Genomic DNA, 71,591 nt, shown 5'->3' with positions numbered 1-71,591 from the left:
TGGAATGAGCACAACTGATGGCAAACTAGCTTACCTTGGCTTAAATAGCCCCACCTCAAGAAGCACGTAGGGAAGGCAACAGTCAAGGTTCGTGACATCCACGTCCACCCACGCAATTCATGGGCGATGGAGCGGTGAACACGATGCGGTTCAGATTCCCTGTCACATTTGATTCCCTACCACATTTCATCCTCATTTAAAACTAGACTTAATGACGACGTGGACTCAAGCGTATGATAGGACATGAGCGGGGAAGGCAACAGTCAAGGTCCATGACATCCATGGCCACCCATGCAAGTCACACAGGTGACAGAGCAGGGCAGATGACATGGACCATTTGATCCCCTGCCCCATTTGAGGCGCATCTATAATGCAGGTGCATTGTAGTGCTTTTGAGGGTGTCATTTTTGTGTAGTATTTTGGAGTGCCCTCATCAGTATTTAGCTGCAATAATGAAAAAACCCATCCTAGATGAAATTAACATGGCCATAGATAATCAAACAACATTGGTCCATTTGAACATGTTGTGACACAGAGATACATCAAATGGAGCTTTATTCACTACTCCGCTAATGACACCAAGAAAAAGAACAAGGGAACATAAGCAAGAAAGTACGGTCTACTCATGAATCGTGCCAAGACTTTATGTCTACCATAGCTACAGTCAACACTAGCAGGGATGACATGAACTTTTCTTCGATCCATGTCATACGCGATGATTATTCTTTCTACCCCAACAAAAAAAATCAAATTCCATTCTAGGTGAACTGTAATCGCTGTGTAGGCTGAATCATAATCCATGAAACCAAATTGAAAATTAGTCTTTCCAAACACCTTCAGTGTGCTGACAGTATGCTTCAATATTCATTTATTAGTAGCATAGTCTTCAAGGATCTAGACTAAAAGCTGGGGCATATTATGACCACTAACACCACCAACAGTACATACACACAAGTGATCCTGAGCTTGATGGATGAAGGGTAGTGAAAGCATCTAGGCCCCTAGTAGGGTTTCGGTGATTAATGACAATACAAGATTACTATGACTAACGTGTGTTTTGCAGAGGCAATTAAGTTAGGTCATGGTAATGGAGATCAATTGTGCAATCGAGTTGGTCATGCCCCTACAATGGAAATTGTTTCGGTTTTCAAAGGATTGACGACAAGGTTAAGGATGACTAGTTTTAAGTGTCGATTGGAGTTGGAGAGACACTTAGAGTAGTTTAGGACTTTGTTTTTCCTTTGGCCATACTATTAAGGGGGGTATGGACAGGTAGCTTGACCTAGTTGAGTCTAGTGAGTTAGGTGTGGTGCACACTTGTTAAAACTAGCTCTAGGTAGCTCCTACGAAGCCCTTTGATCCTATGGAGCAAACTTCATTCACAAATGATCGAGAGTTGGAAGTGAATGGAGGGTCAAATACTGATCGAACGCTGGCTCCGGTGCGACCGGACGCTGGCCGCAGGGTCTGGTCAGTTCATTTGACCGAGGAGAACAAGTCTGGTGTGACCGGACGCTGGAAGGTCAATGTGACCGGACGCTGAGGGTCAGCATCTGGTCGACTCTAGTAAGGGTCTAGACTTGAGAAAGTGTGACCAGACATGTCCGGTCAATACTGACTGGACCCTGAGTATCCAGCGTCCGGTCGAGTACAGTAAGCATCCAAGAGCGACCGGACGCGTCCGATCATTACTGATCGGACCCTGACAGCGTCCGGTCATCACTTAAAAACTGTTGCGCGGGTTGAACTGACCGGAGCGTCCGGTCAGCATGACCAGAGCATCCAGTCACCCCGCAGAAGCTCATAACGGTTCATTTTTTAGGCTGTCTTATAAATAGAAGCTCCACTCGTGTGTGGAGTCACTTTTGCTCATTCCAACAGCTAAGAAACAAGTTTGTGAGTGCCAAGAAGAGCAAGGTCCTAGTGAGGTGTTTGTGATTTGAGAATCCAAGAGTGAAACCTCATTAGTGAATCAAGAGTAGACAAGTGTGCATCCATCTTCTCATTAGGCTTCGCGTGGTCAAGTGAGAGTTCGTGCTTGTTACTTTTGGTGATCGCCATCACCTAGACGGCTTGGTGGTGATTGGGAGCTTGGTGTTCACCCGACGGAGCTTGTGGGTGACCCAACTCAAGTTGTGAGCGGCTTTGGGTGATTCGCCGCGACGGAGTGTCGAAGAATCAACCCATAGAGAGCACTTGATTCTTGCGCGGTGTAACACCCCGGTGTTACGATCCTTTTTAGCGCCGCGATTTAGGCCTAAGTAAAACTTTCGAATGAGTTTCTCGAATTTTCAATTCACAACATATACGGGGAATGATAAGCAAAGCTTGTGTAAATTAGTAAACCGCGTAAAAGTTACGACGGATGAACGTGCTCCAATGCAAAGTGCTGTTACGACTATTTATATATAAGAGTGCCTGAGTCAGAAGCACGTGGTCCTATTCTCGAGTCAACTCGTATCAATTTTGTCACGCTGTTCTTGTTTTAATGAAAAATTGGGCTAGGACATCCTGCTGCACCGTATTTATGAAGTAGGTGCCGGAGCTACTGCTGTTTCATCCCACTGTTCCTCCCTGGCTTGTCTTTCTTTCAATCATGTCAGTCTCTCCGTGTTTCCGTCCTTTTCGTCACCGAGACAGTGTTAGTGGGGGAGGCGCTGCTGTCGTTCTTTTTCCCCATCACCAGCACGCCCCAGCTGAGCTAAGCTTAGCTAATCCTGCTTGCCAACGCTCTACACTAGCTTTCAGTGGCTTATGTATCGGGTCACTGCAGGGCACAGGCTGGGGGCACCCTTATGGCGTCCTGTCCTATGTCCTGTGCTAGCGTGCTGTGCTGTGGATATTTCCAAATCCACTCCACTGTGCTGCCTTTTCCTTTCTCCTGCGCATGTGGGTTCGCCCTATCTTTTCGCTGCCTCTGCCTGCCTCTCGGTCTTATCTGTCTCTCTTGGGCCACTGCCCGCAGAAATCACCGACGCCTCAGCTCCGCTCTTCTTTCCTCGCACTTCTACCGCTGCCTCCTTCCTTTTCTCTTTGCTGCCCACAGTAGTCCTAGCTCCCCGTCGGCACTCCCCGCGCTGAGCCTGCTGCTCAGCAGCACTGTTTTCACCCTCTGCTTGCCCGTGCGCGGCACCTCTCCTCCTCTCTGCGGTGAAATCCGGGCGTAGGCCACGAGCGCTGTCCCTCCGTGCTTCGCACGCCCCTCGGTCCCACGCCGCCTGTTGCTCTCCCTCTCCCTTCCCCACAACGCCTGAGCCACCACACGCTGGCGTCCCCGTGGTCCCGCGTGGCACCAGCTACTCCACGCACAGCACGTCCGTGCCAGGCACGGCCGTGTCCCTGCTGCTTGTGCTAGCAGCGCCATCTCTCCTGCGCTGCCCCACCATTCAAGCTTCGTAGCACCTTGCATCCACCGCACGCCCACACCAGCGCCCTCCTTACTTCTCCTACCGCGTGTGGCTCCGCACTGCCTCACCTCGCGCGCCGAGCCGCAATGCTCCGCTTGGCACCCCATAGTCCGCGCCCCCCGTGGCTGTCCATCTTCCCGTCCAGGTATGGCACGCCGCCACCTTGCTCTCGGCTCCCCGTGCCACTCCTGGTGCACCGCGCACGTGCAAGCCACGGCGCTGCCCTTTCGCAGCGCCCAGCCATGGCTACGCCGGCCCGCCCGGAGCCATGGAGTCCTCCTACCAGCGTGCGGCTCTGCCTCGTTTCATCTTCCTCCCCGCGCGCCGGCGTCCCACCATCATCCGAGTCGGTGGAGCACCCCGCTGCGGCACAGCCGCCCTGCCCGCCGCCCTTCCGTGCGTCGTGCCCACGTGGCACCTTGCTCCACTTCTGGCTCGCCCTCTCCGTAGCGCCCGCCGGGAGCCACGCTATGCCAGTGGTCAGATTTTGGGCCGGCCGTGTCCATCCCAGCGCTCCTCTGCTCCCTGTGTTTCGCTTTTGGATTTTTGGAAGGAAGGTGAGGACGGGGTATTAATCCAAGCAAAAACGTTATACGGGGTTTTTACTGCAATAATACTTGGCACATTGAACAGTACTCTGGACCTAGGACTGATTAGTGAAAAGCGTAGGGGCCATTTCGTGTATCTGCCGCGCCTGTGGGCTTGACCGGCTGGGCCAGCCTACCACCCCGTGCCTAGGCCATTGTGCGCCTTGCTGGGCCGCCTGCCGCGTTGGGCCACCGCCTGCCCCGTTGGGCTGGCTGGTCGCCTGCGTGCTGGGCTATCCGCGCCTGGGCTGCCCTGACCGATTGGGCCGCATGCTGGGTGCCACGCGCCTTGCTGGGCCACCGCGCGCCCGTCCACTGGTCCCGCCTAGGCTGCTGATCGCACCCCTCCGCCTACGGGCCAGGTCGACTCGCTGGTCGTTGGGCCAGATGTGTGGCTGCTGGCCCTTTAGTTTTATAAAGCGATTGCTAATTGAGTCTCGGGAATAAAATTGTAACATCAATATAAAATGGCATAGGAATCCATGAATAGCGAAACCAGTTTTGTTAGTCCCCTAAAATCATGCTCTACATGTTAGTATATTTTGTTCACAAAGTTTGGCAATATTTTTGGGAGCTATATAATTATTTTAAAAGGCTGAATATTGTTAAAAGATGAACTTGTAGGAATTTTCCGGATAAATTGGTAATAGTGTTGACTCTAAAAATTTGATAGTAAACTACTAATATTATTACATACTCACTGTAAAATTTGTAGCTCGATAAGAGTTAGTTTGCTAGGTAGATAATGATGCTCTATTTTGAATAACGATTAAATCGATACAATGAAATGTAGAAATGCCATTGGTTTATATAACTACAATAATTGTTGGGAAATAACGCCTTATCCGACAATGTGTATATGTAGCCTAAGTACGGTCGTCGTTAGAATTAGCCCATTAACTTGAGGAATGTAAAGCGTATTTATACGAGTCACGATTGTAGTCAATTAATTATATCTTTGCATGGCATTACATTGCATATCATAATAGGGACGTCGGTGGATCACGGAGTCGTCGGGAGTTGCTGGAGGAATGGTGCTTTTGGAGATCATGTCGCCATGATGGAAAGCTAACTTCTGATTATATTTTTCCCAGGCAAGCCTCGGTGCATAACCTCTACTTTCTGCAGTTTAAATTATATTTGTGCATTAAGTTTTAAGGAGTTGAATGAAACCACTTGCATATATATATATATATATATATATATATATATATATATATATATATATTTGCCCTATGAGTCTTACTAGTATGACAGGATCGTGTAGATTGCTATGCTACAGGATTCCGGTAGAAGTCGAGTGATTGCCTATCACTCGCGAGATATAGGAAATATGTTACTATATGATTATCACCTGGAATATATAAAATGGTGGAAAGGAAAATGGTGACCGGGCAGGGATATGGTTTGGGTATTGGTGGGTGTAAGAAGTTGTGTCGCCGTGGAGGCGGGTCATAGCTTGGTTACACCGTTTTTCCCTGTCTAGTCGGTTAAGGACCGATCGTTGCATAAGATTCTAGGCAAGTCACAGACTTATTATTCCGAGCACATACTTGTGTATGGGCGCTTGGAAGACTTGTTGCTCTCTTGTCGTGGATCCGGCTCTTTCCGGACCGACTGTCAGGGTTTTGTTTTGGTGGAGGAGGTCCTTGCACCGCACTGAGTCCGGGACTCAGGGGCGGGGGCTTGGAGTCCTAGTTTGGACGGGGACCTAGACACCCAGGATAGGAGAGTGATGGGTTGGTCCTGCTTGTGCCTGGGGTACAAGCGGGGCGTGTGTTTTCGGGGTACCCAGCTGGGGGCATTGATTCGCGAATCGCCGGGCGATCCGGTATGACTTGTCTATGGTTTAGCATCGTAGTAAGAACTAAAAGATGGAAGGTGGACAAAGGAAATCTGATTGCTTACCTCCTGCTTGAAAGTAGCACAGGTGCTTACATAGAATGGTTAGTTAATGAACCAATGCGGCTTTTAATAAAGAAATCAAATATAAGAACGCACGTTTAGTAATGCTTCCTGCAAATGCAATGAACCCACAAGCCAAATAGCTTTGCATATCCTTGGAGTCTTTTCTTTTCTCCTATCAGGTAAGTCTTGCTGAGTACAATTGAGTACTCAGGGTTTTATTCCCCCTGTTGCAGGTGACAGGTGGATGCTAGAGCTAACCTTTGTGTGTGGATTCCTCCTGGTGGGCTCAGCGAGGATTTCCTTTACGCTGCGATCGTAGTTGTTATTTATAACTCTCACCAAATGCTTTTATAAATGGAAGTTTAATAATCTGTTGTCGTAGTTTATATATCAATACTTCATCATGTCATTAATAGAGGTTTATTTCCGCTGTAACTCTGATCACATGTTTATATTCCGCTATTCAATTAAATTGTTTACAACTCTGATAATATGATTTCATTCCGCTGTTATATTAATAGATATTACACTCTTACATTGTATTAAAAGTGATGTAAGAAATGGTTACGAATGATGTAAGCTTTATTCTCTCATTTGTGATCCTGATGGCAAAAATGTGGATTTTCGGGTTCTCCCCTAGGGTGTGTCCGACGAAACCAAGTAATCTAGGGTTCTCCCTCGAGTGCTTAGTGTCTAATGGAAGACAAGCACTCCTGTGAGGCATTAGATTAGGCGGTTCTTCCACAGGTGGTATCAGAGCATAAATGAGGAACTAAAGCTTCAAAAACCTTTTCTAAACTAAAATTTGACAACCCATTGTTGCAAAAAGTTAGGATGTTTATATGCGAAGTTATATAAGCAGCCCTATTACTATGGTTATGTATCCAGAATAGATGGCACTCTGCTGACTTAGATAGGCTTGATCAAGTTTTCTGCAGGTACACTGACTCGAGCATAGTTCGATAGTATCGACTAGTTATAGGGAGAGAACGATGTGCCAAAAATCTAAGGATGGTTGCCCTATATGTTGGCAACAATGGAAGGACGTATAGGACATGCATTCATGCATATTCCGTTGGTGCATTGTAGCGCTCGTTTTGCTGGTAGATACACCATCCATAGGTGCCACGCGTGTCGTATTGTGCATGACTAACTCGTTCCTGTTCTAGAGTTAGGTCTGTACTGTGGCTTTATGTTTCGTGTTCGCCCGTGGTTCACGCCGGTCGTGACCCACGTCTCCCCATACCCCTTTCTACGCTCTTGTCGGACCCTTGCCCTATAGTTGTACTAGTCAGTAATGGCATCGCACGTCGCTCGCCTCGAACGTGCAGAAATTGGTCGATTCATCGTAGTGACCCCACGCGGGAACCCTAGTGAACCACGCCAGGACCACTGAGCGCTCCGCCTTTATAAGCAGATCCTGACTTAGTCATTAGCACCACCACTCGGCGCACTTTACCTCGCTTAGCTTTTCCTTCGAGCTAGCTTTTTGCTCAGCCTTCCTTGCAACCACCGCCAAAGATGGCAGGAGCCTGGGTTAGTACCTACTGCCTGAATGTTGAGGGTTTTCCCAGAATCCTGCATGCCACCCTACAAAAGCTCGAAGTCAATGATCGCCCCAAGTATGAGGGCTATGAGTATGAGGAGCATGGCACCGAGCGGTGTGAGGTTACCGTCTACATCGGGAAGAGTGAGGAGTTCCCCGACCTCACTGAAGCCTGGAGTGTGACCGCAACCGGGTTTCACTTCGTCAACACCTACCAGGTTGTGGCCTGCAAAGCCTTGCGGTACCTCTGCTAGATCTATGAGGAGCCCATTGCTCGTACCCCCATGCGGTTCTTTCCTCCTTTGGACAAGAATCAGTGGGCATGGAGGGCCCGCATGGAGGCTTTGCAAGGACGAGATGTGCAAGAGGACAGTCCCACCATGGTACACTTGACCACGTACCTGCTTGCTCTGGATGAGCAGTACGACCGTCACGCCTTGGAGCTGAGGGCATGCCTTCAGCGCGCCGAGGAAGCCAAGATCTTCAACTGGATGCTCCAGGTGCAGCTCGCCGAAGCGCACGCCGGTGCTACAGCTACTAAGAGCCAAGAGGCTGCCATGGAGGAAGCTCTAAAGGAGGCCAAGGATCGGCATGGTCATCAGCTGCGGGTGGCCTATCTTGTCACCAGGGCCGAGCGGAGGACGTTGGCTGCCGAAAGTCAGGATGCCCCGATCTTAGAAGGGATCCCTATCCACCCACCCAAGAGGAGAAGAACAAGTGTTGCAGCACTGCCCACACCTCCACCCTTGGAAGTGTCAGAAGAAGAACCCTTGATTCCTCTCGCTCAGCTGTTGTCCCGCGAGGATGTAGACTAGTTGCCTTGGGACGTTGTGCCCGTAGTAGTAGTGTTTTTCGTTGCTATCCCCGGTATTGTACTCTTGTCGTTGTTGTCGTCCATAGTTGCTGAGATCGTCCGCCAGTAGGGAAGGCGAATGCTGTGTCGTGAATGGGAGCCTGAATGCATGTACGTTGTACCCGTATCAGATCATTGGAACATGCATTTTGTTATTTTGCTGTGCTTATTGCGTTCATCTACCTTAAAGTTTCGTTAGATGTGCTTAAAGTTTTCTAGGGTGATATTAAGCAGGTTACAAGAGAAGTTGACATTCGGATGTCAGCAGATTAGCCGTGATTGGATAAATTCAGACACTGTATCGACTAATTGCGAATGTCCCAGCAGAACACTTGAATCTCTTTAAAAACAAATCCACAGTTTTATTTGAATTCCTTGTCCCTTGTTGTGAAGGGAACTTTTGTTGTTTGAATTTGTCCCTTGCAATATTCCCCTTATTTTGTGGTCTACGACCCCACTGCCTTCATGGCATGTAAGTCGGTAATAGTTGCCTGGTTAATAGCTTATGGTGCCACGATGACACCGAGGGTCCCTATGGAACAGCTGCCACCTGTGACGCTGCTCGGCATGCGCTGGTATCGAGGTTGTTAACCAAGTACCTTTACCAAGTTACACCACCATACCGTTTTGTTTTAAAAAATTTCTCCTTGGAAATGTTCAGGTGTTCAAACGGGAAATCCACAACGGGTTGATGTAGAGGTGTTCTCTCTAGTAACCAAGAGGAGATGGTTTGGAGAAAGAAAGTATGACATGATCTGGGTTTACAGAAGAGACGGATGTGGTCAAGGAAGGAAAGCAAAAGAAGAGTAGTAACAGAAGGTTAGCCGTGGATAGTTGTAAAAGTCTGAGTGGATGTCTTGCCCAAAGCCCTGTGCTTAGTTGACCACTATGCATGTTGGGTCATTTCGCTGCGTGCCCTGCGAACGCCGTCGGTGTCGGGTCCATTATCGTCCCATTTTCGTGTGGCCGTGGCGCCATGCAATGCTCACCGTCTTTGTGCACTGTGCATTGCTCCTTTTCCCCAGCATCCGGTTGGCTCTCGACTCTCACGCCTCGTCTCTCGTACCGAACCCCCCTTCCCTCTCTTTTTCCATCTTCTTTTGGTGACCGACCACCTGCACGCCTACCTCATCGAGCGAACCCCTCCCCTCCTTTTATTTTCCCCTTCGCCGCTTGCGCAGGAAGCGCACCATATCCTCGACCTTATCTCCACAGCACTCACCGTCTGTGTATCTCGTCCCTACCACCTCTGCCGTCGGTGTGTTGCTTTCCCCTCTCCATTTGCCTCTATAAATACCCTTGGTCCTTGCTCTTCTTCTTCATCCCCATTCCTCTCGCATTCCCAGTAGAGCTATGAAATTCAGTTATCGTTATGAAGCTAGGTTCGGCAGTCGGAGGTGATAGTGTGATCTGAGAAGAAGGAAGGATCCGATTCGTCGAAGAAGTTCAAGTTCCCTTTTCGGGTAGTCAATCTTAGGGTGCACGATGTTTTACTTCTCCGTCGACTGTTTCTGGATCTGTTGGTGCTACGCCATATTTTGGATAATCATTATCTTGTTGTTTCTCCATTGTCCTCGTCTATCCCGACTTTGGGAGTAGGTCTTGGGTGTATCAAGTTGCTCTTAACCAGGTATCCCTAGATCCCCGTGTGGTTTAGTGTTCGAAGTCGTGTAATCTTTTGTGTAATCCCTGATCTACGGAATGTAATTGCGTTTCCCCTTTTCTGGTTCCAGTTTCAAATCTCAGGACGAGATTCTTTTTAAGGGGGGTTGGTTGTAACACCCCAGTGTTACGATCCTTTTTAGCGCCGCGATTTAGGCCTAAGTAAAACTTTCGAATGAGTTTCTCGAATTTTCGATTCACAACATATACGGGGAACGATAAGTGAAGCTTGTGTAAATTAGTAAACCACGTAAAAGTTACGATGGATGAACGTGCTCCATTGCAAAGTGCTGTTATGACTATTTATATATAAGAGTGCCTGAGTCAGAAGCATGTGGTCCTATTCTTGAGTCAACCCGTATCAATTTCATCGCACTGTTCTTGTTTTAATGAAAAATTAGGCTAGGACATCCTGCTGCACCGTATTTATGAAGTAGGTGTCGGAGCTGCTGCTGTTTCATCCCACTGTTCCTCCCTGGCTTGTCTTTCTTTCAATCATGTCAGTCTCTCCGTGTTTCCGTCCTTTTCATCGCCGAGACAGTGTTAGTGGGGGAGGCGCTGCTGGCGTTCTTTTTCCCCATCACCAGCACGCCCTAGTTGAGCTAAGCTCAGCTAATCCTGCTTGCCAACACTCTACACTAGCTTTCAGTGGCTTACGTATCGGGTCACTACAGGGCATAGGCTGGGGGCACCCTTGTGGCGTCCTGTCCTATGTCCTGTGCTAACGTGCTGTGCTGTGGATATTTCCAAATCCACTCCACTGCGCTGCCTTTTCCATTTCTCCTGCGTGCATGGGTTCGCCCTGTCTTTTCGCTGCCTCCGCCTGCCTCTCGGTCTTGTCTGTCTCTCTTGGGCCACTACCCGTAGAAATCACCGACGCCTCAGCTCCGCTCTTCTTTCCTCGCTCTTCTACTGCTGCCTCCTTCCTTTTCTCTTTGCTGCCCGCAGCAGTCCTAGCTCCCCGTCGACACTCCCCGCGCTGAGCCTGCTGCTCAGCAGCACCGTTTTCTCCCTCTGCTTGCCCGTGCGCGGCACCTCTCCTCTCCGTAGTGAAATCCGGGCGTAGGCCACGAGCGCTGTCCCTCCGTGCTTCGCGCGCCCCTCGGTCCCGCGCCGCCTGCTGCTCTCCCTCTCCCTTCCCCACAGCGCTCGAGCCACCGCACGCTGGCGTCCCCGCAGTCCCACGTGGCACCAGCTGCTCCACACGCAACACATCCGTGCCAGGCGCGGCCGCGTCCCTGCTGCTTATGCCAGCAGCGCCATCTCTCCTACGCTGCCTCGTCGTTCAAGCTCCGCAGCACCTTGCATCCACCGCACGCCCACACCAGCGCCCTCCTCGCTTCTCCTACTACGTGTGGCTCCGCACTGCCTCACCTCGCGCGCCGAGCCGCAACGCTCCGCTCGGCACCCTGTTGTCCATGCCCCCGTGGCCGTCCATCTTCCCGGCCAGGTATGGCACACCGCCACCTTGCTCTCGGCTCCCCGTACCACTCCTGGTGCACCGCGTGCATGGTAGCCATGGCGCTGCCCTTTCGCAGCGCCCAGCCATGGCTGCGCCGGCCCGCCTGGAGCCGTGGAGTCCTCCTGCCAGCGTGCGGCTCTGCCTCATTTCATCTTCCTCCCCGCGCGCCGGTGTCCCGCCATCATCCGAGTCGGTGGAGCACCCCGCTGTGGCACAGCCGCCCGGCCAGCCATCCTTCCGTGCGTCGTGCCCGCGTGGCTCCTTGCTCCACTTCTGGCTCGCCCTCTCCGCAGCGCCCGCCGAGAGCCACGCTGTGCCAGTGGTTGGATTTTGGGCCGACCGCGTCCATCCCGGCGCTCCTCTGCTCCCTGCGTTTCGCTTCTGGATTTTTGGAAGGAAGGTGAGGAAGGGGTATTAATCCAAGCAAAAATGTTATGCAGGGTTTTTACTGCAATAATACCTGGCACATTGAACAGTACTCTGGACCTAGGACTGATTAGTGAAAAGTGTAGGGGCCATTTCGTGTATTTGCCGCGCCTGTGGGCTTGACCGACTGGGCCAGCCTACCGCCCTGCGCCTGGGCCATTGCGCGCCTTGCTGGGCCGCCTACCGCGTTGGGCCCCCGCCTGCCCCGTTGGGCTGGCTGGTCGCCTGCGTCCTCGGCTGTCCGCGCCTGGGCTGCCCTAACCGATTGGGCCGCACGCTGGGTGCCGCGCGCCTTGCTGGGCCACTGAGCGCCCATCCGCTGGTCCTGCCTGGGATGCTGATTGCACCCCTCCACCTACGGGCTAGGTCAACTCGCTGGTCGTTGGGCCAGATGTGTGGCCGCTGGCCCTTTAGTTTTGTAAAGCGATTGCTAATTGAGTCTCGGGAATAAAATTGTAACATCAATATAAAATGGCATAGGAATCCATGAATAGCGAAACCAGTTTTGTTAGTCTCCTAAAATCATGCTCTACATGTTAGTATATTTTGTTCACAAAGTTTGGCAATATTTTTGGGAGCTATATAATTATTTTAAAAGGCTGAATATTGTTAAAAGATGAACTTGTAGGAATTTTCCGGATAAATCGGTAATAGTGTTGACTCTAAAAATTTGATAGTAAACTACTAATATTATTACATACTCACTATAAAATTTGTAGCTCGATAAGTGTTAGTTTGCTAGGTAGATAATGATGCTCTATTTTGAATAACGATTAAATCGATACAATGAAATGTAGAAATGCCGTTGGTTTATATAACTACAATAATTGTTGGGAAATAACGCCTTATCCGACAACGTGTATATGTAGCCTAAGTATGGTCATCGTTAGAATTAGCCCGTTAACTTGATGGACGTAAAGCGTATTTATACGAGTCACGATTGCAGTCAATTAATTATATCTTTGCATGGCATTACATTGCATATCATAATAGGGACGTCGGTGGATCACGGAGTCGTCGGGAGTTGCTGGAGGAATGGTGCTTTTGGAGATCATGTCGCCATGATGGAAAGCTAACTTCTGATTATATTTTTCCCAGGCAAGCCCCGGTGCATAACCTCTACTTTCTGCAGTTTAAATTATATTTGTACATTAAGTTTTAAGGAGTTGAATGAAACCACTTGCATATATATTTGCCCTATGAGTCTTACTAGTATGACAGGATCGTGTAGATTGCTATGCTACAGGATTCCGGTAGAAGTCGAGTGATTGCCTGTCACTCGCGAGATATAGGAAATCTGTTACTATATGATTATCACCTGGAATATATAAAATGGTGGAAAGGAAAATGGTGACCGGGCAGGGATATGGTTTGGGTATTGGTGGGTGTAAGAAGTTGTGTCACCGCGGAGGCGGGTCATAGCTTGGTTACACCATTTTTCCCTGTCTGGTCGGTTAAGGACCGATCGTTGCATAAGATTCTAGGCAAGTCACAGACTTATTATCCCGAGCACATACTTGTGTATGGGCGCTTGGAAGACTTGTTGCTCTCTTGTTGCGGATCTGGCTCTTTCCAGACCGACTGTTAGGGTTTTATTTTGGTGGAGGAGGTCCTTGCACCGCACTGAGTCCGGGACTCAGGGGCGGGGGCTTGGAGTCCCAGTTTGGACGAGGACCTGGACACCCAGGACAGGAGAGTGATGGGTTGGTCCTGCTTGTGCCTAGGGTATAAGCAGGGCATGTGTTTTTGGGGTACCCAGCTGGGGGCATTGATTCGCGAATCGCCGGGCGATCTGGTGCGGCTTGTCAACGATTTAGCATCGTAGTAAGAACTAAAAGATGGAAGGTGGACAAAGGAAATCTGATTGCTTACCACCTGCTTGAAAGTAGCACATGTGCTTACATAGAATGGTTAGTTAATGAACCAATGCGGCTTTTAATAAAGAAATCGAATATAAGGATGCACGTTTAGTAATGCTTCCTGCAAATGCAATGAACCCACAAGCCAAATAGCTTTGCATATCCTTGGAGTCTTTTCTTTTTCTCCTATCGGGTAAGTCTTGCTGAGTACAATTGAGTACTCAAGGTTTTATTCCCCCTGTTGCAGGTGACAGGTGGATGCTAGAGCTGACCTTTGTGTATGGATTCCTCCTGGTGGGCTCAGCGAGGATTTCCTTTACGCTACGATCGTAGTTGTTATTTATAACTCTCACCAAATGCTTTTATAAATGGAAGTTTAATAATCTGTTGTTGTAGTTTATATATCAATACTTCATCATGTCATTAATAGAGGTTTATTTCCACTGTAACTCTGATCACATGTTTATATTCCGCTGTTCAATTAAATTGTTTACAACTCTGATAATATGATTTCATTCCGCTGTTATATTAATAGATATTACACTCTGACGTTGTATTAAAAGTGATGTAAGAAATGGTTACGAATGATGTAAGCTTTATTCTCTCATTTGTGATCCTAATGGCAAAAATATGAATTTTCGGGTTCTCCCCTAGGGTGTGTCCAACAAAACCGAGTAATCTAGTGTTCTCCCTCGAGTGCTTAGTGTCTAATGGAAGACAAGCACTCCTGTGAGGCATTAGATTAGGCGGTTCTGCCACACGCGGATCAAGGGGGAGCTACACCCTTGCGTGGGTGCTCCAACGAGGACTAGTGGGGAGTGGCGACTCTCCGATACCTCGGCAAAACATCGCCGTGTTCCTCTCTCCATTTACTTTGAGCATTTACCTTAAGTATTTACTTTGAGCAATTCAATACTTGTCTTTACATTCATAGAATTTCCATGCTAGAGTAAGTTTAGAACATAGGTTGCAAGTCTTTTGTGCATTAATTTAATAGAAACATTTTTCTAGGCACAAGGGATTAATTGGGCTATCCGTAGGATTTGATTATTGCAAGAAAATTGAGAATTAGCCCAATTCACCCCCCCCCTCTTGAGCATCTTGATCCTTTCAGGTAGAGTACCACGAGGCCTAGGATTTTTCCTCCATGTCTTTCCCTCCATATCCACAATAAGTATCAGAGAGTACCCCATAATGTGCAGACAACCAACACACTTGCTGATCTTGAACGTATCACATCATCATTGTCCTGGCCCCATTTAGATTCCTGATAGATCCATGTTGTAGTTTGAGATGAGTAGATCTCCACACATAGGCACTCAACTTCATCCTCCTCCACAAATTCAATCACATGGAAGTGCGAGGAGGCTGTCAGATCAAACCCCAATCGAGCCTAACCAACAACATGGATTCTAGGCTGTAGTACCCACAAATTCTTGGTTGCCGAATTGCAGACGACATAGCAGGATCCAGCAACCTCAATGCACAAGCATAGAATGAGGCCATTGCAGCAATCTAAGACAACTACTTTGTCAATGGGGAAGGGCAAGAAGGACAAGTTAGGGCATTCATTGGTGACACTGGTGAAGTTTCGCTCGCCTTTCTCTCCATCATAGAAGAAGTCGGCCACAGTTTGGGGCAACACCTTATGGTTGTTGGAGATGAGGCGGTTTTAGGAGCGATAGACACATTTGTAGCACAACAAGGAGCGGGCGGGGAGGCAGCAGAGGATCTCTAGAACAACATCTTCTGTAAGGTTGGCCAGTGCGTTCCTGTTGTTGGGGGTCACCTCCATTTCGAAGAGCCTGCTATCATCATTGTGCAGTAGGATGAGAGCTTCCTTAGTAATGAGATCACTAAAGAGGAAAATAATTCGACAAAGATCCATCAGTGCAGTGCGAAAGCATTACCCTTGCCTTTGGATCTGACGGTGGCGTGGCGTGAGGCGTGCAATGGTTCACACAAATTGCGAGAGGAACAATGAGCCAGCCATGCGGAAGGTGGTGGCGGCATGGTGTGAGGCATGCAATGAAGAGAGGAACAATGCGCCAACCTTGAAGATGGACAAGTGGAATGGTGATGCAACTGTATTGTGGGTAGTTGGGAAATGGGAAAATAACTCACGCTGAATTTACTATTGCCGGTAGACCAAACGATCGTGTAGGGCCGGCAGCCAGAACGCCTATCTAGTCAGCTCAACTTTTCATGCGGTGGAGAAAATACCACTGCCGCATCTACTATTAACCCATCGGTGGTAGAAGTCTCAACTGCCGGTTTCCTTTGGCAGGAGGCCTCGCTATCGGTCCAACCGATGATGGAAGTAAAACATAGTCGCTTCTATTGCTACGACAGTGAAAGTGGTGATAGTGATAAGTCAATCTGTAGTAGTGTTAGTGAGGCATCACAAGTGAAACCATCACTCAAAGGTGAAGTAGAAGTGGTGGTGTTACAAGAGGGGTTAGTGGGAGCAACAATAATGGGCTTATAAAAAGATTTATCAAGAATATCACATGTTAGTCCCACATCACATGACACTATCACTTGCTCCTTCTTGGCTTCCTCCTTGACTTGATCGAGGAGAAAGGAGTGAGCCTTTTCAAGCTTAGAGTGAGCTTTGCCAAGATCCTCATGGTCTTCCTTTAGACTCTCATGAGTAGCATTGAGCTCATCAAACAATTGCTCAAGAGATTTGATCTTCTTGCGCAATTCTTTGCACTCCTTTCTCTTCATCTCAAAGCAAGTGTGCGCTTGCTCACACATGTTCAAGAGCTCCTCCTTGATGTACTCCTCATCATCATCACTCCTACAATCATCACTTTCACAATCATCATTGCTCACATCATATTTTACCTTGGTAGGCTTTGCCATGAGGCATGTCGATGGAGTGTCAAAGATGGAAGGCTTGTTGTTGATGGTGATGCTTGCTAGTGCCTTCTTGATTGACTTCTTGTCATCATCACTAGAGTCATCACTATCTAAAGAGCCATCACTATCCCAAGTCACCACATAGCTTCCACCCTTCTTCTTCTTTTGGAAGATCATTTTCTTCTCCTACTTTTCTTTCTTTTCCTTCTTGTGCTTCTTGTCATCCTCATCATTATCACTATTGTAGGGACAATCTGCTACAATGTGATCTAGGCTCTTGCACTTGTAGCATCTCCTCATATACTCCTTGTTGTGATCTCTTCTCTTTCTTGCACCATAGCCCTTCTTCTTCATGAATTTGCCCATCTTGCGCACAAAGAGAGCCATAGCTTCATCATCAATGTCACTAGCATCTTCATCATCACTTGATACTTTCTTGGACTTGCCCTTGTTCTTGGATGATGAGCTAGCCTTGAATGCTACACTCTTCTTCTTCTTCTTGTCTTCATCTTCTTTCTTCTCATCCTTGTCAACCCCCTCCCTTTCCACATAGTATGTCTCTTGTGTCATGACATCACCTAGTACTTGGTTAGGGGTGAGTTGCTTCAATCCTCATCTAATGATAATCAATCTCAATATCTCAAGTCTTGGAGGTAAGCACATCAAGAACCGATGAGAGACATCATCATCATTGATCTTTTCACCCAAAGCCTTCAAGTCATTGACAATCACTTGCAATTGATAGAACATCTATGGAATGCTCTCATCATCCTTTATTTTGAAGCTTGTCAACTTGTCCTTGAGGATGTACAACTTGGCACTCTTCACCGCTGGTGTGCCCTCATATGTTTTCTCCAATCTCTTCCACACCTCACTACCTCTCTCACAATCCTTGATTTGCTCAAACATCTTGGAATCAATGGTATTGTAGATGGTGTTGAGAGCAATTGTATTGCATTGCTTGTTGGCCTTGTCATTGTCGGTGAGAATGTCCAGATCAAGAATCACAAAGTCACTCTCGGTCACATCCCACACTTGGTCATTGATTAAACCAAGGTACATCTTCATTTTTCTCTTCCAATAGTCATAACATGTAACATCAAAGAACGGTGGTTTGCCCTCCACATGGTTGAACACAATTTGAGCCATCTTTTGACACTAAGGTTGTTAAGCCTTCAATCAACAGTGACCATGGCTCTGATACCACTTTAAAGGTCCTAATATGGCTAGAGGGGTGTGAATAGCCTATTTAAAAATTCTACAAGGCACTAGAGCAATTAATTAGTACAACAAATAGCGTAATACAATTTTGCTCTAGCTCTACAAGGGTTGCAAGCCACCTATCTCAACAATTTTAGTTGCTATGATCACTAGGCACACACAAGAGCTAAGTCACTACTCACTAAGCTAGTGTGCTCTCAAAGACTAACTAAAGAGCCACACTAACCGAACTAACAGGCTCTCAAAGACTAGCTACACTAAAGAGCATGGCAACTAGTTTGCAACAATGTAAAGGAGGGGATATGATGATTATACCACCGAGTAGAGAAATTGAACCAATCACAATGTAGTCAATCCAATCATCGGGAGAAATCTGATCACACAAGAGACACAAGATTTTTCTCCCGAGGTTCATGTGCTTGCTAGCACTCTAGTCCCCATTGTATCGACCAACACTTGGTGGTTTAGTGGCTAAGAGGTGTTGCATGAACCACATCCACACAATTGGACAACGCAAGAACCTACCCACAAGTGAGGTAACTCAATGACACGAGCAATTTACTAGAGCTACCTTGCGGCTCTTCGCCGAGAATGTGCAAGACCCCTCACAATCAATGGAGCCGGCCATGAACAATCACCAACTCATGTCGAAGCTCCTCCGCTGCTCCAAGCCATCTAGGTGGTGGCAACCATCAAGAGAAACAAGAAATTCACTGTCACAACGATCCCCAAGTGCCACTAGATGCAATCACTCAAGCAAATGCCCTTGGAATCACTCCCAATCTCACTATGATGATGAATCAAAGATAGAAATGAGTGGGAGGTGTTTGCTTAGGCTCACAAGGATGTCAAGTATGTTAAAGTGCCAAGAGAGTGAGCCTCAAGCCGGTACCTTCCTATTTATAGAGCCCCAAGACTCAAAGAGCCATTGGGCACTCTCGGGCTGACCGGATGCACTGACCGGACGCGCCCCTACGTCCGTTTGGCCAGCGTCCGGTCGCCCACAACTGTCCACATGTCCCCATTTAAATCTATGCTGCTCGATCTCAACAGTAACTAAACGTTCAATGCCACAGTCATAGGATGACCAGACGCGGCGCTCAGATCAACCGGACTCATGGCCACGGCGCGTCCGATTGAGTCCAATAAGCATCTAGGGAGGATTTTTACTGACTGGACGCATCTAGTCAATGTAGACCTGATGTGCCTGGGCGTCCGGTTCACACACCTCTCTGCTCCACGCTCTAGCGGTGCTAACGCCAGCATGCATCACACTTGACCTGACGCGGCCCCTGCACGTACGATCACAAACACTATGCAGGGTCCGGTTGCCACTGAGCACAGCTTCTCCTCTGCGCCAACTGACCAGACTCAGCACCCGAGTCTGATCCCAGCGTTTGGTCAGTGCAACGCCCCTGACCGAGACCTAGGGTTGAGTACCAGACACGTCCAGTCACCTTCTGACCAGCGTCCGGTCACTACCGCACCGCGCAAAGTCAGTCGGGCACGTGGTGGGCTTGGCGCACGGACACCATCGGTGAAAGCCTCTGGTCTCTGGAGTCTGGCCAGCTAGCTAGCTTCTTGCATCTTCGTCATCATATGTCGACGTGCCGTGTGATCCCACTTGCTCGCGGCAGGAGGCGCTGTACACCATGGCGAGGTGGGCGACGACGAAGCGAGCGACATGCAGCAGGATGCACGAACCATGACGAGCTCTACCGTGAGTCCTGCTGCTGCTCTGCATGAAACGTCGTGGTCTTCTTCCCGCGTGGCACCCCCGAGCACGCGGCGGCCATCGAGGCCCGTGCGCTCATCACCAAGCACACGCGGTGGATCACGAGCACGACAGACAGGGAGCTAGGGACAGCAGGCAGCAACACTTTGTCTTAGTCTTTGTTTGGATACGCATGTATTCATCTCAATCCACATGTGTTGAAGTGGATTGGAGTGGAATTAATGTGGATTGAAGTAAATACACATGTATCCAAATAAGGCCTTAGGGCTTGTTTGGTTGCACACAAATCCACCCCAATCCACATGGTTTGGGAGGGAGGGATTGAGGTGGATTTAACGTGGATTGGGGTGGATTTGTGTGCAGCCAAACAAAGCCTTATTTGGATATAGTTGGATTCACATCAATCCACATGTGTTGGTATGGATTGGAGTAGCGATAATATCCTAACATGGCCTAAACAGAGATAATGTTTCCACGTTCATAGTGTATGCTTAATCAACTTTCTTCGCGAATGCATCTGAGCAAGTGTACGTATTTCATTAAAAAGAGAAGTATTTGCTTAATCAACTTACTATTTTGGCCACTAAATAGCATATCGGTTTATCCTCCACCCTTTATGTTGTTAATCAGCAATAGAATTATCAAAATTATAATTCACGAAGATATACAATGTTGAGGACTTTCTTTCTCAGAGGCTGTTTGAATACAACAATTAAACTTGAATGAACCACATTCTTCACGTAGGATCTTGCTCCATTGTAATATGCTAAATTACTGTCCACAAGGCTTGCATAGTTACCTTAAACAATTGGTATTATACCTACAATAGTGATCAATTTATTTAATATATTCTTCTCTCATTCTAAATTGTGTGACATTTGAGTTTTCCTAGAGTTTTTTCTTGGATTTTTTTCTACATCTTTTACTATAAACATAGATACTATATCAAAATACATAGTAAAAACAATTTATAAAAAAACTAAAATATCTTATAATTTGGAACGGACGAAGTATAGTTACCATGTTCATCAATTGGTCAGGACATAACATCACACAATGGACATATAACTCATATGAGATCATAATATCCCAATAAGCCTTTATTACCATCATTCAAGAATGAATCACAAAGGGAGATGCTAATGCCCGGACGTCCGGACAGAAGCGCGCGTCCGGACGCCCACGCCTCCTCCGTCACGCACGCCCACGGAAACGCCGTGCTCGCTGCTCCTTCTTCCTTCCTCCTTCCTCCCTCTCCACAAGTTCGGACGCCGTGCCTCCTCCCCGCACGCACCGCTACACCCACACACTCCTTTCCCCTGAACTCCCTCCTCTCTTCGCACGGGTAGGACCCACGAGCCATGATGAGGACGTCTGGATGAGCGCGCTTCGTCTGCATGATCCTAGGTGCGCCGCACACCTCTACTGCTAGGCCCCGGCATGCCCCACCCGCCAGCCCTGGCTCACCACGCCCTAGTCCCCGATGCCCGGGCTGTGCCCCATGACTCTCTAGCTCTGAAATATGAAACACTTGGATGCAACATATGTCTGAAGGAGATAAAACATTTGAAACATACACTTGAAATATGTGTGTGAAACAATTGCAGCATCTAGATAAAACACTTTCAGCTTGCAACATAAAAACACTTATTACAACATAGGACTGAAATGGCTAAAACCATTTCAAACATACTTGTTGATGGTCACTAACACCCATTTTAACCATCAACATTCCACCCAAAACCAAGGTAAAATGACATCACAAGTGTCAATTTTTGTTTATAATTCACCTAGTTCCGCTTGTGCTTGGAAAAATTATTTGTATGCAGGAATTTTCACAAAATGTACAAAAGAGGTGCATATAAGGCAAGTGGATCTGGTAGGGGGCCGTGGGCCCACAGGGCCACGTCGGCTAATGCCCCCCTGCCCCTGCCACATCACTGATCCATGGGAGAGCCTCCACACTGCCTCTCTAGCGTTGATCCAACGTCAGTTTGATACGAAGGTGGAGATGGAGCTGCCTTGGATCACTCGGTCCACCGTCATACACTTGAGGAGCTCCAACCGACCTTCTTACCGCCTTACCTGTCAAAGTAATCGACCTATCTGCCATGCAACCGCCTTTGGGAGCCATCCATCACTGTTGGATGGTGAGGCGGTGCAGTGGACGGTCGACCGACGCCCCTTGGTGTCGCCCAATGCCCAAGGCACCCCCACCACCTCACTTGTTTCCTACAAGTACCCTCCTGCCCTCTACACAGTATAAAAGGGGCAGTGGTGCTCGGTGAAAGATCATCCCTCAAGCATTCCATGCTTCCAGCAAGCTCTCAAGAGCAGTAGCTTTAGAAGTAGTAGCTAGCTAGTAGTGATAGAGTTAGAGCAAAGCTCGCCTCGGAGTCTGAAAGAGTCTTCTAGTCTGGTATAGCTCCTTTGTAATCTTTCATTTAGCATTTATTTTATTCAGTACTTTACTTTGTTCAAGTATTTTATTCAGTAATATAGCTTTGCTTAGTTCAAATCCTATCTTGCTCTTGTTCATCGTTAGTGAGGTTAGGTGTTTGTTATTTAGCATTAGCATCATAGTTATCTTAGTGGTTAGTACGTTCATCGTTAGTACTTGTCCTACCGTCTGGTTAGGGTGCTTCGATCTCATTTCACCGGAGCTCGAATTGAAGCAGCGAGTTTATAGATTAAGCGTGGTGCTTAGGCTATATCTTGCCTGCAGGTATGGCTAGATCATTGGATAGATTGTGGTAGTTGGTAGGTGGTGACAGCCCTATCCTTCTCCTATATTCCACCATGTTGGGTCTAGTTATTAAAATGTAGGGCTCATTATGCTTTGTACCTCATTGAATTCAGGGCAGGTACACCCCTCGTACTAAGGACGTTCTGACTATCACTAGTTTATCTTTGTTGCTTATAAGATTAGTTGCTCTACTCTTCCACTCAACCACACTACACTTCTAGCTACCTCTGCTTGTCGTGATATCCCCTTATCTTTTTCCATCCATCATCCACACTACCTTCATCAACCCCATGTTGCTAAACACACCTACCTAGCCTACCTAACCATAGTTCCCAAACACGCCCATCCGCCTTCCTTTGGAAAAATATAAATTCGACACTTGGTTCTCACCAAGCGAAGTGCTACACGATAGTTCTGTGCGCTTGCGGAATCCCCTTTCCTATATACACATATACGAACTGTCAACAATACTTTTGCGACATATATGTGTGAAACATATGCAACATCCAGATCGAAACACTTGCAACATATGTTGGAAACAGATGAAACATTTCGAACAAACGTTTGCAGCATGCCCACTTGCAACACACCTCTGAAATACTTGCAACATATGCAACATCCTGATCTACTTTTGCAACATTCATATAAAACACTTACAGCATACCTCTGAAACATCTAAACAACATAGAGGGAGGGGCCCGGGGCCGGTCAATTCTGACCTCGGGGTGGGAGACGGCGGCGAGCAGCGGCGCGCGAGCACCACCAGCCCAATGCACGCAGGAGGGAGTGGCCTGACCAACAAAGGTGGACACGCGCGATGTGCAGGAGAGAGGAGCGAGCGATGTAGGCTGGGCGCGTGCGATGATAGTACCATCACCAGCACTAGGAGAGGCGGGCGCGCTGTAGAAGGCCGCGGTGGGGCGGAGGCGCGATGGAGAGCGACAAAGGCAGGCGGCTGCGCTCGGGCACGTTGGAGAGGAAGGATGCACTACAGGAAACCGGGATTTTGCCCAGTGCTCAAATCTTTGCCGAGTGCCAAATATCGGGTACTCGGCAAAGGCCACCTTTGCCGAGTGCCGCACTCGGCGAAACTTGGCACTCGGCAAATAGGGCTTTGCCGAGTGTCTGGCATTCGGCAAAATAAGGCACTCGGCAAAGCCAAACTTTGCCCAGTGCCAGACACTCGGCAAAGTTGGGCACTCAGCAAAGAGGCTCCCGGGGATAACGGTACCCAACACCGTCCTCTTTGTCGAGTGCCTTCTGTTTGGCACTCGGTAAAATATTGGCTTTGCCGAGTGCCTAGGGCTAGCACTCGGCAAAATATTCACTTTGCCGAGTGCCAAACCTTGGCACTCGGCAAAATAATTTTTTTGTTTTTTTGCCATCAACTTTTTTTCTTAGATTTGTATTTGTACCATGAACAACATGTTCAAATTTGGCACAATTTCATTGCTATTTGCTATATTTCTTCACTTTATTTCGTTTTCTTGCAATTTTCCAGAAAATGTAGGTTTGAACTGCAGGTGCATCGAATAATAGTTTTGATCCATTCCAAAAATGTTATTCTTGTTTGTTAGTGTCACTTTATGCTAAATCTAGGAACTGTCTCCAAATTTCGATCAACGTGCTCACGGGGCAACGTCGCGAACTTGCATGCGAGTGGTTATTTAATTCTATAAAATTCAAACGAATCCCAAAAATCATGAAACTTGGCGAGATGTCGTGATATCACATGCATATGCGGTGGTAAAAATTTGAAAATGTTTGGAGGACGTCATCATGTATGGTGTTCACAAACCATGTCTTGGTTTGTGAACACCATACATGATGACATCCTCCAAACGTTTTGAAATTTTTACCACCGCATATGCATGTGATATCACGACATCTCGCCAAGTTTCATGATTTTCGGGATTCGTTTGAATTTTATAGAATTAAATAACCACTCGCACGCAAGTTCGCGACGTTGCCCCATGAGCACGTTGATCGAAATTTAGAGACAGTTTCTAGATTTAGCATAAAGTGACACTAACAAACAAGAATAACATTTTTGGAATGGATCAAAACTATTATTCGATGCACCTACAGTTCAAACCTACATTTTCCAAAAAAATTGCAAGAAAACAAAATAAAGTGAAGAAATATAGCAAACAGCAATGAAATTGTGCCAAATTTGAACATGTTGTTCATGGTACAAATACAAATCTAAGAAAAAAAGTTGGTGGCAAAAAACAAAAAAAATTATTTTGCCGAGTGCCAAGGTTTGGCACTCGGCAAAGTGAATATTTTGCCGAGTGCTAGCCCTAGGCACTCGGCAAAGCCAGGACAGGATTTTTTTTTAATTTTTTATTTCACCGAGTGCTAGATCGGGGGCACTCGGCAAAATACTTTCTTCTTTGCCGAGTGCCCCAGATCTGGCACTCGGCAAAGAGGTTTGAAATATAAAAAAACCGGACACACGCACACACACCATGCACACACCACACACGCACACACACGCGCGCCGTAGCCACCGCGCCGCCGTGCCATAGCCATTGCGCCGCCGCCGCCAGAGCCACCGCGCCACCGCCGCCGGCTGCCCGCGCGCCCGCGCGCCTCGGCCCCGCGCCCGCCGCGTCCACGCGGCCGCAGTAGGAAGGAGGAGGTAGGAGGAAGAGGAGGAAGGAAAGGAGGAAGGAGAAGAAGGGGAGGAGGAAGAAGAAGAAAGAGAAGGGAGGAGAGAAGGAGAAGGGGAGAAGAGGAGAAGAGAGGAGAAGAAAGGTGCCGCCTCAGTTCGTCGACCCTCACGCCGTAGCGGTCGTCCCCGTTGTCGTCGCCGGCCCTCGGTCTTCGCATTCTCGCTGGCAAGGTATGCCCTAATGTTAGTATTAGTTAGTAAGTAGTAGTGTTAGTAGTAGTAGTTAATTAGTAGTGTTAGTATTAGTCAGTAAGTCATAGTGACAGTAGTAGTTGTAGTTGTTGTTAATAGTTTTAGTGTTAGTAGTAGTTATTGTTGTATGTATGTGGTTGATGGCCTTCGTGCCTATGTTTGGTATACATGTGGTTGTTGGCCTTCGTGCCAATGTTTTCTGCAGGTTTTGGGAACCTCTCTGTGCAGGGGAGGTGCTGCCAAAATTTTCAATGGAGTCTAACCATTTGCCTTTTCTTTGTAGGACGAGGACCATTGGGAGGCACTCGGCGACCCCGATCGTCTTCGTCAGCGTTGCGGTTCTGCCTGCACCGTGTCGCCTCACCACTGCAGTGACTCGCCACCGCCCCACTAGCCTGACCTCACCGACACCCTAGGTATAACCCATCTTCCATACTTGTATCTCGTGTAACCCCAGTTAGGCGTCTCCCGTCTGAAAGAGATACGGTCGTTGGTATGCAGATCTTTGCATACCAAATTCCGTACCTATTTTGGATTGTCCATGTTTTTTGGACAGCCCGTGGATGCGTAGATGGGTTGGTTTCCGTGGCCTGCTCCTGTCCGAGACAGAGTTTCGGCACCACCTCCTCATTGTTCTCCTGATACACAATCTTCCTACCAGGACGTGTATTGTGAGAACAGTAGGGAGGTGCTGCCAAAATTCTATCTTGGATAGGAGCGGACCATGGAAGCCAACCTCATCTACACATCTTCGGGTGGGATTAGGACCTATCCTTCACCTATTAGATGTATAGTAGGAACGCCTTGTGGATTTACCTGTAGTTTTTATTACTCGCTTACATATGCATGTGTCAGAGGATGGATAACCGTGAGTGGATGTACACGGGCCACGCAAGTATGACCCCAGAATGGATGACCAAGACCAATGCTTTCCTGGAACATGCATTTGGCGAGGCTGCTAAAGGGTCAGCCCGGATGCCGTGTTCGTGCAGCAGATGTGGCAACAAGAAAAGAAAAATTAAGAGGCTCGTGGGGGAAGATCTTATCAAGTATGGATTCACGGCAAACTATACCCGCTGGATCCACCATGGTGAAGCCGATTATATTAGAGAGGAGGTGGTGAGACAGCATCTCGAGGATTATGATGGAGATGGCGGGGTAGCAGACTGGATGGATGACATTCAGCAGGCATGGTTCGGTGAAGGATTGGAGGAGAAGCTAGAGGAAAGCGCAAAGGCGTTCTATGATATGTTGTCTTCAGCGCAGAAGCCCTTGCACGAAAAGACAATGGTATCGCAGCTGGATGCAATTGGATGCATCATGGGGTTGAAGTCGCAGTTTAGCATGAGTCGGGACAACTTCGATGGTATGTTGGCAGTTTTTGGATCCTTGCTTCCGGAGGATCACATCCTGCCAAAGAACTTGTATGAGTCACAGAAACTTCTTCGTGCACTTAAGATGCCGTATGAGCAAATCCATGCTTGTCCAAATGGATGTGTCCTTTTTAGGAAAGATCACGAGGGAGCAACGCACTGTCCAAAGTGCAAATCCTCTAGGTACCTGGAGGTCGACACTAGTGATGGCAAGAAGGACCAGCTGAGTATCCCTATGAAGGTCCTACGATACCTTCCTTTCATACCGAGGATCCAACGGCTATACATGATAGAGGAGTCCGTGAAACAGATGACATGGCACAAAAATGGCAAAAGGTACAATCCGGACAAGATGGTACACCCATCGGATGGCGACGCCTGGACCAATTTTGATGGCATACATTGTGTTAAAGCTGAGGAGGCTCGCAATGTATGTGTAGCATTGGCAACAGATGGGTTCAACCCGTATGGATTGTCCGTGGCCCCATACACTTGTTGGCCCATGTTCATGATACCCCTGAATCTCCCCCCGGTGTCATCTTTCAACCCAAGAACGTATTTTTGTCGCTGATAATTCCTAGACATCCGGGGAACAATATGGGTGTGTTCATGGAGCCTGTGTTCGATGATTTGATCAATGCTTGGGAAAAGGGGGTACTGACATATGACCGAGCTACAGAGAAACTTCACAATGCATGTGTGGTACCACTACTCCCTGCATGACTTCCTAGCATATGGCCTATTCTGCGGGTGGTGTGTTCACGGGAAGTTCCCATGCCCAATATGCAAGGCAGGTGTGAGGTTCACTTGGTTGATGAGTGGTGGCAAGTTTTCTTTGTTCGACCAACATCGTCAGTTCCTCCCCCTTGACCATCCATTCAGACGAGACATCAAGAACTTCACAAAAGGTGTTGAAGTCACCGATCCTGCACCTCAGATGATGACCGTTGCCAAGATCCACGCTAAGATAGAGGCTCTCAAAGTTGATAAAGAGAAAGGTCGTTTTGATGGATATGGTCAGTACCACATGTGGGCTCATAAATTGGGCTTGACTAGGCTTCCCTATTTCAACGATCTTCTTCTTCCACACAACATTGATTTAATGCACATAGAGAAGAATATCGCCGAGGCGCTTTGGGGAACACTCATGGACATAGAAAAGTCAAAGGACAATGTTAAGGCAAGAGTGGACCTGGCAACACTGTGCGATAGACCAAAGCAAGTGATGAAGACTCCCGCGCTTGGCAAGAAATGGAAAAGGACTTCGGTCGATTTCGTTTTGAAGAAGGACCAAAGGAGGGAAGTATGTTAGTGGGTTCAGTCATTAATGTTCCCTGATGGGTATGCGGCAAATCTGAGGAGGGGAGTGAACGTGTCCACTTATCGAGTGTTAGGGATGAAGAGTCATGACTTCCACATATGGATTGAGCGGCTCCTTCCAGCGATGACCAGAGGTTTCGTCCCTGAGCATGTGTGGCGCGTCCTGGTAGAGTTGAGCTATTTCTTCCGCCAACTTTGTGCCAAGGAGCTATCTCAGGCCATGATTGATGACTTAGAGAAAGTGGCACCTGTGTTGCTCTGTAAGATGGAGAAGATCTTCCCACCCGGCTTCTTCCTCTCAATGCAGCATCTGATTTTGCACCTGCCTCACAAAGGCACGAATGGGGGGGCCCATGCAAGCCCGTTGGTGCTATCCAATCGAGAGATGTCTAAAGGTTCTTCGGAAAAAGTGTAGAAATAAAGCTAGAATTGAGGCATCAATGGCAGAGGCATTCATTCTTGAGGAGGTGTCAAACTTCACAACATCATACTATAAGGATAGCCTTCCCAGTGTGCACAATCCAATCCCTCGTTACAACACCGACGAGAGGTCATCAAATCTCAGCCTTTTCAAAGGTCAACTTGGCAGGGCAAGCGCTTCGAGCACCAAGACCTTGTGGAATGATGAGTGGCGCACTATCATGTTGTATGTGTTATTGAACCTTGACAAAGTGAACCCTTATGTGCAGTAAGTTCTCAATGAGCTTGTTACATATGCCATCACTATCGTCTATCTATCCAACCCCCTTGTCTCTTGCTTTTTCAGGGAATTTCTGAATACATACTGGACAGGAAATAGGGATCCTTCCCCTCAAGAACAAGATAGTCTTCTCAAAGATGGTGTGCCCGATTTCATTTCATGGTTTGAAAAGAAGGTACCATCCAATTTACATCATTCCATCTGTGACATCCCACTTTGCTCCTATGAGCGAGTAATGATCTATCCGCCCTCACCTTACAGGCACGCATGGATGTGGAAATGGATGAAGAGTTGAAACAGGTTGTCAAAGGCTTCCCCTATAGGGCCAAGTCATTCACCGTATATGATGTGAATGGCTATCGCTTCCACACAAGAAGCCACGAGCTCAGTCGGCCCAATCGAAAAACCATGAATACTGGAGTTCATACGCCCGGCACCGATGACCGCGACTACTACGGCATAGTCAAAGAAATATACGAGCTCAACTTTGAGCTTCGCGGAGGTCATAAGCTAGTCGTATTCAAATGCCATCAGTTCGATCCCAATGTCACGAGAAGAGCCCCTGAGATTGGACAAGTTGAAATTCGACAAGATTCCCTCTATCAAGGAGACAATGTCTATATTGTGGCTCAACAGGCCACGCAAGTTTATTATCTTCCATGGGCGTGCCAAAAAGATCCCACTCTTGAGGGTTGGTACCTTGCGCAGTTGGTATCACCGCATGGCAAAGTGCCTGTCCCAAACGATGAGGATTACAACTTTGACCCAAACACATATATAGGGGAGTTCTATCAACCCGAGGGGCTAGATGGCATGTTTCACATAGACATGTTTTCGCTGATGGGCATGGAAGTAGACAATGACATTGATGAGGATGATGGAGATGAGGATGATGGAGAAGAGGTGCAAAATGCCACAGACTTAGCACTGCTTGAGCGATTACGGTTTGGCGTTGCCATTGATGACAACGATGGAGATGAGGCGGAAATGTTAGACAATATTGCTAGTGATGACGACACTTGTGATCCGGCCGCTGCCGATCCTGAAGATTATTTCTAATTCATGTAATACTATATTATTATTATTTTCTAGTTATGTTTTGTTCATTTTGCATCTCTATATTTGTCTATATTGTGCTAACTGGTTTACTCTTTGTATTTGTAGGCACTCGACAAAATGCCGGGCGAAAGGCGGACCCAGACTTGCAACTCGCTCTACGCGAGGACGACTCAGGAGGCGGAGGCGGAGGCGGAGGCGGAGGCGAGGAGCCGTCCGGCCCGCCGCCCCTGCGGTCGTCCGAGGAGGGCGGTGCAGTCGTCTGCCGTCCCCCCGCCCGAGGAGGACCGGACGACGACCATTGACGACGAGGACTAGCAGCTGCCCCCCCAGACAGGAGGGGGTGACACTTCCTCTGGGGGGTGGCGAGGGGTTCCACTTCGAGCACCTCATCGGCACCGTACTTGTGTGGGTCCTCGCAGCTCCCAATGCGGCCGATCCCGTTTCAGAGGAGGCCAGTGATTCGTCCCAAGGGCGACAAGTAAGTATCCATTCATTTTGCATCTCTTCTTGTTCATATGCTGAAAACCAAACTGCGGACTAACAATTCTTCTTACTGACTCCTATAGGAACTGGGAACTTGTGTCCGGGGGTGATCATCGGTAGTGCAATGGGATCCTCGGCAGCCTGATCCGCCTGCACTACCCTGGTTTGGTCACCCACGCCTAGGTTGAGTCGCCTTCCTGGACGTGGGACCACTTCAACTCCGTCGTGGATGTCGTGTACGGCACCGTACATGAGCGGATCAGGCGTGAGTTCTGGGTGAGTCTACATCACACTACATTGCTCAATACTATGAAATCATTAGATGTTCTTGAAATAATGAAAGGACACATGATGTCTGTATGCAGGACTTCTTCACATTGGAGGAGGGGCATGACCCCGCCTGGGTGACGAAGGTGCAGGACAGGGCATGTAGGGGCCAAGTCACGGACCTGTACTACGAGGCGAGGCTGCAATGCGACATCAACCACTCGTGCGACGTCCTTGGTCGGTACCCGGGGAAGAGCGAGGCCAGGACCATGACACTCACCAGGGAGCAGTACCTCGCAGTAAGTTATAAAACATTGTTACTGACTCATTCCATGAAGAATAGGTAGCCTTCATTTTATATTCTAACATTTCTAATACAATACTTGATGGCATGCAGATGTGTCCTTCTTGGTGCGCCACCCACAAAGACTGTTGGGCGGCCATCATGGACAAGTGGGTCTCCGTTGAGTGGAGGGAGAGGCACGCCCTCCGTCGGGAGTGCCGCCTGCAGATGGGTGGGCCGGCGCACCACCAAGGCAACCAGCCCCTCAGTTCGTACGCCCAGGCCTGGGTACACGCTACGCACTTATTTATTTATTTGTTCTAACGCTCAATTCTCATTACTTCTAATCGTCTTTGTGTTTTCCTCGCAGTCCCAGTCGCATGATGGTTAGGAATGCAACGAGTTCATGGCGTACGCTATGGCACACAAGGGCAAGGCGACAGCCCCGGACACCGTCTACAACCCGGAGGATGGGCCCGAGGCGTACAGCAACACGAGCGTCCACAGCAAGCTCACCGACTACGCCTCGTCGGCCCGCAAGCGGCATGGGGAGGACTTCGACCCCTCCACCCAGCCCCTTGATAGCGACCTCGTGATGAGGCTCGGAGGAGGGAAGTAGCACGGCCGGTACTGGATGGCCTCCAACATGGTCGACTCGACCTCTGTGCCCAACCTCGCCCAGATCCGAGCACAGAGCATGAGCTCCTCCGTCCCCATTCGACCTCGGCAGGCGAGCACACTGCAGCAGATGGCGGCACTCCAGGTTAGTTCTATTTCATTCGCCATTCATTACTTTTACACATGTACCTTGCATTTGCATTGTTTAAACGTTGGTGATTGAATATTGCAGGCCACTGTGGAGAGGATGGAGGCCGAGAGGGAGGCCAAGAGGGTCGAGAGGGAGAGGGAGAGGGCCCAGAGGGAGGCCGAGAGGGCCGAGTGGGAGGTCCTGAGGGCCTAGAGGGTGGCCGAGGCGCAAAGGATGCAGGACATGTTCTCATTCATGTCGAGCCTCGGCACCACTCTCCCGGGTGTGGTGGTGCCCCAGTCGCTGCTCGCTCCAGTTGTGCCTCCTACTCCTCTGGCTCTAGGCACTCCGGTGAGTATATATATATGGTTGATCAAGTCATTTAGCTTGTGTAGATACTAATGAATTTAATTCTCCTTTGTGCAACAGTCGTCGGGTTCGAACCCGACTCCTTCGCCTCAGCACACACACCCCGGCTAGACAGGTCCACCACCGCACGGAGGTGCCCCTTCAGGCTCCCATTGGGATAAGTGGTAGTAGGTGGTGCCCCTTCATGTTTCATTGACTTTTCTTGATCTAGGACTTGTGTTGGATGAAGACTTCTTAGATGTTGTCATGGATTTGCACATTGGATGTGCGTGTGATGGATTATGTAGGAGGATGTGCTTGTGATGGATGTTGGATGTGCTTGTGATGTATTATGGATGTATGTGATGGATTATGTATGCGTTTTGTGTGATGCTAAATGCCTGTGTGCTGTCTCATGTATTATATATGAGTTTTGCGTGTTTGCTTTCGAAGGAAAGCAACAAACAAAAAAAATTGCAAATTTTCCAGCTTTGCCGAGTGCCAACACTGGGCAAAGAAGTCTTTGCCGAGTGCCAGGGGTGTGGCACTCGGCAAAGCTGGAAAAAAATGCTGCAAAAACAGCCACTTCCCCAGTTTTGCCGAGTGCCACAGCCTGGCACTCGGCAAAGTGGTCAATTTTGCCGAGTGCCAGATGGTACCACTCGGCAAAGACTATTTTTAAAAATATTTTTTTTTAAAAAAATGGTTTCTTTGCCGAGTGCTGAGCCCTGGCTCTCGGCAAAAATTCAAATTTTGCCGAGTGCCAGTCCCTAGGCACTCGGCAAAGCCGGCGTCAAATGTTGACGGCAGTTATTTTTTTGCCGAGTGCGGGCTTGGCACTCGGCAAAGACTTTGCCGAGTGTCGATTTTTGGCACTCGGCAAATAAATTTTTGCTGATAAAATCTTTGCCGAGAGACCTTTGCCGAGTGCGGCACTCAGCAAAGCCTTTGCCGAGTGCTTGGCTGGCTTTGCCGAGTGCCCCCAGCACTCGGCAAAGAGGGCGTCTACAGTTGTGATGGTGGTCGACCGAGCGCGGTGGAGAGAGCCGTGGTGGAGCACGCCGCGGCAGTGCGGTCGCGGTGTGGGGGGCGTGGCGGAATGGGTGCCGGCGCTACGAGGAAGCCTAAGAAAAGGGAAAGTGAGAGCGGAGTATTCCGTATTTTTTAGCAAGCGGTGAGTCTATTGGGCTGTTGAGCCGGCATCGTGGCCCACCAACGGCGGAGTCCGACCTATTCCTATCGGATCGGACGCCCTGGCCCCACCATTACCGAATCACAAATGGTATTTCCATTTTTCCATTGATATATATATTCCTACTCAGCGTCCTTAGCACGCGCGGGGGGGTTCATTGTTGCAACCATGACGGTGAGGCGATCCTGGCAGGGGCTGGTCGCCTGGGCGTAGTCCCAGATGCTCTTACAACCGAGGCGGCGGCATGCCAATAGGCTCTGCAGGTTGCAACAGATCATGGCGTTTCTCGTATCCAAATGGAAGTAGACTCCTGTATTCTCAAAGAAGCCCTTCAGTCTCCTTCAATGGACATGGCGGCGTGTGGTATGATGATCATGGACACTCGTTTCTTGCTGCGGGAGCACTTCATTTGTAGTGATATATCTTCAGTTCCTAGAGCTTGTAATGCTGTGGCACATGAGTTAGCCAAGTATGCTATGTGTGGGGACCTGGACGAACTTCATGTGTGGGCAAACCCCCTCCTGGAATTTGTAAAGACTCTTGTTGCTTGCGATTTGGTCGAGCCTGTGTTGCCAATAGTAAGGCCATAGAGCCAAAATTTGCATTCAAAAAAAAAAAGAAGCAAAGGCCACCAATCAAAGCATAATGATTTGGTCTCCTGTATCCAATAGGCCTATAATAAAAGCAACCACAAGATTAGCGAGGGACTCTAGCATCAGCCTCTCTCTCAAAGTTGCTACTAATAAAGACCTATTGAGATCGTCCTAAAAAAACATATTGAGATCGTCCTAAAAAAACATATTGAGATGGGACGACTAGTCAGTAGTCATGAACCCTGCGGCTGGCATGCAGTTACTCCAACCTTGCCGTTGCCGGCATTTGCTTCTCCCTCGCCGGCGCCGGCCGCCAGCGATGCGGTTGAGCATGCAAAGTACTCGTCGGCGTGCTCCTTCTCCTCCATGCACTTCTTGAGGCTGGCGGCGGCCTCCAGGCAGGGGAGCGGCAGCGTCGTCGTCGTCATGGCGCCAGCCGCCACGCACTCCTCGAGTGCCACGAAGGCGTCCTTGCAGACCTTGCACAAAATAAAAAAAATAAAAAGATCAGAGCATCAACAAGAGTGCAAACGCAGTTTTTTGCACTAGGTCCCTCTGGCAGGGTTTAGACTTCTTTAAAAATGGAGAAGACTGGAAAAAAAAAACGTTTTCATGGCTTTGGCTTCTAGACTCCGATCATTGGTTTTGGCTTGGCAAGCCATTCGTACCGCTTATCAGAACTTTTGATTATATAAGTCGGTGGAAAAGCCTCAATAAAACTTTGTCAAAGAGAGAGCCTAGTTCCGATCATTACTGCTTAACCAAGACGAGTTTGGGACTAAGAGGCTTTGCTGCTGTAAGGGCTCGTTCCATATATCCATCTTAACGTATGTATGTTCCGGTGAATATATAAAGATTCAAACAAGGTAATACAATCAGACGTAGGACGTGAAGGCTTAACCAAGACGAGTTTGGGACTAAGAGGCTCTGTGAGCTGCTTTCCTTTCTCGATTGCTATTCTGGTTATCACCAGATCGTTCTAAAAAAGGACGACCAGATCAAGACATCCTTTATCACGCCTTTCGGCGCCTACTGCTACACGACCATGTCGTTCGGACTCAAGAACGCTGGGGCTACCTACCAACACGCCATACAGGCCTGCCTCAAAGACGAAATAAAAGATGACCTCGTCGAGGCTTATGTTGACGATGTAGTCGTTAAAACCAAGGAAGCGCCCACCCTTGTTGACAACCTAGAGCGTACCTTTGCAGCCCTTAACACATTCCAGTGGAAATTAAACCCAAAGAAGTGCATCTTTAGTGTTCCATCAATATTGCTCGGCAACGTCGTCAGTCACGACGGCATACACCCTAACCCAGAGAAAGTAAAAGCTGTCTTGGACATGAAGCCGCCCAAGAAGGTGAAGGATGTTCAGAAGCTTACCGGATGCATGGCTGCCCTCAGTCGTTTCATATCAAAATTAGGTGAAAAAGGACTACCGTTTTTCCAGCTGCTCAAAGCATCCGAGAAGTTTGAGTGGTCGGAGGAAGTAGACGCTGTCTTTACACAACTGAAACAATTCCTTACATCACCTCCGGTCCTCACTGCTCCCAGAGAAGACGAAACCCTCCTACTTTACATTGCGGCAACTAACCGAGTGGTCTCCACTGCCATGGTGGTCGAGCGTGATGAGCCCGGCCACGTCTACAAGGTACAGCGACCAATTTATTTCATCAATGAGGTGCTCAATGAATCCAAGACCAGGTACCCACAGATTCAGAAACTGATCTACATCATACTAATTACATCCCGAAAGTTGAAACACTACTTCGACGGATATCGTGTGGTGGTCATGACCGAGTACCCTCTGGGAGACATCATTCGCAACAAGGATGCGAACGGGCGCATCGTCAAATGGGCAATGGAGCTATGCCCTTTCTCCTTGGAATTTGCAAGCCGTACTACAATCAAGTCTCAGGCACTTGTCGATTTCATCGTCGAGTGAACATACTTAAGCACACCTGCCTCTCAGGGGCCCACCGAGTATTGGAAAATATACTTCGACGGCTCTCTCAACATCGACGGCGTAGGGGCAGGAGTCCTTTTCGTATCACCATCCAAGGAGTAGCTCCGATATGGCCTCAGGATTCATTTTCCGGCATCTAATAACGCCGCCGAGTACGAAGCATGCCTGCACGGTCTGCGCATCGCGGTCGAACTCGATGTCAAGCATCTCTATGTCTACGGAGACCTGGCTCTGGTCATCAACCAACTCAACAAGGACTAGGATACGACCAACAAAAAGATGGACGCATACTGCAAATCGATCAGAAAGCTGGAAGGCAAGTTCTATGGCATCGAGTACACACATGTGGTCCGGGATAAAAATCAAGCAGCAGATGCGCTGTCAAAGTTAGGATCATCCCGAGCCAAAGTCCCACATGGCGTATTTATTCAAGACCTACTCACGCCCTCCATTAAAGAAGAAGATCATGCGGTCGACAAGCCCCCAGACCAGCTATTGGTGGCTACGGTTCCAGCGTGAAACACCACCAAACCACCTCCGACCACGAAGGAGCCTGACTGGAGAGTACCTTTCATCAAGTACCTGACAGATGGTAGCAGTTACACTGATCGGACAGCAAGAACGCGAAGGAGGAAATCTTGATGAAGTGTATAACCTAGGAGGATGGTGACCATCTTCTGGACAAAATCCACTCTGGCTCCTGCGGCAACCATGCAGCCTCGAGAACGCTGGTTGGCAAGGCTTTCCGAGCAGGGTTCTATTGGCCGTCAGCCGTAGCCGATGCAGAGAAGCTAGTCCGCCATTATGAAGGTTGTCAGTTCTTTGCTAAGAGAATCCACGTACCAGCACATGAGATTCAGACTATACCAGCCTCTTGGCCCTTCGCATGCTGGGGACTGGATATGATCAGGCCTTTCAAACCGGCCCCTGGGAAATTTACATGCGTCTTTGTGCTGATCGACAAATTCTCCAAGTGGATAGAGTACATGCCCCTGGTCAAGGCATCTTTAGAAAAGGTTGTCGCGTTCATCGACCAAGTCATCCACCGCTTCGGCATACATAACAGCATCATCACTGATCTGGGTACTCAGTTCACCGGGAATGCTTTTTGGGACTTCTGCGATGAAAGGAGCATAGTAGTAAAATACGTCTCGGTGGCACACCTTAGAGCTAATGGACAAGTCGAGCGGGCAAATGGTATGATCCTGGACGCACTCAAGAAGAGGATGTACAGAGAGAATGATAAAGCTCCTGGAAGATGGCTCAAAGAGTTACCAGCCGTGGTCTGGGGTCTTAGAATCCAGCCCAGTCGCAATACCGGCGTATCACCATACTTTATGGTTTATGGCGCTGAGGCAATGCTCCTAGCAGATATAGCCTTCAGATCAGCACGGGTAGAGAACTTTGACGAAGACAAGGCCAATGAAGTATGGGAGCTAGAAGTGAATAGTGCAGAAGAGAAGTGGCTCGATTCTTGCGTACATACAGCCAAATACCTTGTTGTTTTGCGCAAGTACTGCAACAAGAACGTTAAGGAGCGGTTCTACGTGGTCGGGGACCTGGTCCTGAAGTGGAAGACGAATCAGGCTGGTGTCCACAAACTCGCAACCCCATGGGAAGGACCCTTCATGATCAAGGAGGTTACACGCCCTACATCTTACAAGTTAGCTCGCCTAGACGGCACAGACGTACCCAATTCCTGGCACATCGACAAGCTTAGGCGTTTCAATGCTTAGCTACTAAGATATGTACCCCTCCTATACTATTGATTTATTTCAATAAAGCTATTATGATTTTTCCGACCACTCTAATGTGTCATTTCGAAGTCTATTGTTATTCTAACTCTACCCGTTAAAACTGACCACCATTCCTTCTCGGGTTTTCGGAGCAGGCCCTGTCTCTAGTTCCTCCCAACGCATGCATGGGATCCGCTCTCTACGCTACGGGTGATCGGCAGGTGCTCTCTGGTTTGACTTGTGTGTTTCTATGTGTGCACAAGCTACGCACCTCACACTTCGACCACAAGACAAACTAGGGCCATACAAACCTTTCAGGATGACGTGTCGACTAAACTGGTACAACTAAACAGAACACCAACTCGTTCTAACTTAGTTACATCAGCACGATATCCGAGCTTAAACACATTTTCTACAAAACAAACAAGCTCATGTTGATATACAGTTATGTTATTACAAGCTTGCCTGAAAAGATCCAAGTTTACAATAACACAACTACATCTTCTTCTACAGCTATAGCCTCAACTAATGGCTGGTCGGGGCACGCGGCACCTGCTGCTCGTTGGGCCTGACATTGTGCTTGGGTCTCGAGGACTCTAGCATTGATCGAGCTGAAGAAGATGGCCCTACCGACGCCTGGTTGGTCGAGACTGCAAGCTTTGCCGGTTGGCTTGAAAACAAAGGCGCTCCCAGCTGACTTGTTGATGGCGTTCCTTGTACAGGTGGTGTCGCATCTCCACACAGGTTAATGTCGCCAATTATTTTCGCCGACAAGTCCAGCTGGGTCATCCTAGCTCCTCGGCCTTGTCTGGATCTACCTCCTTTGGGTATCTAGCCTCCAGGCGCTTGAGATCGATCAGGGGGTAGTGAGCACGTATCATGCTCAGCACATGTGCGCCTGCGTACTCTCCTGCCTCCTTCACGAACTCTTGGAACCATACCCATGCCTTTTGGCATCTCTCGATCAACCCCAGCTGCGGCGTCCTTGGCACATCTTCTACTAGCACCAGATCGATGAGGTTAAGGACCAGCAAAATGCCCTTTGCCACCTCCTGGCACCGACTTTTTCAGGTGTCATGGTCCTTGGTGATCTCTTGGCATTTCGCCTTCCAGCTGTCATGGTCTTTCATCATGGCCTCCATATGCTTCTTTGCATTGACTTTTATAACTGCAAACCGCACACGCTATTAAAACGTCAGACCATGCCAAACTATGGCAGGCAACAAAAATGAGCAAAGGTGTTTGGACAACTTACCTTTCAGCTCTTCTGTCATCTTGGTCATGTGGTCCCAGAGCTACGACTAGTCTTGCGCTAGTTTTTTGTTGTTCTCATTCAGGCGATCACACTCCATGACCGCACGACTATTCTCCTCTCGGAGACGGATCACTTCAGCTTCTAAGCCTGCACTACAGCTGTTACTACCAACAACGCAACAACACTTGTCAGTAGTCGGTATGATAAAATGGCTACTTACTTGTTCTTTCCCGCTCTTTATTACTGAGCTGGATGACTAGGTTCTGGTTCTGTGACTCTTGCACCATCTTTTCATGGTTGGTGGCTTCAAGTCGCTGGCGCAAGCGTTCCACCTCCGCCGTCAGCTCCTTGTTGCTTGCAGCGATCCCCTTGATCTGGTCGAAGCATTTCTTGCGATACCTTGCGGTCTTCATTAAGTCATGTGTGCAGATAGCTAAGTAAGATAACTACGACTAGACACCGAGACCAGAGGGTGAAGCAAAGCTTACCTACACCTCCATCACAAGCCGTTTTGCCGCCCGTTCAACTTTCTTGGTTTCTTAGACCTCCGGGATTTCCTCATGGATGACCCATTGGTCGTTCCGCCAACGCGACACATACACATGTTGTTGCTTGTCTTGCGGATGGCCCAGGACCTCCTCCACCTCGTCCTCTTCGGGCTCTTCTCTGGGTCCTGGTGCTGGCCCGGTGTCGGCAGCATCTGTGATCACCACGGCCTTTCCACGATGAAGGGACCGTGACGCCTAAGAGGGGGGTGAATTAGGCGACTTAAAATTCTAACTCCAAAACTATGGCCTCTTTTTCAACTTCTAGCAAAACCTATGCAAAAGATAATCTATCTAAATGTGCAACTACAGTTTTGCTAGTGTGTTGCTATCTCTACCGCAAATGATAATAATATGATCAATGTAAATGCGGAAGCTTAAAGAGCAAGGTAGAGATATGCAAACTCCCGTCGACGACTCTGGTATTTTTACTGAGGTATCGAGAAGCGCACAAGCTTCCCCCTAGTCCTCGTTGGAGCCCCTCGCAAGGAATCCCTTACAAGGGCCAAGCTCCCGGTCGGGTAACTCCGTGGATAGCCTCGGGCCTTCCCCACGTGCAAGTGGGTCTCCGATGTGCCTCTTGGCAAGCCTCTCCCAGATGCTCCCCGCTATCTTCACTATCAAGCTTCCGGCCGAAACGCCGCGGGCCTTGTTCCCTCCGGTACACGGTGGCGGCCATACCACAAACGTGGTTGGTGTGATCTCGCAAGACTTCAAGCCCCTCCGATGTACAACACTTGTGCTCGCAAGCACGGGGGTGGCAAGAGGTATGCAAACCTCACTTAAACACTAGGCAAACACCTAGAGCAAGCGCATAAACGGTGGTCTAATCAACCTAAGCACTTCGCAAAGCACTTATGCTAATCACCTAATAAAACACTAAGCACTACGCATGTGGAAATCACTCAAATGGTGTATCAACACTCTTGGTATGTTTTCTCAGCTCCACACTTCTCAAATGGCCGGTTGGGGGTTGTATTTATAAGCCCCACTAAGAAAGTAGCCGTTGGGGTTGAACTCCCACAAATCTGCTACTAACCGGATGCTGAAATCATCCTGACCGGATGCGTCCGGTCGTCCCGACCGTTGCAGCCGTGAACTACCGATCAGACGCTGCTAGCGTCTGGTCGCCTGCCACCAGACGCGTCTGGTCGTAGTTTCGCGCGCCTGGAACCTCTCTGTACTCGATCGGACGCTGATGCCCTACGTCCGGTCGGTTGCCGCCAGCATCCGGTCCTCGCGTCCGGTCGCCTATCTGCCGAGTCTCCACCCAGTGTTCGGTCACATCGTCCGGTCGCTTGTCCAGCATTTGGTCCAGCGTCCGGTCACCACAGTGAGCTCGTTTCTTCGCGATCTTGCATACGGCTTGGTTCCAATCTTCATGCTTGGACTTTGCTTGATATCTTGGGTCTTCACTTGTGTTTCTAAAGTCTTGCTTGAGGTGTTGATCATCGGATCATCATGTCGCCTTCGTCCAAGTCACGTCTTGCACCCTATTGGACTACAAAATAAACACTTGCAAATTCATTAGTCCAATTTGTTTGTGTTGGTCATCAAACACCAAAATCCAAAGTAAATGGGCCAAGGGTCCATTTTTCTTACAATCTCCCCCTTTTTGGTGATTGATGACAACACGACCAAAGCAAGCAAATTATAAAAATTTTGAATTTAAAGACTATCTACTTGCTAGGATGCAATGCAAGGGGCAAGGATATATGATGCTAAGAGATACTACTTGAAAGACTATGATACCAATCGAAGACCTAACTTGCCCTTGCAAAAGTCCCTATGTGTCATTATGGATTCCTACAAATTTTACCATTACTTAGTCTAATCCATAATCCACTTTCCTCCCTTTCTTTGACCATTACCACTTGTAGACATCAACTTGATGCTTGCCTTTGGTCCTTCAAATTCTCCCCCTTTGGCATCAAACACCGAAAAGGAAGACATTAGTAGCACAAGGGAGGGTCAAATTTCGTGATCCTTTATGTATAGAATGAAATGGATCACAAAATTTGACTCTCACATTATATAGACTAAGCTCCCCCTAAATGTATGCATACATATGGTAGAAAGCAAAGTATATGCATAAATAGCAATTTATTGCACAAGAGAGTTTAATCTATATAAAGCATGGAGAAAGCATATAAATATGGAATGAAAACAACATGATGATGCCAATTAAAGAATGATGCTTAACTCCGGGGACTCCAATTTCCTTACAATGAGACTACTACACATAGGTTTTAAAGATTGATACCATTTGAAAAAGTGTTAGTCTCAAAGTATCCAAGTTGTAGATTAAGCTCCCCCTAAATTTGTGCACACAAGTGTTGAATACTTGTAAAATTTGTGCACATTGATTTAAGTATCAAAATACCACTTGAAAGATGATATTTGGGAGAGATTATCTACAATTTGGACTTTGGCACATATTAGATAGTTAATTGTAAAACAAGCTATGTGCCGTGCTCCTAAACAATTTTAAAACATGTAGGTTTGCTCCAAGGGTTGATAATGAAACCGAGCAAGCCTACCATATGATATACCTATTGAATGCATGACAAAATATTTAAGCATGTAAATGCAAACATTAGGCATATAAGATAACTAGATGCTTTAAGAGTATACCAATTGAAAGACAATACCAATTGAAACAAATGCTAATTGAAAGTAATGACATCTAGTTACCTAACATGGGAAGGGGAATTTGGGTCCATAGTATTCACTAACCTACTTGGTAATGACTTTGTCCATCATGATGCATCCCATGAAATACACCCATTACCTTGCCAAGTCTCCAAATTCCCTGAAATCCTATGGACTTCTTACTTCCCTTTCGGGATCCAAACCTTCTTGGTGCTCTTCATGTTTGAAATGATTTCCTTTGGCACCCAAAAGCGTTTGACCCCATTGTTGGCTTGCTTGTTCACTTTGATGGCCACCACCTTGTCATTTTTCTTCTTCTTCAAGAGATAAGGTGTGGAGGCCTTCTTGTCCACCTTGTTGGTGTAGGTGCTGGAGAGCTTGCTTGTTTGTTTTTTCTCCTTCTTCTTTGCTCCTCCCCCATTCTTCACCTTGCACTCATAGGACTTGTGGCCTTCTTTGTGACACACGTAACAAACCATGGTTTGTCCTTCATCAAGCTTCTTCACTCCCTTGACGGTGTTATCTTGATGAAGTTGGGTTTGCTTCGCCTTGCCTTTTACTTGAGTCAAGTCCTTGGTGAGGCGAGCTACTTCTTGCTTGAGTTGCTCATTCTCCTTTGCAACCTCTTGTGTGCATGTATCTACAATAACTTTCTCAACACAAGCTTGGTTGCACAAAGGTGAGTCTAAACATAAATCATTGCAAGAGGTAGATGCATCCTTTTTAATTATGTCATTTCTTTTAGATGCCTTGGTAGGGGTATTTTTGACGGCCTCAAGATTAGCAACTTTATTTGTTAGCTCATCACAATGTTTGCACATGTTTTCCATTTTAGCAAGCAGACTTTGATAATCATTTTGTGAGCTAGCTAACTTTTCTTTTAATTTTTTATTCTTCTTTTCAAGTTGCTTATCATTAATTGTGCATGCACTTGTTGTTGCACTAGCCTCAAATTGCTCAATTTTAGTAGATAGTTCAACATTGAGATTTGCAAAGTTTTCATATTGTTCAAGTAAATTCTTGTATGCTTCTTGTGAACTACCTAGCTCTTCTTTTAAGGTTTTGAGCTTCTTTTGTTGACTAGTGCAAACTTTAGCTTATTTAAGATTTTGTTGCACAATTGTATTATAAGAAGACAAATCATCATCACTATCGCCCTCACTAGAGGATGAGCTTTCATTACCTTGTGCCATAAGGCACACATGAGAAGAGCTTGATGATGAGTGCTTGCGCCCTTGCCTCTTGTGATGATCTTCTTCACTTGAAGAATCATCCCATGACCTTATTGATGTGAGGGCTTTGTTCTTGCACGCCTTTTTCTTTGCCTTGGGTGTGGGCTTGTTTGGACAAACTTCCACAAAGTGCCCCATCTCGCCGCATCTATAGCATCCTCTCTTTCTTTGCTCATTTCTTTGATTGGTGAAAATGAGATCTTGAATTTGGATGGGCACACCCTTGACATTGAGCCTTTGGATCATCTTCTCCACCTTGTTGATTAATTTGATTGATTCTTCGTCAAGGTCGGAGGTGGAGGAGGAAGATTGATCATCATCACTTGAATCTTCATCATCATCATCATCCTCATCTTCTTCTTCACTTGAGGAGCTTGAGCTTGAGCTTGACTCAACTTTCTTGCCCTTCATCTTTTTCTTCTCACTACAAGCGAGAGCTTTGCCTTTGCTTGATGAAGATGCTTCTCCTTGACCCATCTTACGTGACATTTCAAATGCCACTAGCTTTCCAATGACAATGCCCGGGGTCATGGTGCTCAAGTTCTCCATGTTGTGAAGGATGGTGATGATGCTTGCATATTTCTTTTGTGGTAGAACAGAGATGATCTTCCTCACGATGTCCGCATCATCTAGCTTTAATAATCCTATTGAACGGAGCTCATTGATGATTAGATTCAATCGAGAATACATATCACGAACAAGTTCATCATCATTCATAGCAAAGGAATCATAATTTTGCTTGGCTAGATAATGTTTTTGCTCACGGACATTACTTGTGCTGTCATGGAGCTCTTGGAGTTTTAACCAAATTTCATGTGCCGTATTTAAGGTGAACACTTGGTTAAACACATCCATGCTAAAAGATTCAAACAAGCAATTCTTAGCTCTAGCATTGAAATGCATTTCTTTTTCGTCACTCTTTGTGGGTTTTTCGGGATTCTTGATGGGTTTCATCCCGTCACGAGTGACTCTCCATACACCCAAATCAACCGCCTCAAGGTGGCACGCCATTCTAGCTTTATAGTATAGGAAGTTAGTGCCGTCAAATTGTGGAGGCCTAGCGGTATCCATCCTAACCACTCTACAATAGCGTCGGCTCAACGGCGGTTAAGCCAAAGGTCCAAATATGAGCCAACCGGCTCTGATACCAATTGAAGGGACCGTGATGCCTAAGAAGGGGGGGGGTGAATTAGGCGACTTAAAATTCTAACTCCAAAACTATGGCCTCTTTTTCAACTTCTAGCAAAACCTATGCAAAAGATAATCTATCTAAATGTGCAACTACAGTTTTGCTAGTGTGTTGCTATCTCTACCGCAAATGATATGATCAATGTAAATGCGGAAGCTTAAAGAGCAAGGTAGAGATATGCAAACTCCTGTCGATGACTCTGGTATTTTTACTGAGGTATCGAGAAGCGTGTAAGCTTCCCCCTAGTCCTCGTTGGAGCCCCTCGCAAGGAATCCCTTGCAAGGGCCAAGCTCCCGGTCGGGTAACTCCGTGGATAGCCTCAGGCCTTCCCCACGCGCAAGTGGGTCTCCGATGTGCCTCTCGGCAAGCCTCTCCCGGATGCTCCCCGCCGTCTTCACTATCAAGCTTCCGGCCGAAACGCCGCGGGCCTTGTTCCCTCTGGTACACGGTGGCGGCCACACCACAAACGCGGTTGGTGTGATCTCGCAAAACTTCAAGCCCCTCCGATGTACAACACTTGTGCTCACAAGCATGGGGGTGGCAAGAGGTATGCAAACCTCACTTAAACACTAGGCAAACACCTAGAGCAAGCGCATAAGCGGTGGTCTAATCAACCTAAGCACTTCGCAAAGCACTTATGCTAATCACCTAATAAAACACTAAGCACTATGCATGTGGAGATCACTCAAATGGTGTATCAACACTCTTGGTATGTTTTCTCAGCTCCACACTTCTCAAATGGCCGGTTGGGGGTTATATTTATAAGCCCCACTGAGAAAGTAGCCGTTGGGGTCGAACTCCCGCAAATCTGCTACTGACCAGACGCTGAAATCGTCTAGACCGGACGCGTCCGGTCGTCCCGACCGTTGCAGCCGTGAACTACCGATCGGACGCTGCCAGCGTCCGGTCGCCTGCCACCGGACACGTCCGGTCGTAGTTTCGTGCGCCTAGAACCTCTCTGTACTCGATCGGACGCTGATGCCCTGCGTCCGGTCGGTTGCCACCAGCGTCCGATCCTCGCGTTCGGTCACCTGTCTACCGAGTCTCCACCCAGCGTTCGGTCACATCGTCCGGTCGCTTGTCCAGCGTCCGGTCCAGCGTCCGGTCACCACAGTGAGCTCGTTTCTTCGCGATCTTGCATACGGCTTGGTTCCAATCTTCATGCTTGGACTTTGCTTGATATCTTGGGTCTTCACTTGTGTTTCTAAAGTCTTGCTTGAGGTGTTGATCATCGGATCATCATGTCGCCTTCGTCCAAGTCATGTCTTGCACCCTATTGGACTACAAAATAAACACTTACAAATTCATTAGTCCAATTTGTTTGTGTTGGTCATCAAACACCAAAATCCAAAGTAAATGGGCCAAGGGTCCATTTTCCTTACACACGAGTTGTGGCGTCGGTAAATGTGGGTTGTTCTCTTATCTCCGGCAGCTGCTCCTCGGTCTGCTCCATCACCCTCGACGCTGAGGTGTTGCCCTTAGCAGGTTTAGCACTCGGAGCACTCGTGCCCGGCTTGGCTGGTCCCTCGACCACCTGCTTGGGGACTGTTGTCTGACTGCTCGCTTGCTGAGGCCCCAATGGATCTTCTACTATGGCTTCCTCGGTGGCCGGCTGCTGGGCAGTCTGCTCTAAACTTATTGGCGGAGCCACGCTACTTCTGGCTAGCTGGTCCGGACTTTCTATGGACGCCAAACTAGTACATCTGAGATAAGTTTAGAAGGCAATCATATTCAATGCAAATTGCTAACTTACATCAAGGTTACAAATACTTACATGTTGGAAGCACAGAATAATGTGGAGAAGGCGCGTCTCTTCGGTCGTACTTGCTCCACGTGCTGTGCGGATGACTCCTATTCTCCCTCTACATCCAACACTGTCGCTGGGCCTTGGTGCTCAACCCCTCCGCCACTCGTCCTTCACATTGTAGTGGTCGGTGGCATGCTCGGTCGAGTTGTCGCTCCCGTCGCCGGTTGCGTTCCTTGCCTAGGTACTCCCGAAGTCGACCCGGCTGCATCCTTCACTGCCGTCGGCAATGTAGGTCCCACAGGCGTGGAGGAGCCACCTTGCTCCATCCACTCTAGTTACTTCCTCCTTTTTTGAGGGACAAGTCGAAAGATGTCTGCATCCTCTCCCTCCTCTGCGTCATCGTCCGACCAGGCAAAAATCACCTGTCGACGCTTGCTGGCCGGGTTCTCCTCCGGGTCCCCCTCGGGCTCATTGATATTTAGCACCCCCCAGTGAGCAGGGTGGTTACTGATCTCTTCTTCGACTGTTTGGGGGCAACCGGCTGCTTACCAGTGGCTTTGGCCACTACCTCCTCTCCAACTCCGAGCACCACCCAGTCGACGTCCTCATCTTCGATCTCGACGCTGGTTTGGGTGGTGAGATCAGCTCCTTGTGGCCACTCTACTCCAGGGGGTGGTGACACAAACACTGTCGCTCTATCCCGACCATTAACCTGGGTAACAAAAGGGAGCGAACACAGTAAGTTTCCACTTATCCTACCACAATATAAAGCTACGGGTACAAGGCAAGACGAGTTACTTTTGGGGGAGGTCGGGCAAGCTTGAAAGCATGCTCGATGTCGCTCAATCTGGCATAATTTGGATCGGCTAAGTTAAATAGCTCGCCAATTCTAGCTTTGACTTCGATTTTGTCAAGCGCCCCCTGCCTCGTCCTCGTTGGGTCCACGCTCCCTTGATACTCATAGCCAGGATGTACCCTCCTCTAGTAGGGCTAGATCCATCGGCTAATGAAGCTCCTGACCATGCTCGGACCATCCAATTTTTTCCACAGAATCATTCCAAATATTTATGGAATCTGTTCCAGGTGCTCGGGCTTCTCCGACCAGCTTGTCTTCTTCTCCGGAATATAGCCCACGTCGCATAGCATGATCGTGTTTGGCTCTTCACGGATGTAGAACCATTTCTTGTACCAGTCGTCGAGCGACGTGTTCCATGGGCAGTGCAGGTACTGGGCTTTCATGCCGTCATGGAGGTTGAGGTACACACCCCCAGCTATCTTCGAACCACCGCTTCCTTTCTTCCGCAGACAGAAAAGATGGCGGAAAAAATCAAAATGGGGCTGGAAGCCGCCATATGCTTCGCAGAGATGTATAAAAGTGGCGACAAGGAGGATTGAGTTGGGATGCAGATTGCAAATCCCAATCTCATAGTAAAGACAGAGCTCCTGAAGAAACGGATGTACCGAAACCCCAAATCCCCATTTAAAGAAATCCTCGAACACCATGATCTCACCTGGTTGTGGATCGGGGTACCCCTCGCCCTCCGACGCACGCCATCTTGCGAGCTTCTTGTTGTGGAGTACCCCCATGGTGACGAGGTCTTCAATGGTCTGCTCGTTGCTTTTTGATTTCCACCACTCCTTCGCCATGACCCCTGCTTTCTTCTGCGCATCACTTTTTGTCATGACTCTGGCCTTGCTGGTGAACGGGGAAATGGCGGCGGATTGATTGGTGGCGATTTCGGATGTATTAGGGTTGGCGAGAGGAAGAAGAAAGCTGCGGTTGTGAATGGCAATGGGGTTTAGTAAATAGTAACTAACCTATCATATATCGTATTTAACCCAAGAGTTATGCCGTTTCGTCTACCCAGAATTCTTGGGATATGTGTGCACGCGCCGCAGACGGTTGTTTTCACAGCCTCGAGATCTACACCAATATATGCGCCTCTTCGTTGCCAGTGTGGGAGGGCCCACGCTAACGCACCTATTGACAGGTGCCACGCAACTATTTGCTTGACAAGACAAAAAGGTAAAATGACATGCTATACCCGTCTACTTTTTTGACCAGACGTGTTAGACCGGACTTGTCAGAGCAAATACATAAGCAAATACAAAAAATAATAGTAAAAGTGGCATAAAAGTACAAGTGGCAAAAGGTTTTTTGCCACACTTTTTGTGCTTGGGGATTGTCCCGACCACCCTCGTGCTCGGGGACTGTCCAGACCACCATCGTGCTCGGGGACTGCTCCGACCACTCTCATGCTCGGGACTGTCTCGACCGCCCTCATGCTCGGGGACTAAACTGACTATGGTTATTCTCGGAGATTCATCGTTTTTCCCATGCTACGCTCGGGGACTGCACCGACCACTCTCTGACCATTGCTTAGAGTCCGCTCTCCTCAGCTACGTGTGATTTGTACTCATATACAGTTGAGAGGCATTTATTTTTTCTCACTTAGACCATGCTACAAGGCTGATCCTCACCTTCCAGCAAGCTCGGGGACTACATCAGTACGATGCACCTGTCGGTGCATCTTGTATCGCCTGTACGACGATTGGATTCTCAACTTAACTGGGAATTCTTTTTAGACCCTGGCACTATGTGCCTACGTCACCTACTACCAGGCTCGGGGACTAAGTGGGCACACTTCACCTTATGGTGAATGTGTTTATTTTATCGACCCCTACGCTCTGACTATTGGCCATAACTATTACTGTACAAGGGTCACTTACATTTCTTTTCAGAAATACAAGTGGGCACACTTGATTAGGAAAGAAATCTTTTTCTTTTTTTCTTTCGAGCACCATGCATTCTTCGGACAACTGGAATCTTTGGCTATAATCATGGTCTACTGCTCTCTGTGCTGACCAGAATACTGGCACATTTGCTTGGTCGATGTTTCAACCAGTTAGAGATGACATGAAGACAGACTGCATTAGCTGAAGAAGATCAAACGGCATGTCGCAACATAATACATGGTGCTCAGGGACTAGCTGTGGGGGTATTAACCCCTATACCCTTACGGCTAGGCTTGGGCTGGCCCAGACTAGGGAGTTCGGTCCACTAGAAGACGATGCGCGGCCTAGCCGATCTGCTCGGAGTTCCACGCAAGGAATCAAGACAGACTTGGAGATCAAGCAAGATCCTGGTCGATTAGAATAGGAATCCTTATCCGGCCACCTATGACAATTGTAACTGGTTAGGATTAGTTTCTAGATCTATAACCCTGTCCCCCAGACTATATAAGGCGGGCAGGGGACCCCTCTCAAAAACATATCTCATTGACATACAACAATACAATCAGACACAGGACGTAGGTATTACGCCTTCACGGCGGCCAAACCTAGATAAAACCTCGTGTCTGTCTTGCATCACCATCTCGTTCGTAGCTTGCACACCTGTCTACCGATAATCTACTATCTTGGGCATACCCCTAGGTAGACTGCCCACCATATTTCATCGACAGTATCAATTGAAGCAATTGATAAATGATAATTCCACGGTCCAAACTAAAGCGTCATGACCCAATAGCAAATCGAAGGCCAACAGTGAAGGGATGAGAGACGTCTCACAAGTTCCATCTTGGCCGCTGCCTTCTGCACCTTCATAAGCTCCAACACCTACACAACCATGGGTGAGCCACCCCACCGTATATATATATCGTACTTATATATGTAAGGAAAAGAATCAACAGATCGAGCAGTCACCAACCAAGCCGTGATTAGCATTATTAAAATCTACTTCTCCCTCGTCGGCACTGGCGCCGGCGCTGGAAGCCATGAGGTCGAGCGTGTACGCGTACTCGCCATTCCCACTTTTGCTATGGGATGTTTCAATTGTGGAGTATTTGTTGTAACAATAGATTCATTGTATAAGCCACACAGGGGGCTCTTCCCTGTTACTATAAACACGCAACCGAGAGGCCGGGCACGGGTTATCTCGTTCACACAAAATCTTATATGGTATCGAGCTTTTTTCTCCCCGACGGGAAAACTCCGATCCTCCATGGCGCAAAGCTCCGCTGCCGCCGTCGCCGGGCTCAATGCCTTTGCCTTCAGCTTCCTCCCTCCTGTCTCTAAAAAACTGACCCGGGGCAACTACAACATGTGGTATGCCCAGGTATCATCCACCCTCAAAGGCGCAAAACTTGCCGGCTATATTCAGTCGGGTGCTGCGCCGCCGGAAGCTTTCCTCGAAGGCGAAGCCGATCCAACCACTGGCAAGAAGGGGCCTCCTGTGCCCAATCCCGCGCATGAGACGTGGGTAGTTCAAGATCAACAAGTGCTAAGTTACTTATTCTCATCACTTTCCAAGGAAGTGTTTGCGCAAGTGTCATCGGCAATGACTGCGACTGAGCTTTGGGCGGCGATCCAGGGTCTTCACACCTCCCAGTCACGTGCCCGCATCATCTCCACCCGCATGGCACTCGCTACGGTGTCCCAGGGGACGTCTTCCATTGCTGACTACTTTGTCAGGATGAAAGGCCTAGCCGACGACATGGCCTCGGTAGGCAAGAAGCTTGAAGATGAAGACCTCGTCACCTATATTCTCACCGGTCTGGGTGAGGAGTATGAGTCGGTTGTCACAGCAATCGTGGCACGAGTGGAACTGATCACTGTTCCTGAGCTATATGCCCAACTCGTAAGCCATGAACAATGCAAGGGACTCCATGTTGATCCATCTCATATCTCTGCCAATGTCGCTGCCAGGGGCGGTCGCAACTCTGGTTCCTCCTTCACCAACAATTCCCGCAATCATGGCACTGGCCGAGGGGGTTTTGGCCGAGGTGGTAATAATCGTGGCCGAGGAGGTTACGCTGGTGGAGGCAACAGCAGCGGCCATGGTCGCAATTTTTAGCCTGGCGTATTTTGCCAGATCTGTGGCAAGGAGGGCCACCCCGCTCATCGGTGTTTCAAAAGGTATGACAACAACTTCAATGGTCCACCGCAGAAGAGTGCGTCATTGGCCTCCACATCCAACTCGTATGCTGTGGATACGAATTGGTATATGGACTCAGGCGCCACTGATCACATCACTAGCGAATTGGAGCGCCTGACCATGCGGAACAAGTACCATGGCGATCAACAAGTGCATGCGGCTGATGGGGCATGTATGGAGATTGCTAATATTGGTCATAGTATTTTTTCTTCCCCATTATGCAATTTTCATCTTAACAATATTCTACATGTGCCGCAAGCTACAAAGAACCTTTGTTCTGTTAATCGCCTAGCCAAAGATAACAACATTTTCCTTGAATTTCACCCCAATCATTTTCTTATCAAGGAACAGGCGACGAAGAAAATTCTTCACAGCGGCAAATGTGAAGGAGGACTCTATCCCCTGCATGCGTCTTCCTCATCACCGAATAAACAAGCTTTGGGTGTCACCAAGCCTTCCAAGTCGGTTTGGCATCATCGTCTAGGGCATGCATCGTCCCGTGTCGTTCAACAGGTCCTCAGTCACAATAGTTTACCTGTTTTGCATGATCCCAATAAACATCGAGTCTGTGACGCTTGCCAACAAGGCAAGAGCCACCAGCTACTGTATCCTACATCAACTAGTGTGTCAGACAGTCCTATGGATCTTGTTTTCTCCGATGTATGGGGCCCTGCTCCCGCTTCTGTTGGTCGTTACAAATATTATGTCAGTTTCATAGATGATCATAGCAAATTCACTTGGGTTTATATGCTACGTCACAAATCTGAGGTTTTTAATATTTTTCATGAATTTCAAACCCTTGTTGAACGACAGTTTGAGCGGGAAATCAAGGTTGTCCAAACCGACTAGGGGGGGTGAGTATCAAGCGCTTAATTCCTTCTTTAAGCGTATTGGGATTGTTCATCATGTTTCCTGCCCTCATGCCCACCAACAGAATGGGTCGGCCAAACGCAAGCATCGTCACATTGTTGAAGTGGGACTTACTCTCCTAGCTCATGCCTCCATGCCCCTAAAATTCTGGGACGAGGCTTTTACCACTGCACTTTTCTTATTAATCGTCTACCTTCTAAAGTCATCGCCCACACCTCACCATTTGAGCGTCTCCATGGTCAAAAGCCAGATTATAATTTTCTTCATGTCTTTGGTTGCGCCGTCTGGCCTAATCTTCGGCCTTACAATTCACGAAAATTAGAATTCCGCTCTAAACAATGCGTGTTCATTGGCTATAGCACTCTCCACAAAGGCTACAAGTGCCTTGATCCAAACACTGGACGAGTTTACATCTCACGTGACGTCACCTTTGACGAGACTGTGTTTCCCTTGGCGGCACTTCACCCTAATGCAGGCGCTTTGCTTCGCAAAGAGATTGAACTTCTACCCGATATGCTTTGCAACCCTTTGTCTAGTAGTGGGGAACAAAATTTGCTTGACCAGTCTATGCTTTCTCCTACTAACACTAATGGCGTATCAAGTTCTTCTGGCTCTTAGTTTATTACAGGTGACAACTCGGATCCAAACGGTGCATCCACAGTGGCCCAGCACCCACATTTCATGTGTTCCCCATCGGGGTGCATCCCGGACATCGAGGACGATCTCCCTGGTGCGCCGTCAGCATCTGTCGAGCCTGCTGCAGCATCAACCTCGGGATCTGGCGCACCAACGGACTCGGGTGTGTCGCTGTCTCCTGCAAATGTCGCTGCATCGTCAGACCTAGGATCCTCTGCGCCAAGCTCACCACCCGCTGCTGCTAATCCTACTTCATCCGCTGCGCAACCTGATCCGGCGGTCTCTCCATCGGTCCCAACAGATGGGTCATCCGGGATCGTGGCTCCTGGATCTTCTGCGACTGCTCCGGTGCAGCCATCCTCTACTCGGCCAACAACACGCCTCTCCCACGGTATATCTAAACCCAAACAATACTCTGATGGCACTGTCCGCTATGGTATGCACACTACAGTGTCTCCAGGTGAACCAACAAATCTTGCTCAAGCACTCGCAAGCAAGGAGTGGTCAGCAGCCATGGATGATGAGTATCAAGCTTTACTTCGGAACAAGACGTGGCATCTTGTTCCAAGACCGAAGGGCAAGAATATTGTTGGCTGTAAATGGGTTTATAAGGTCAAGCGCAAAGCTGATGGGTCCATTGATAGGTACAAGGCTCGTCTTGTTGCCAAAGGCTTTAAACAACAGTACGGTGTTGATTATGAAGAAACGTTTAGTCCTGTGGTCAAGGCAGCGACTATCAGACTTGTTCTCTCTATTGCTGTGTCAAAGGGATGGGCGCTTCGTCAATTAGATATTCAAAATGCCTTTCTTCATGGGGTTCTAGAAGAGGATGTGTATATGAATCAGCCCCCAGGGTATGCAGACGCCTGTCATCCCACTTATGTTTGTAAACTTGATAAAGCTCTCTATGGTTTGAAACAGGCTCCACGGGCATGGTATGCAAGGCTCTGCAAGAGACTAGAAGTGCTTGGATTTACTGCCTCCAAAGTCGATACATCTCTTTTTTATTTCATCCGAGGGGATTATGTTATATTTGTTCTTGTCTATGTTGATGACATTATAGTGGCTAGTTCATCTCAGCAAGCTACCGATGCTCTTCTCAGAGATTTGCAACAGGATTTTGCACTCAAGGATCTTGGTCCTCTTCATTTTTTCTTGGGCATTGAAGTTACAAGGTCTTCTAATGGGCTTCTGTTGTCCTAGTCACAGTACGCCACTGATATCCTGGCCCGTACAGGGATGGACAAGGCCAAATCTGTTGACACCCCCCTGTCTACCACGGACAAGTTATGGCTAACTGATGGTGTGTTGTTGGGACCTGAAGATTCTACTTGCTACCGGAGTGTAGTTGGTGCACTCCAATACTTGACTTTGACACGCCCCGATATTGCCTTTGCTGTGAACAAGGTTTGTCAATACCTCCATGCTCCAACAACCACCCATTGGAGTGCTGTTAAAAGAATCTTACGGTATGTTAAAGGCACTATTGCCTTTGGACACAAAATCAAGCGGTCTTCCTCTATGTTGGTCAGTGCATTCTCAGATGCTGACTGGGCCGGTTGTGTTGATGATCGCCGGTCTACTGGTGGATTTGCTGTATTCTTGGGGAATAACTTGATCTCGTGGTCTGCTCGGAAACAACCTACTGTTTCCCGCTCCAGCACTGAAGCTGAATATAAAGCTCTTGCCAATGCTACCACCGAAATGATTTGGGTTCAAAAGATCTTAACTGAATTACAAGTTCCTCATCCACCTGCAGCTCGTCTATGGTGTGACAACCTAGGTGCCACATATCTTTCGGCAAATCCTGTGTTTCATGCTCGGACAAAACATATTGAAATAGATTTTCACTTTGTCCGAGAGAGGGTAGCTCACAAACTTCTTGATATCCGGTTTATCAACTCAAGTGATCAACTTGCTGATGGATTTACAAAAGCCATATCTGCTGCCAAGCTATGAGACTTTAGGTTCAATCTTAGCCTTGTTAGTGGCTAAGATTGAGGGGGAATATTAGAGGATATCTCGGTTTCCTGTTATGTATATTGATAGTATAGAAAGTTGAGAGAATTATGGAGAGAATTGTGGAGTATTTGTTGTAACAATAGATTCATTGTAAGCCACACAGGGGGCTCTTCCCTGTTACTATAAACACGCAACCGAGAGGCCAGGCACGGGTCATCTCGTTCACACAAAATCTTATAGTTTCGAGTTGACAAAGGGACTATGTGATCAAATAAGTAGTATGATATGTCGCTACTGATGGAATCATCAGGAGGGTAACCATAAAATCCACTGGCTCAGTTGGGAGAAGATGATCAAGCCGAAAAATGATGGAGGCTTGGGATTCAGAGACATCTATGCTTTCAACCTTGCAATGCTCGCTAAACAAGGTTGGCGGCTGATACAAAATCCAAGCTCTCTGTGTGCACAAATTTTGAAAGCAAAATAGTACCCAAACACATCATGATTGCTGGCGTCACCAAAAGACGGGATCTCTTACACATGGCGTAGCATACTGAAAGGTATAGCCACACTGAAGGAAGGGACAATATGGCGCATCGGGGATGGAGAAGGGATTGACATATGGAAGGACCCTTGGCTTCCAAAAGAATTCATCCGCAAGCCGATCACTCCTTGCCGGTTAACACATCAAGGGAGAACTCGGTGGCCTGGCACTATGACCACAGAGGTCTCTTTTCAGTAAGAAGCGCCTACAAAGTCTGCAGACAGAGCCTACTGCGTAAACAACATCGCAACTGTGGTGCATCTAGTTCAGGTTCGTCAAATCAGCAAGATATCCTGTGGAAGAAAACCTGGAATTTGGATGTCCCAAACAAGATCAAACATTTTATGTGGAGAGTTGCACACAACAGTCACCCTCTAAGAGCAAATTTGGAATTCCGTGGGATGGACATAGATAATAGATGTGTTGTCTGTCACGAGAAAGGGGAGGATGGAGGACACCTCTTCTTCAAGTGTCCCATGTTACAAAAATTTGGGCTGTTTTGGGAATGGAAGAATACAGGAAGAACTTGGCTGCTATCGAATCCGCTCGGGAAGTAGTCCGGCTTATCACGGAACTGAATAACAATGGCTGTGGGGATGTGGTCGTGGTGGGCGGAGAGGAACAAAATAAGAGAGGAGGGGAAAAGGAGATCAGTGCCTATGATTGTTAACTATATCAAGGCCTATGTTGGGGAACTCACAAACTCTAGTGCATGAACAAAAACAAATAAGTCGGAGAGAGCAGGTTTGGGAAAGACCACCGCAAGGAATCCTACCACAAGGACTCAGGTAATGGAGGTTGGGGATATATCATACGTGACGAAGATGGTGATGCGGTTTCTGCTGGGTGAGGTCGCCTGAACCCTTCGGAAGCATTTGGTTGGGAGACAAAGTGAGGTGGGATGGTTCTGTCTCTGATTTGTGGGACGGGACGAGTTCATTTTCTGATTTGTGGGACGGGACGAGTTCGCCTGAACTCCTCATGTGCCTCCTCCGCCCTCCACCCACGATCCCGCACCTCCTCCGCCCTCCACCCGGGACCCACACTGGCTGGCCGGGCCTCCGTTCACCAGAGTCGGCCCGCTCGACCTTGCTCGCCCTTGTCCGCCAGCCCTGTAGCCACGAGTCGCCCGTCGGAGTTGCCCCGATGCGCGACGAGGCCGGGCATAGCTCGCGCGGGGCTGTTGGTGGAACCCACGCCGGCCATCCTCTCTCCTCTCCCTTCTCCCCTGCGTCGTGCGGCGGCCTGAGAGGCAGCGTGCTCGTCCGCGCGGCGACCTTTGAGGCGACGACGCTCGCCCCAGTCGGGTTCCTCCGTCTTCAAGCTCCTCCGAGCGTCACCCTTCTTCCTCCCATCCTCTCCCGCACGCCGTCCATGAGCGAGCGCACCTTCTCTCCTTCTTCCTCGCCACCAGCCCGCTCGTCCCATTTGGGCTGACCCTGTCCCCTCAATTTCGTGGGACGGGGGGCGTCCCGAATCTGCCGGCATATTCCTCACAGGGACGGACTCGCCCCTGGCTGCCTCTCATCCAAACAACCCTCATCCCAGGATCATCCCACTTCATCCTAGTTGATCCCCTCAACCAAACAGACGGTTCCATGCGGAAGTGGTAGCTTGTCTGCACTGCAGGGTGTGTACTAGTGAAACAAGCAGATGCCTATCAAACAGCCGGTACTCTGCTGCTACTAGTCCTGCCGCCGTACGAGATGGGCCCATCAAAACTCATGGGCCGCTCGGCGCAGCGGGCCCATCAGATAGCGGATAAGAAGAGGAAACTTAGATCTATTTATTTATCGGCGGCGAGAGGCTGCACTGCCAGTCTGCCACCGCCACTGGACTTGTGCTCCCTCCGCTCCGGCCCTTCTCGCTTCTCCGGCCATGGCCGCCGCCGTCACAGCCACCTTCCGCACCCTGCTCCAGCACGCGGCGGCTGGCGGCGTCCCCGTCCCGCTTCACAGCGTCCGGTTCCAGAGCCTGCAGCGCCACCGCGTCGGCCTCCGCCTCCTCGCGCCACCGCGTGGGCGCCCCGTCCTACTCCCGCCCGTCGCCGCCGCTGCAGCCGGCGAGGAATTCTCTTCCGACGGAGAGGATTTCTCCGGCGACGAGGGCGAGGAGTTCTTCGACGAGGAAGAGGGCTCCGAGCCGGAGGAAGCCGAGGCCTCGCGCGCCTACTCGCCGCCACGAAGCCGCCCGACGCGCGGCGACGAGCCCGGTCGGCTCTTCGTCGGCAACCTGCCCTATACCTATACCTCCGAGGAGCTCGCCCAGGTCTTCGCTGAGGCCGGCAGGGTTGACGACGCGCAGGTACCCGTATCAATCCCATGTTCCCAACCAAAATCCCTTCTTGTTCTGCCTCCTGGAACCATTCCTGAACAGTATCATCATTCGTCGCTGACGTTCCATTTCCTATGCAGATAATCTATGACAAGGTCACCAACAGGAGCCGGGGCTTCGCCTTCGTCACCATGGCCACCGCCGAGGAGGCCGCCAAGGCCATCCAGATGTTCAACGGCGCCGTAAGTACTGCACCGGCAAATTGGAGCAGTACTTCACAGAATTGGGGTCTTGCTCTTGCATATGTGTGTTTTGACATGATCTTGGCACATTTGTCTTCAAAATGCAGCTGCTGGGAGGGAGGACGGCTAGGGTGAACTACCCGGAGGTGCCGCGTGGCGGGGAGAGGAGAACGGTCACCATGGCTGGCCGCAAGCGTGACGATGGCACATACAGGATTTATGCCGGCAACCTGGGCTGGGGAGTGCGTGCCGACACATTGAGGAATGTGTTTGAGGGTCGGGCTGGCTTGCTCAATGCCAGGGTCATCTTTGAGCGTGAGACTGGCCGCTCCAGAGGGTTTGGGTTCGTCTCCTTCAGGACCGCAGAGGATGCACAGGCTGCATTGGAGGCTTTGGATGGAGTGGTATGTTCTGTCTTCATCTAGGGCAATGTTGTTCAGTGCCCATTACATCTCTTTATTAGTAGTAGATATATGCAAATGCCAACTGATGCAATAGCATTGCTATGTGTGGCCTGTGGGTACTTCTAATTGAATCATCAAATTATAGCACACAAGGTAAGCTAATATATGAATTTCTCAGTGTGAAATAATGATGGGCTGGACTGGACAGTGTCTAGTTCATAGTTGCTTATTGCACTTCGTCCAAGTAGCATGTGAATAAGTGAATTGTGATTTACTTGAGTGTATACCTTCATAGTTCACATTACTTGAGTCACCATGGTCTTGTTGTAGCAGTGGTTAACATGGTTATGGAATGGCAATGCAGGAATTGGAAGGGAGGCCGCTTCGCCTTAGTCTGGCGGAACAGAATCCACCACCTGGTTCCCCACCTAGTACTGCGCAGGCACAGCAGGAAGAAACCGATTCAGGCACATCTGATGCAGAGACTGAAGCAGCCAGTTCTTCAGAATTATCTGAAGCAGAGTTGGACGATAGCAACTTGCAGACAGCTGCAACTTATTAATAAGCAGGAGCCACGGGTTATATATGTGTTGTAATGACTTCTAAGTTCTGCCATTCAAGTCCAAGGTATACTGATAGGAGCAAAATTTTTGACACAAGTGATGCTGTAGCGAGGATTCAGCATTTGAGCTATAAATCTGATAGAATGTATTAGATATTAGGAACTGCCGTATTTGTGTAATGAGTTCTGCAAAATATGATCTGAATTGTAATTGTGTAGCCTTCCGCTTACTGTAAACTGATCCTTTTCAAATGTTCTATTTTGTTAGTGTCTGGTCAACTCATAGGTTTTATTTGATAGGCCATTTTTCAAATGAACTGGAGCAATATAAGAGGTGTAAACTATTTTCAATTGACATTTGAAAGATGTAATGAATTGAAGTTGTAGCTCTATTTTGTGCAAACTCAGTAAAAAGAACAGTTTAAATGATTTGAGGTCATAGCCCCAGTAGGGTTGTACAGTCAGAACGCGCCTGACATGTCATCAGGTTTGGGACATGGCACAATTGGCAGTGACGACAAAAAATATTTCATAGGCATATTGGAAGTTGTAACATGAAAGCATGAAACTAAACATCAATCAAAAGGAAATATTTAAAAAAAACATCACTCTGCCATCAGCTATCCTGGACGGTAGTACCACTCTCAAGCTGTGCATTCGCAGATGCATCAATATCCTGAGGAAAGAAGAGCCTGCAAGGTTGGCAGATCCATAAATCACGTATTCACATCAATTAAAAGATGACTAAGGAACACCACAGAGCTGGAGCTTGAAATAAGCAACATGATATATCCATAAGCATTAGGGGAACATGGGTTGTTTCTAGTTACTAATAACCAGTGGAAAATTCTCAGGTTGGTACAAAGTTATCTTACCTGCATGTGTTGTGGTACAGAGTTCTACTCAGGCCTTCTATGTCAGAAATTCCTTTGCATCCAGCCACTACCTCAAGAACTTGCCTGAAATGGATAGTTATGAGTCAAATTTTCTGGGGGCAAAAATCATGTGCAAATAAAATTTGAGTAACAGATAAGGCTGACGAGTTCAGTTCACAGTACAATAACAGCAGAACAATCATGACTTAGGGAATAAGGCTAATGAAGCACAAAACTGAATTATCAACCCTCAACATCATTGATCAGGATAGAAATATAAATTTCCATGTAAAAAGTACGTTTCTTGTTTAGTCTTTCTACAGAGAAGGGCATGAGTTAGGGTTGGATTACTTTGATGTTTCTACAGAGAAATCATGTAAAAGAATTGAGTACTTGAATGAGAAGCAAATAATCTCTACATAGGAAAGCAGTTGTCATAGTTAAAAACGCAGCAGCCAGTCTACACCGAGCAAGAGAACTTAAGAAATGATGGAAAACTGCTGCAACTTACCTGACTAAACAAGGCTCATTGCGACCTTTTGCTGTTGAATCTGGCTCGTACTTTTCTTTCTTCTTGGATGGCCAGACAGATTTTACATACTGGCTTCCAGCATGAGTATTTCTTATGTCACAATATGGAGAATCTGTTTCTATCATCAACCTCTCAACAGGAATGCCTCGTAGAACCTCAAGATTTTCGTTAGTTTTCAGAGAGCAGCCATTAACACCTGCAACCATGATTCACAATTATCTGACCCAACTGGGAGATAATTAAATAACAAAATATCAAATTCACAGTTGCTTCAGTTATTTAATTGACAATTGAATCAAATGGAAATTTTCAACACAAAACTGAATAACAGAACATCAAATTCTACAGTTGCTTGATTCACAATTACTGAAGCAACTGTAGAATTTGAGGTTCTGTTATTTAATTATCTCCCAGTTGACAAGGAAATTTTCAACACAGAACTGAATCACAAAGCGGAATTACAACAGAATTTGGAATAGCTTGTTGCAACTACTTAAAGTTAATTGACTGTCTTTACTCTGAAGTTATCATGTTGCAAGACATGCAGATTTTTATTGCCAGATAAAGATATTTTACCTATAGACATCTTCTCAAAAGAAAGTAGCCTGTCCCGATCTTCCGCTGAGTCAGTGAAGGAATGTGTAACCCCACGAGGGAATCTGCCAAAGAGAAAAACAGACAGAGAGATCAGGGAATAGTTATAAAACATAACAAGTGGATTGAAACGTAGGTAACTCCTATGACCAGTGTACTTTCAACTGTTCATTAAAACCTTTCAACTTTTTCATTAAAAAACAGAGAGCATATCTAGCAGGGCATCATTGAGGAACATCACCTATGGAATACAGATTATATGCTACCTGTGCAAATTTCGTGTCATGATTTCACAGAAGTCTTCACCAGCAGCACGCATGTGAAGAAACATTGGCAGTTTTACTGCTTCAGCTAACTCAAATTGTTTCTCAAAGTACCTAATACAAAATAAATCACTCAGAAAATGAATAGATCAAATGCCAATTTGTGTGCATATGAGAACAAGACTATATACTTCTTTTGCACATCTGCTGGACAGAACTGAAGTCTGTCATAATCCAAACCACATTCACCAACGGCAACGACCTAAAGAAATTGGAACCCATGTAAGATTGCAAGTGTTTTTTTCCCTGGGGAGGAAGGTAGGGAGTGGGGACTGAAATAACCACCGAGTGGCTCATTACAAAAAGATCATATCTTCATATTTCAAAACTTAAAGACTGGTTCAAATATCTGTGCATGTCCTTTTGCTGAAACTGTCGATTGACAAGTAAATCATTGCACACTATATATTTCGCAAGCACTGATCAGGGTAAGGGTGTGTTTGCACCCCAACCCTCTTGATCTATACTTCGTTCTTGTTTCTGTTTCTCAAATACGCATGTACTGTTCATCATTTGCATTAAGAAGAAAATAGCGTAGATTACAAATACACCCAAGTAGCCAACACCAGCACTTCGTGCTTATAGAATCAAAGTTCTTGTTTACTACCACTAGAACTGATTTAGCTCTTTTTTCTTTTACATATTTATGATGTCCAATTTCTTGTGGCTCTAGATGGGTTTCATCTCTAGCCTAATCCAACTTGCTTAGGACAAAAAGGCCTATTGTTGTTTCAGGGTCATGTGAACTTTGTGTTAGATCATTGATTTATATAGCATTGTTTAAGTAAGAACCTGTGAGAACATTCAATAGCTCCAATCCTAACACATGACTGAATAACTGTCCCTAGCAATCTATCAATACTCTAGGATACAAGAAAACAATAGTCACACCACTTTTTGCCTGCTGGGAAACAATATAACCATACACAACTTTGCCTTTCTCTATACCCTCCTTCGCTAGAGCCAGCAGTGCTTGAAAATGACCCTCGGGGTCTCCACTCTCCTCGAACTCCTAAGCATCCAAAATGCACCGGATCAGGAAACAGCAGAACCACTAAACAACAATAGCAAATACCAATCGAAAAATTCCAGCTACCCCGCATCTCGTCGGGTGCACGCCCACAGTGCAGAACAGACTCCCTGCATTGCACACACACAAGACAGCTTCTTAGGTGCATTTCACCGAACACCTTACAAGCACCACCAAGCACAGCAGAAGTCCAAGAACCACAGCAAGCAGGCAAGCCGCTGAGCTTACCGTCGGTCTCGGCGATCTCCAACGCCTCCCTGGACTCTTTCAGGCAGCCTCCGGTGACCTGCCGCCCCACCAAAACCAGGAAGGCAAGAAATTAATTACCAGGAAACCGAGGCGAGAGGCGGCGAGAAGGCATGCTTACAATGATGCGGTCGACGCCGGCAGCCCACGCGCGCGCGAGTACGGCCGGGATGTCAGCGGCATGGCACTGCTTGCCGTGGTAGATGCCCTTGAACATGCCATCTTCACGGTAGTACGGCGCATGCCACGCGGGGGAAAAAGAGAGAGGCACAAGAATCAGCCAACCAGTTGTGAGGCAAGCACTAAAAAAAGAGCAAAATGGAGGATATTTAGAAGCATGAGTTACCAGTGAAGTTGACTGCGATGTCTGGTGCGGGGGTCGCCGCGGCCGGAGACGGGGAGGAAGGTCGGTGGAGGGCAAGGTGAAGGCAGAGGGTCAGTCCGGGTTAGAGAGGGACGATACAGGACGGTGCGGTGGGAAAGGGAGCGGAGGAACTTGCCGATGAGCTTGACGGCGGTGGACGCCATGGCCGCGGAGCGCAAGGAGGGCGGAGATGGAGCCAATCGGACTCTGAAAAAGGCAAAATTAACGGAGTTCTTTTTTTTTACAGGAAAAAAGTGCCTGAGAAGGCACTACTTGGGCTATGCCAAGTCCAATTCTAGCCCGTCATGACTCATGAGCGCACTTCACCTAATGGGCCTAACTGCATTTCCACAATAGAAATCCTCTGGCCTGTCTTGGGAGTTAACGGGCCTACTAGTGCTGTAGTGCATACCGCCTCAGCCCCAAAAGAAGAAGAAAAAAAAGGTCCTTTTGAGCAGCTCAATTTCTCTCGTCAGCTATAAAATAGGTTCCCCTAAAAAAGCTATAAAATAGGTTTTTATTTATACCTCCTTTAACTTTCAAAACCAATTGTTTTTGCAGTTTTGATGGTGTTTTTTTTTGCTGATGTGGCATCACTTTAAATTGTCCTACGTAGCGATACGTCAGCTAAGAGTGAGTAAAACGGATTACGTTCATAGCTTAGGGGTAAAGTGAACTATGATTTTTTTCCAAAAAATGTCCAAATATTTTTTAAATATGCAATTAAAAATCCTACAATTATGTACTCTGAAAAGTTCATAGAAATTTTAATTTAGCTCAAAAAAGTATGAAGCTAGTTTTGTATTTTCCCTAAATTCATTCTCTACCTTTTCGTGCCTAAATTAAAATTAATTCAATCTTATATGGACTCTTTTGGTGCTTATTTGTTAGTAGTTGTTCTCACTATTCTATTACAATTAGTCTATATTGTTGATTCATTGAATTAAAACTCAATAGTTTGCAAAACTTAATTAAATATATTAAATGCAGGGCAGGATGCATGCGGCCACCTAGACTAACACAAGTCCTTTGAAAACTTATCCAGTTCAGGGGACCATTCCTAACGATGCTCTGATCCACCAGCGATTATACATAGTTCGGATCATCAACATCGACTAATTATAATAGATAACAAGAGCTTCTACTAGCAAATAAACACCAAAATAAGTCCGTCATAATTCAAATAATTTCAAGTAAGCGCTATAAGATACAACATGATTTTTTTTTAAAAAAAAAATCTAAAACTAGTTTCATAATTTTCCGAGCTAAAACAAAATTTCTATGATTTTTTAAGATTAAAACATTTAGTATTATTGTATTATTTTTCATGTAAAAATATTTGTACAAACTTTTAAAAAATATTGATGAATTTTTGGACTATTTTTAGATTGATTATCTCCCTAAACTTTCAACTTATTAGGGTGTGTTTGTTTTCCTTTATGTGGTCCTGCCATGCCTGTTGGGTGCAACCAACCATTGTTTAGTTGTCTACCATCTTTTAGGACCACTCCCGCCCGTGCATACTCCTATCTAGAGACGGGCTCCTCGCGTATATGGAAAATGGGTGTTCCTACGAGCCTGTCACACGGCTGCTCTTGCGAGCGCACGGGAGGCTCTCGCGACTTCGCGAGCGCCTACAAAAACCAAGTAACCAAACATCATCACTGTGTACCTAAGTGCATGCAACCAAACACATCTACTTGCACACCAACTAAACGCACCTACTTGCACGCCCAACGCATGACCAAAGGGGCTTGTATCAGTGATGTGAGCTAGGCTAGTCTAGGCCAGGAAACCAAAGACGTCCATAGTCTGATTTGTAATCCTCACAGTTGACGTGGCACCACATCAGCAAAAAACCGACCAGGTGGAAAAAAATGATTGTAAAAGTTGGCGGGTAGGGCAGGTGGGGTGTTGTGTTTCAAAAAAAATGGTTGTATAACTAAGGGAGGGAAATTGGACGATCCTAAAAGTTTTTTTTTTTGTTTTGGGGGGTTGTTCTTTTCCATCCAAAAAAATAATTACGCATCTGACTTTTTGAGAAGTCAAACTTTTTAAATTTAAATAAATATATAAAATATATATTATTTATCATGTGTAATAATTAGGATTAGATTAATAGTAGTGGAGTGTATTTTTATAATAAACATATTAAGAGATACAAATGTTGATGATATTTGCTACTCCCTTTGCCCACAAAAGAATACAATTACAGCGTGTTAAAGTATTTTGAGTTTGACTAGCTATAAATAAAAAAAATATTAGTATTTATAAAATAATTATCGTTAAATTTGTCATAACAAGATATTTTCATACTATACTTAATTACTTATTTGATGTCATAAGTACTAACATTTTTGTCTATATATTTGGTCAAATTTTAAACACGTTAACCAAGAATGCACCTAATTTCTTGAATAGAGACGGTGTGAATCTAGTTAAACTTAAAAAAAATGAGTGTTAAACAAACATGCTCTTTGTTTGTTTTCTTTGTCGGTAATAATTTGGGCTGCGTTCACTGATCGCAACTTAATGTTCTTTAATTAATAGTACTGCATGCTACTATGCTAGTGCAAACAGATATATTTCCATCTGTCCTACGGGCTACGGCGCATACTTGCACGAAAATATATACATATAGGCTTGAGAGGCAGACGGAAAATAGATGGTGGAGTCGTTGTGAACCTAACCTCAGTCAGATGTTGACCAAGAGATGGATCGAGGGACTTGAGGCAAAATTGTTCTACACTCCAGCGTGTGCCGCCTTAGCACGCTGCTACTCATCTACTCTGTTCGGTTGATATTAAAGCCGGCTGATAAGCTGATCTTGACTGATTTGTTGTGAAAGAAAAATATTGTGATAAGTTCAAACGAACATGCCCATGGGCTGCACAGGCAGTGAGGTTTACAGTATCTCACAAAGTTCTGAGTCAGTCTGCGTTTTGCCTTTCCTTTCTTGCTTCTTTGATTGAGGTACAAATTAAATAAAGTTCTTCAATCTGGTTATTTATTACCGTACGAACTTGTGAGTTGCACCTTAATTACCAATAATCTCCAATGATAAAATGAAGCAGAAATTGGTCATGTTCATTTGTCTTATAATCCGTACTTTTTAGCTTTTTTAGTCGGAACAATATTTTTCTTCCACAATAAATCAACCGGAATCGTGTTTCGGCTTATTTTTTTTTCAGCGAAGCGAACGGAGCCATTACTAATAAATGTCATAATGGGTATCATTGGGAGCATATCTCCAATAATAAAACCACAATTTCTTCGTCGTCCTTTCGTATTCACCCGGGTGTGTTTGGTTCTCGCTCCAGACCTGGCCTGGCTAACGAGTTAAGCCAGGGCAGCTCAAACCTAGCTCCCACAGTACAAGAGCATGTTGTTTGGTTTGTTCATCTTGGCTAAGCTTGGATTGCCTAGATCTTGTGAATATTTTTTAATTTTAACCTTTTTTTTAATCTAATTTGAAATCTAAAACTGTCGGTTTTTTTTAAATTAACACTTTTGACCGCGCCCCTGTGTCGCGCCATGCATGGTGGCGCGGCAGAGGGCTGACGTGGTGGCGACCGAAATCGCTGACCGTCGACGTGGCAGGGTCTGCCACGCCAAGATCGGTGACGCTGCAGTGACGCGCCCCAACTGATGGCGCGGCAAGCACGGGATTAATTCGCTGGGTGGACGCCGTGACGGCATAGCACTGCTGCCTGCCAACGTGCTGCGCGTGCTGCCACCACGTGATCACAGAAACCGGGGGGGGGGGGGGCGTACGATGACGTAGTCAGCACTACAGTGACGCATAGAGGCGTGGGCGACGGAGTGGGCAGCGATGGGACCAGGCGTGGAGGAGGCGTGGTCTGTGACTGGCTGGCAGGGTTTACTCTGTACCTACCGTGAACATGCACGTACTGTAGTCTGCTGCTACCATTCGATGATGAACAGAAGTTTTATCATAGCATGGAACGAAAGGAAACAAAAGAGCAGCGGACAGTGGTGAGTGGTCACTGGTGACTGACGTGAGGCTGCCCGTCCAATAGGCAGCCGATGCGTGAGTGGCTCACGCGACCCTCCGTCCGTCCGGTCACAGACTCACATCAAGAAAATTATATGTCGCTTTTGATTTTACTACAGCAAATTTAATTTGATTTATAGAAAATACATGCAATATTTATATATTCAAATAAATTTATTAAAACCAAGATTTAAAGATATTTTTAATGATATCATAAATATTAATATTTTTAATATATATTTTATCAAAGTTATTTTTTTAAAAACAAAAACGACAGATATTTTAAGACACGGGGGAGTATGAATGGGTACCCCTTCCGAGAAAAGAAAAATAAAACGTACGAATGCATACAGAGAAAGAGGAGAAAGAGCAGACCATCAGGCAGAGCGGAGCTTGTCAAGTTTGCTAGATGGGGATGACCTTGGACAAGAAACGAGGGTGTCTGACGCCCACAGAAGACGGCAGCGTGGTTCATGCGGTGCGCGCGCGACACGCAGCCACGGCCCCGATCGTACTACGACGTGCTAGCAGCTAGGAGTAGCTAGCATATCCTACAATACATTGCTACTTCTACGTGAACGAGATGGATTCGAATCGATTCGCTAGCTTCCCCTTCTCCTTCGTCCGCTTGCTCCGTGAGTCCGTGGGACGCAGCACGTTGGCAGGCAGCAGTGTTCTGCCGCTGCGGCGTCCGTCCGGTAAATTAATTCTGTCCTTGTCGCGCCATCAGTTGTGGCGCGTCACTGTCACGGCATCGATCTTAGCACAGCAAATCCTGTCACGTCGGCGGTCAACGATTTCGGTCGCCGTCATGTTAGCCCTCTGTCGCGCCACCATGCATGGTGTGGCATAGGCATTTAACCGCGCCAGGGCAATATACGCAAACAAAAGTGTTAGTTTTAAAAAAAAATCGAAAGTGTTAGATTTCAAATTAGATTAAAAAAGGGTTAAAATTAAAAAAAATATTCGATCTTGTTTGGTCGGTTGGTTAGCTTGGATATGTTCACCTTGTACTTGTGAAGGTAAGATCACCGCCTCCCTGCAAGCATAGACCGTACTACACAGGTAATCCGACATCGCCACTGAAATCAATCAAGAACGGTGAAGCAAGAAATCCAACATCATCAGTATTATGCACACACAAACAGTGCCACTTTGGTTCGAAGTTTAAGTTAAAACTATTTCTGTAATTTGACAAACGATTTCTGCATTTTTCCTCCCCAATGTTCAGATCCGAAATAGAAACGAGCTCCAAATGTCAAGTGCGGAAACCCCAATCAACCAGCAAACGAAATTTAAGCAATCTCAAAATGCAGTAACGAACCCAAGAAAAGCCAACCAAGCTATCCTTTCCCCAGAAACCAAGGGAAAAAGGCACGGAAAGCTCAAATCCTCACCTTGGAGGTTGACCATGGCGGCAATCTCCACGGGCACGGGCACGGTCGCAGGTGGGTGTGCGGTGTCCTCCTCTTTGCGCACGAAGGCACCAAGGACGGAGAGGAACAGGAGGGAAAGATGCAGGAGGGAGCGGAAGCTGAAGCCCGTGGCGGCCATGGGAGCAGGGGACTTCAAGCGACGGAGGGAGAGCAGACCGTGGGGGCAGGCACGGAGGCCGTCCGGCGAGCAGCTGGAAGTGGAGGGCGGCCGAGCCGGGAAGCCAGCGCGGCGGGCATCCCGCACGCCGAAGGTGAACGCGAGGGGAGGTGAGGAGACGCCATACGACTGCGTAGGTTCCCTGCGTTTCCAGCGGGCCTGGCTTAGGAGTGCTCGGTGGCCTGCTCCCCCCCAATGTATAAACACACAACATACGACAGTGATCATCTATCTGTGATTGTGTGTTCATATGTATAAGTGGAGATAACACAATTATATTAGGTACCGAGTTTGCAGACAAGCAAACAGATTAAATAAAGTCCACAATGACTATTTACAAACTGATGTATCAAAAACCACTTGCAATGACTCTCAGTCGATTTCTCTTATAAGTTATAACTGTCTTCGATTTGATTACTTTCATTGGGCCTTTTTTAATAGGCCACTTCTTGAAACTAAACCGGCCTCCACTCACTTATCTAGATCTCCAAGCCACTGCTTTGTTTCAAATTCACCCCCTTTTCACCGGTAGTACTACGGCTCTATTGAAATATAACATGAATTGCTCACCTTTTCTACCACCTTAAGCTTTTCGATCGAACTAGTCGCGTGCATGCAAGGATGCAACTCAAAATATATTAGAAATAGAGGTCTTAAGTTCAAATCTTGGCTAGTGTAATTAAATAAAAATAATTTTTGCTCGCTTGTATTCCTCGCCTGAGGTCTAAGAGAGCCAGGAGCCTTCACGTTGAGGGGGAATGTTGAAATACAACGACCATGCAACTCAATATGTTCTATGGCGTGCAAGTTCAATATGGTGTTGTTGCCTACTCTGATGACCCAGCACCTCCACCATAAGAGTTGTGCCTAGTTAGATACCGACTTGAACCAAAATTATGATGGTGCCACATGTTGCCTGTTCCATTTTTAAGTCGAACTGATCGATGCATGCCACTTACAATAGATTCTATATATGGCTTACAAGTTCGATGTGGTGGTATATATTGCCTGCCTGATGATGACAAGAGGGCTACCCACACCGCCTCCGCCAGCAAGAGTTGCGCCTAGCTAGATACTGATTTGAACCAAAGCCGGCCATATATATTTTGCCTGTTCCATTTGCTGCTAAATGCGAACGGTTTTCAACTCTACTACTTTTCTGCATACATTGTAGACAGGCTTTACAGGTAAAGAAAACCCCGAAGACTTTCCTGGATACGGTGCACAACTTGAGTGGGAGGGATGATCAACATTGCACGTGGTCAGCTTTGAAATTTTACTGAACTCACGAATTGGATGCAAAATTTATTGTAAAAATTGTTTCTCTCCTCCAATTAATACAAACAGACTATAATGCAGTGGCCTTGGTACCTACCATAACTATACAAATTGATAGGATTGCTACCCCTGAGTTGTGACCACCTTTTATATATATCTACATTAATTCATCTTACCATATCAAGATATAAATGTGTGTCAAGAACAGCTATAATATAAAAAACTAGGGACGAAGCCAACCGAGAAGGAGAAGGATATATGGAGGTCAAACTTAGAGATGAATAGTAATAATTTGTTAGGAGTTCAGTCAGGACCAACTGAACTTGATAAAAAGGGCCTAGCTAGCTCTGGCCCTGTTTCGAAGTACGAGGCATGTAACCTTTTAGTTTCGAGGGAACTAGCCAGACTAACATGCATAAACACGACTGTAAAAAGGTTTGGGAGGGATGGGAAAGAGACGGTTTAGGGCTCAGTTAATTTAAGCACGAGGAAACTATGCAGCGCTAGTGCACTAGCCAGGATACACGAACGATGCAACATTCTTGGGAATTCAACTCCTGATCTGGACCAAAACGATGCATGAGCAACTTACTGAGTAAGAGAAAATTGATAAACAGGGGACTGAATTGCAATCATAGATTCATAGGTCGACAATTGATAAGTTAATCTGAATCCTCTTCAATAGGACGAAGCCGGATATTTCTTTTCATTATAAAAAAATGGGTTTAGTTCAGAGTTCCCTTTCATGGCCGACTTTTACGTGTGATGGATGCTCCGTATTCTCATGATATTACAGTGCTTCTTATAAACTTAGCTACTAGGTGGCAAATACAAAGGTGGCTACTGCATGATGGTGGATTATTCCAAAACTCACGACGATCGCTCAGTTATGTGGAATCCACAGCAACCAAAATTCATGTATCGGAGTTCAATAATGATAAGACACATGGTTGGATCGTAAGACCGTACTAGTTTCGACATGAATGTACCCAGGATCAGAGTCCAATAATGATGAGACACATTGTCTTGCTAAAGCTGCAATGGTATTATAGTCGTCATGTTTGCCTGCTGCAGCCACCAAATGTTTTTGTTGTATCTACTATCAATGTTTTGTTAATTAATAAAATTCACTGCTTCCTTAAATAAAATTCTTCCAGGGCGCAGCACTGCTTCCTTATCTAACATAAGTGAGTCATTGTAAAAAAGACTAACACAAGACACAAGTGAGTAGAGAGAAAAAAACGGCTGCTGGAACTGGTACCCATCTGACCGATCATCAATAGATCACCTATCCTTTGAGTTAGTTAAAGGTCTCTCTTTTTCTTTTATCTGCATCGTCCCTTTCCCTTAGTGTTATATATACGTATTGGTGTGGATATCCACAAGACAAAGAAAAACAGCTAGAGAAGAGATACAAAATCCCTTGCTTTCGGGAGAACAGCCAGCAGGCGTACTTGCAAGCTAAGACTGTATAGGGTTGGGAGGCATGGAAAACAGATGCTATGGACTTCTGTCGGATATCAGTGCAAATCATCCGGATGTTCCTAGCAACTCAGGAAAACAATGCTCCATCCGATACGAAGAAGATATAGCTCGTGTTAACAGCAGCCTGTTGGCATTAAAATAAGTATGCTTTTAAAATAATATCATGCCTCCCTTATTACATGAATGCAATCATACTTCATCTTTTAGATCTTGGAAGTCAATATCCTGGACCTATTAGAGGGTTAAATTCTGAAAAGTGTGCAACTAATGAAGACAAAATTTGAGAGGCTGCCTGTAACACTATCTGTTTGCAAGAAACTAAGAAAGAAATTTTTTATTCTTACTTTTATATATAAGAAGTATCTATCAACCCCTCCCTTGTTACATGAACGCAACGATAACCTGCAAGGATTACACAAACACACATGACCTATGCAGCACGGATATATATACAAATACAGGGATACATCGGTTTTTCTCCGAAAACACGATACACGAATATGTTTTAACATTTTAATTAAATAAATATTAAGGCATATTAAAGTTCTAGAGTACTAGACAACACAAGATAGTCTCATATACCCATTACACAAAAATTCACAAGTGGGTTCAAATCCCCTCCAATCCCACTCTCAATACATAAAAATTTACAAATGACAACATAAAGCATTGGAGTTCAATAATTCATCACAGGCAAATGCAGATGGAAGTCTAATAAGTTCTATTATATGAAAGTGACGTTATTAGAGTCTGACTTGCATAATATAAAGGGCATCAAGCTTCCGCTTCTTCTTCTTCCTCAATTGTTTCGTTCTCCTCCACACTTTTTCATATAAAGGGCATCGAGCTGCCTCTTCTTCTTCCTCCTCAATTGTTGTCAAGCAGGCTCATGAGCTCGTGCATGGATACTCTATCTGCACTCTGTGAGCTTGGGCATACCCACCGTGCCACCGCTGGGTTGTTGCAGCTGTGCTCCCATATCCACAAGTCTG

General features: G+C 47.2%; 3 protein-coding genes and 1 non-coding gene across 4 annotated transcripts; 3 read left to right on the top strand and 1 right to left on the bottom strand.

The window, feature by feature from the left end:
- The first annotated feature begins 26,004 nt into the window (after positions 1–26,004).
- Positions 26,005–30,695, top strand: LOC136543331 (uncharacterized). Its single transcript, XM_066535806.1, has 4 exons — positions 26,005–26,949; positions 29,704–29,799; positions 30,265–30,357; positions 30,447–30,695. Exons 1-4 carry the CDS (start codon positions 26,005–26,007, stop codon positions 30,693–30,695), a joined length of 1,383 nt encoding a protein of 460 aa, XP_066391903.1.
- Positions 30,696–50,347: 19,652 nt separating this feature from the next.
- Positions 50,348–50,486, top strand: LOC136547763 (small nucleolar RNA Z247). Its single transcript, XR_010781720.1, has one exon. It is a non-coding gene; the product is annotated as a small nucleolar RNA Z247 (small nucleolar RNA).
- A 6,102-nt stretch (positions 50,487–56,588) lies between these two features.
- On the top strand, positions 56,589–58,593 carry LOC136545218 (RNA-binding protein CP33, chloroplastic-like). Its single transcript, XM_066537264.1, has 4 exons — positions 56,589–57,086; positions 57,197–57,298; positions 57,406–57,702; positions 58,067–58,593. The coding sequence occupies exons 1-4, from the start codon at positions 56,661–56,663 to the stop codon at positions 58,262–58,264; spliced, it is 1,023 nt and encodes a 340-aa protein (XP_066393361.1). The 5' UTR covers positions 56,589–56,660; the 3' UTR covers positions 58,265–58,593.
- Positions 58,594–58,737: 144 nt separating this feature from the next.
- Positions 58,738–62,435, bottom strand: LOC136545219 (uncharacterized). The gene is made up of 12 exons (XM_066537266.1): positions 62,365–62,435; positions 62,211–62,231; positions 61,986–62,086; positions 61,847–61,904; positions 61,685–61,728; positions 61,520–61,600; positions 60,720–60,790; positions 60,532–60,642; positions 60,248–60,330; positions 59,651–59,867; positions 59,140–59,223; positions 58,738–58,956 (listed from the first exon to the last, which is right to left on the bottom strand). Exons 1-12 carry the CDS (start codon positions 62,390–62,392, stop codon positions 58,881–58,883), a joined length of 975 nt encoding a protein of 324 aa, XP_066393363.1. The 5' UTR covers positions 62,393–62,435; the 3' UTR covers positions 58,738–58,880.
- Between the last annotated feature and the right edge of the window lie 9,156 nt (positions 62,436–71,591).

The sequence above is a fragment of the Miscanthus floridulus genome, chromosome 3 (genome assembly GCF_019320115.1).
Source record: "Miscanthus floridulus cultivar M001 chromosome 3, ASM1932011v1, whole genome shotgun sequence".
Classification (NCBI taxonomy): Eukaryota; Viridiplantae; Streptophyta; class Magnoliopsida; order Poales; family Poaceae; genus Miscanthus; species Miscanthus floridulus.
This window is presented reverse-complemented; position numbering and strand designations above follow the sequence as displayed.

Coding starts and splice junctions, on each gene's coding strand:
- LOC136543331 (XM_066535806.1), top strand. CDS start 26,005: ATGGATAACCGTGAGTGGATGTACACGGGCCACGCAAGTATGACCCCA. Junction 29,800..30,264: donor AGGCGGAGGCGGAGGCGGAG/GCGAGGAGCCGT, acceptor ACCCACGCCTAG/GTTGAGTCGCCTTCCTGGAC. Junction 30,358..30,446: donor GGATCAGGCGTGAGTTCTGG/GTGAGTCTACAT, acceptor GTCTGTATGCAG/GACTTCTTCACATTGGAGGA.
- LOC136545218 (XM_066537264.1), top strand. CDS start 56,661: ATGGCCGCCGCCGTCACAGCCACCTTCCGCACCCTGCTCCAGCACGCG. Junction 57,087..57,196: donor GCAGGGTTGACGACGCGCAG/GTACCCGTATCA, acceptor TTTCCTATGCAG/ATAATCTATGACAAGGTCAC. Junction 57,703..58,066: donor TGGAGGCTTTGGATGGAGTG/GTATGTTCTGTC, acceptor ATGGCAATGCAG/GAATTGGAAGGGAGGCCGCT.
- LOC136545219 (XM_066537266.1), bottom strand. CDS start 62,392: ATGGCGTCCACCGCCGTCAAGCTCATCG. Junction 61,601..61,684: donor TGCACCCGACGAGATGCGGG/GTAGCTGGAATT, acceptor TTGGATGCTTAG/GAGTTCGAGGAGAGTGGAGA. Junction 60,791..61,519: donor AGGGTATAGAGAAAGGCAAA/GTTGTGTATGGT, acceptor CAATTTCTTTAG/GTCGTTGCCGTTGGTGAATG.